The sequence below is a fragment of the Mercenaria mercenaria genome, unplaced genomic scaffold, assembly GCF_021730395.1.
Source record: "Mercenaria mercenaria strain notata unplaced genomic scaffold, MADL_Memer_1 contig_2109, whole genome shotgun sequence".
Lineage (NCBI taxonomy): Eukaryota > Metazoa > Mollusca > Bivalvia > Venerida > Veneridae > Mercenaria > Mercenaria mercenaria.
Window position 1 is genome coordinate 593 of NW_026460146.1, and position 72,089 is coordinate 72,681.

Consider the following 72,089-nt stretch of genomic DNA (forward strand, 5'->3'; position numbering starts at 1 on the left):
GTTACTAAATATAGTTTGATGCACGACATTCTCAATTATCATGTGTAACAAAGTAGCGTCATTTAGCAATTTCAGCTTTGAAGAATTTCAGTTATCAAAAGCACAATTCATAAGTACATTACTTCTCTTCGATGTTTGTCGATCCAAATGAGACCTCCAGCCGTTAGTTTAATCAAATTTCAATGTTTAGTTCTTGTTTACATAATTTTCAACACTGCCATAACCGGAAGCGGAACAGAAGCACAGAATTGAACTATTAATAATAATAATTTGATACTGTTTAAACTTGTGCACATCCACCTCCCCACCACCACATTGGTGTATTCTTCCAATTCGTCTACTACAAGTCTTGTTCAGTAGTTAGTAAAGCGATTTTTATTTTGTTTGATATTAATGATAGTTATTTTAAGAAATTAAAAAGGACAGTTATCACAGGTGGTTTTATTGACCAGCCTTTGCTTTCAATTAGTTTGTATTAGATAGACATCATTTAACTGTGAAAATTTGAATAACAGCTTCTTTTGTTGTCTGATATTAATGCACGTCATTTTAAGAAATCAAAAATGACAGTTTTCACTCACATTGTGTTACTCTGCTTACTGCATCCTAAAAGCAAATGAACATACTACTTGCAGCCATTGTTAGTAATTGCGTATTGGTTTCGTTGAGAATATGTTAAACATCTTAGTTATGCCCTGTCCAACTGACTCAATTCAAAAAGTAATGAGAAAAAGGCGAATATTAAAAGTAGGTCTTACTTCATGCATCAGGGAATACGTTTACATGTACGTGCACGTTGTAAACTAGTTTACATCTCAATGTATAGTGCCGTATGGGTTGCTGCGTATTTTGAATTTAGCGCTTGCTATTGCACTTCGGTCTTTTGTTACAAGTATCAATCGAATTTGAGTTAGTTAATTTATAATTGCAACATTATTTAAAAATCATCAAAATCACATCGACACGTTGAAAATTGCAAATACTTGTCGATAAAATTATTTTCTTACCAAATCTGTGTGTGTATACACCTGTTGTGCTTATACTCTGACTGCGATACATGATGACTTTTAAATCGATTATTTATTGTATTTTGAAATAAAATTGTTTTTTAAACGCCAAAATTACAGACACCACACGTGACCCATGCATTGCAAGCATTTTAACATGAAACAAATCCATTAGCAGTTTCAGTGATTTCATCGAACCATTTCACAGTATCATTTGTTTAGATTATGCAAACAAGATTATTCTGCCTCCTTTAACTGAAATACACAATGTAATTTCACAAAAAAACTCGTTTTTCAAATGTACATTTATTTCTCTCCGCCAGTCTAGGCTTTAAAATCCTTTCTGTAGACACCTTAACATTGTTTATTATTTATTGTTGGGTTTAACGTCGCACCGACACAATTTTAGGTCATATGGCGACTTTCCAGCTTTAATGGTGGAGGAAGACCCCAGGTGCCCCTCCGTGCACTATTTCATCACGAGCGGGCACCTGGGTAGAACCACCGACCTTCCGTAAGCCAGCTGGATGGCTTCCTCACGTGAAGAATTCTATCCTTAACATTGGTTACGACCCATAATAACAATTATGGAAATAGTCTGCTTACGACATATTAGAGTTTGAGCCCCTTTTTCGAACCGAGGTCCACAAAAAGGGTAGAGAATAAAATCGTCTATATGTTTTTAAACATAAACAAGTGCCAACCATAGTTTGTGAACTTCGAGGTGCTGACATATTTCGGGCGAGGACAACTCATCTGTACAGTAGCCATTTAGATGGACACTGGAGTCACAAAGATAAAGAACCCGTTGTCAAAAAGCTGCAGCAATTTTGCTACTGAGACGACATTCCATTCCTTGCTGAATAAGATTTTGAATTTGTAACAGGTCCAAAGTAGACGTCATATGCATATTGTTACTCACATTGCAATAGCATTGGGAGACCTGTACTTATGTTCGACTTTATGTCGGTAGCAATACAAAAAGTTGCAATCATCAACTGAGGATGAAAACTTTAAAGCAAAATAAGTTAAACAGAGAAACTCTTGCACTGCAAGTTCAGGAACCTCGTGACGTAAGCGAATTATTGCCGTTATTTCTTTGAGTAGGCACCGTTCCTCAAAAAGGTTCCCAAGTGTCAATGATGACAAATATTGGTTGAAGAATTTGCACTAAATCCTTAAGAATTACTATGCCTTTCCATTGTTTTGACTATACCAGTAAGTATTAATGAACTGACTGCTGCGACAAAAGCTCTATACATATGACTTCCTATATTTTATTATTCTGTGTTAGCTGAACATTTCTTATCCTTCAACATAAAAACATTTCAAATCTAAGTGTATTTACACTTATCATTTATGTCACAGACGAAAACAATTGTACGTTTTCGTTTAAATCGCATATGTTTTTTTTCTTTCTTTCTTTTTTTTGGTGTTGTTTATTTTTATTTGTACATGTATATTATATTGTAATTGCTATTATGCACAACATGCTAAAGATTGGAACACTAATATTATCTTATTGCATCCAGTCTTTCATAGGTAAAACTACGTGTTGTAAAAGAGAAACATACTGAATTCAAAATTAGACCGTTGCAAATGTTTACCTGAACCATTAAGTATTTTGTTTGCGACTAGCTTATAGTTTTCTTCCGTATGCACACCGGATTCGAATAATCCTTGTCTTTATATTGTATCAACGGTCTCCATTGAAGGAAAGTTAATTTTTTAACTCCATTTCAATATCTTAGGAATTCAGCGATCCAGTCTATTCAATAGAACTGTTCGAAAAATATATATTTAAGCAAGGAAACAAATAATTATTAAAACTTATTATTAAAGTGATAATTATTTAACCTGTATGGTTGCTGAATAATGGCTTTTCAGTATGTCGTTTTGTTGCTGCGACACAGCGATAAACTTCGTTATTGTACTAAGCAGAACGGCACCCCGCTACATGCCCGTCAAAACAAACCCTGCCAACATTCGACCTCCAAGCGTCGTTATAGCGGCAATCGACTTTCGTCATGGCGCCACACAAAACGTCATTCCACTATACGTCGTTTTGTCGTCAACCTTTGAGACAGGGACTTTGGTCTTCCATGATGCATAATCGTCGTCCTATTCTGGCAAACCTTTCTGTTCAGGTAAAACAGATTGATTCACGTGCAACAAAACTACTGAACAGACAGGATCTGACCAATCACGTTTCAAGTGTCACCTTAAATTTTGAAATAGGGACATTGGAATTTCGAGCAATACTCTTTCTCAATGGAGAAAACATGTCTGCCAAATATAGAAATGATTTGTGTACGGCAAAGTTATAATAATGAATTGTCTTTGGACGAAAACGCCTATCCGACTATTAACGATAGTGAATGTATTGACCCTAACACTCCAGATGATATGTACCTCACTGCTGTACCCTGGGAGTAATTAGATATTTTAGTATAACAGTACATGTAAATGATTCAATTGTCTGCTGTAAGTTAAATATCTATGTAATGCATGTTGCTATAACTATACCAATTAACATGGAGTATAAGTCTTGACCTTTTCATGCAGGCTTAATTGGCCTTTGCAACTATTTGGATGTCTCTATCATTAAAACAAACACTGAATGATCAAAGATGATTTTGCTTCGGTGATTGTATTTGATGAGTTAAAGGAATAAATCATATTAAAATGACTAATATTCTCCCATTTTAAAAGTATCAGAAACATAAAAAATTAAATAACAGAAAGTATTATCTGACCCTTTTTGCATGTGACTGAGGCAGACCTGATCCAACCTACGTAAATCGATCTGAGAAATATAACATATGAAGTATTATTGTTTAAGTTTTGTGTAACCGTAAGATATACCTTCTATGAAAGTTAAACCGTAAAGCGTCTGGGCAAAGAAATACACGAAATAAACGCTGAAATAGTTTAAATCCAAAATTTGGCATACATGCTTTGTTTTAATGTGTCAAAAAGTTAAACGAATTCAATGCCACCAAACTTTACCCAACCTAGTTTCCTGGTGAGTGAGCCAATTCCATTTTATGATCAATATTCATGGAAAACGCATATTATTATTATTATTATTATTATTGAACATTCCGGATCCTGATTAAGCCGACATAAGGATATACGAATGTTATGAGACTAATCGTAATGTAGCTTAATTTTGACACGGGCCTATACAATACAATACGTTTTCACCTATACACGAAGTGCTAGTTGTGAGTTTTTATGACTGTTAAATGTCCGTTGTCCGTCTTCCATCCATCGTCGTCAGCAATTGGCTTGAGTCCGCTCTAGCAAGAACCTTTATAAGATTTGACTCAAAATGTGTTGCCATTATTTCTTGCTGAAGGTTGATATGGGCCAAACCGGACCATTATGTTAACATTTTGACCTCTCATTGATAACAAAGCCATATTTGATATAGTGTTTAGATTTGAATTTTGTACTGTTTCAATGTCCACTGTAAAGCACTTCTAAACGAGTTATTTTGCACTATAATAGTAATTTTTAATTATGGTTTGATATTGATATAATAATCATATGAATACTTTACTATGTTTTCACATTCATTTCGCTACAAATCCGAATAATATCTCTTCAAAGTTTGAGTATGGTAACATCTAGAAGATTAAGACCTACGTGTCTTTTTGAAACAACATTGCCAAAGATCTCTACTTTAACACTAGGAAACGCAAAGCTTACATTACCAATCCTAATCATAGTTACACAACTTGTGTGTTTTCCTAAAAGTTCCTATGCGGGTTTATTTATGGGCAGGATAAAACGGTAGTTCTATTGTTTGTGTCCTTTAAGAACACATTTTAAACACAAAGTATTTTCATCCTTGAACCTTAATTAATTCGTCAATCATATTCATACGTATATAGAACGTATATTAATATAAAAATTGTACATAGAAGTATAACCTTTTTCTAGTTTAATTATCAAAACTATCGGACCGGCATGACTAGGTTATAGGCCTATGGTTTATACAAATGCCAAAATTTCACTAGGCTTACATCTACTGCACCAATCCTAAATGCTTAACCTTTAACCTTCAGTCCAATTTGTTTATGGGCGTAATGAGTAAGGAGACAGTCAAGAGTTATATGCCAAATATGTTTTAATTTGCAATATATTACCACTGTAACACCTACAAAATATTTATTCACAAATATTAAGAAAGGATTATAATTTCAGTAAAATTATCTAGAATGATTATTTTCCATTACTCAGAACAAAATATCTTATACCTTGTATATTTCGGCCGTATCACACAGCCTTCATCAGCAAAGTGCCTGGTCAATGTTGCATAGCGTCACGTGATAATTGGTGATCACGTGACAATAGGAGAATGTTGTAGACTGGAGGTAACTCCAGCCCCTCGTCCCGGTTAAGTGACGGCCGCCTTTTCTTTATCTCGACGGACATATGTCTTATTAAATATTTTATGTCTAAAGCAATATTAATTTGACTTGTTAAAAAAATAGATATTATTCTTTATAATGATTATTTTTGATAATGATATCTGTTTCCACTTATAAGGTACTAGTATAAAAAGTTGATGATTTATTCGTTTATTGTAACAGTTCTCTTTTTTTTAAAGAAAGTGATAAATGCATGAACTATACAATATTTATTCAATTTTAGGGAAACAATTGATAATATTTTGCTCAGGTATGTTACTGTAATTCTTTGGTTACGTTGCTTATTGCTATTATTCTTTCATGTTTCTACTATTGGAACACTTTAGAAATCAATAATTATTGTGTGTTATATTAAGAAAGTACATTCTGCAATACATCTAGAAGAATATCTGTTGGAAACACATAATGTAAATCTGCCAGCATGCGTTATGGTCACCTCTTACAACTGCCATGTACATTTTTTGTTGATTCCGTTAAAATGGGTCTTTTAACACTAATCGATAGAATTGCATATTTCCTAATTGTAACCACCTACCTGTTCATGAAATTTACGTGCCAAATATAGGTGAAGTATAACGCTTTATAAAATTTTCACAAAAATCGTTAAAGGTTTATATCTTTTTATTATATCCAAAACAAGTATTTAAACTTGTACAGTTTTGGAATATATTGTTAAAAATAACCTCATTGATTCATGTTTTCATGAAATGGGTAAAATGAAAGGTTTTTGACTTGACTTGACTTGACTTGGAAATGGCTTCTTATTTGATTCAATAACTTAGATACCAATTATCAATCTTTTACTAGGGCTTACAGCGAGGTATAACCTCCGACAACCAAACAATTTACTGTAATTTATACATTATTTCCTGTTTGCAAGAACTGTGTCATTTTTTTTGGAGCTAAGTCTTCAAATTAATGCGTTGACCCTATTTGTATGATAAATTGGGTATTCCCCTTTTTCAAGGGCATCAAATTACAATTATGTAACAAAAACAAAAAACTGTTTTCTATATAAGGTGGTGGATCCGTAAAGACAATTGGCGAATTACGTATTTCCATAAAACTGTGACTAACTACACACCTGGAGCGCTGTATAAATTGCAGACTCCGTTAATGTACAGGATTCAAAGGATTTGAATGAAAAGTATCTTTAATGTATATATTTTGTAACCATGGTTATATTAACCCTAACCTTTAGTCAGTATATTATACATATTATACACTAAACGTGCAGACATGCAATAATTTGTGTATTTTTGCCGTGCGCTCAAACTGATAATCACTTTCGGACATGCGCAGAAGACCGTTCCAACTCTGCAATGAGCAACACTCATCGTTTCCGTAATATACGGTTTCGGCATTCTTTGATGTTGACGGAAAGCCATTTGCGCAACTCAAGAATGCTGAATCACTTAATGAGAAAACGTAATCACGCGCACATTTTCGAGAATTATAACACAAGGAATGTCTAAACAGAAGTGCACAATTCTTTTTCATTAAGTAAATATTTCAATGCACTATGTTGTATTTTGCTTTTTGTTGCAGTGTAAAAACAGCTTTATTCCAAAACAAAATGTATTTTATAAACCTTGCTGACGAAGGAAGGGTGCTTCTGTACTGCAGAAATTTAATGAGAGAAATAAGCTACATGAAATTAAGGATTTCGTGTTACTACATTAAAAACTTTCATTTACACCAACCAAACCACAGGACAAAGATTTAAAAGATACTAATATCGATGAAAAGCAGTTCCACTGCAACGGTATGGTTGTACACGTAATTGATGACAAAGTAAAACAAACAGAGAAGAAAACACAAACTAAGATATAAGGAACACAGGCAACACCTTTAAATATTTACTGACAAAAACGCCGCTTGGTAGTTTAAACTGGTTTATAAAGTGCCAAATTCAGTCTAAATTGTTTCTTGTTCCAAAACCAGTCAAAACTATATGTTTGAATACAGTTTACTAGTAATAGAATCACGGTTTTCACAATAACGATCTTTGTACATGTAATGCATTCAAGTGAGCATTTTTCCGCATATTGTTTTACTTACATCTCTTTTGAACCATAGACAACATTTTCAAAAGCAAAGATAATTATGCATTATATACGTTTCAAACATGTAAAATATTGAACTTAATTTGACGAATGCATTGTCAAAAATGGTGTATGACACGAATCAAGACGAATAATTCGTATTAAATTAATTTTAATTCTAACTTTATTAGGGCATTAGCTTATATATATTTCATAATATTAGATATTTATATATATATAGTAAGAGTTTAGGTCAAAATCGACTTAAAGTGTCAATTAATGAGGGTAACCGCACAGTTTCACGGAGCTTAAGGTATATGGTCAAGATTAATTAAATGTACGGATTTGTAAACTCTCAAGATTAGCACATTTCGTTCTAATGCAATGTACCCTGTTACAGTAGGGCATGTAAATCGCTAACATGGTAAAGATTGAGGATAGGCTATATTATATAAATTTCAAAAAAAATATTATGAAAGTTTAAAATGGATAATTTATATAAAGAATTAAAAAGGACATCCTCCAACAGACGGAAAGATCAATACAACTGGTTTTGTTATCATATTCCTAAACTCCACATGACCATTCAAATGCACCAAATGACAATTACAAAATACGTTGAAAACCAAATGATGACATGAGTATACCATTCAACTTTTAATCAAAAGAAAATGTTATGATATATCAAAGCCAAATCAGTATTTTGAAAAAGCATTCGTCATGACTGGCCGTTATAACTGCGATTTCTCACAAAGTAAGTGTTTTACAAAATTATCTACTATTATTGTAATGTCCATTTTAAGGTAGATTTTATTGTAATATTTTAGATAATAACTTAACATGAGTATGAAGTATTTGACGGCTGATGTTTTGATGTCTTCAATTGAAATAGCAATACCACATGGATTATAGAATTACGTTTTACTACAGCTTAACAAACAAAGGGATTTTTAACCATTACCATGCCGGACACGATTGAGTCTGCCTTTGCGAGCAGTGTAGATCATGATTAGGCTGCACACATTTGTGCAGATTGACCATGATCTGCACTGTTCGCCATTCGGTCAATATCGGTTTGGTAAGCACCCCTTTGAACAGTTAATGGTACTGTCCGAATTGAGAGATGGACAAGTTCATTATAGAAATTTAGCAGGGTAAGGTTATTTTGGAGATTCGTTGAAAGCTAAAATTATAGTTAGAAGCATCGACATCTACTATTGTATCTGTTAACTACTAAAATTGAAAGTGATTATTGGTTGTAGATATTGACAATAGCCCACTCTAATTGTATTTTAAATATGATACACGTATGAACTTAAACCAATATTAATCTGTGTTTAAAGGTCCATTACTAAAACCCGAACGAGTATTATATGAAAACCAGAGTTTGTAGCTGAGACTTCCTATTTACTGAAAATATGGCCCACTGCATCGGTTATGACCAAATAGTCATGAATATGTTCAAGAATAACTAACAAATAAACAAAAACTGTTGCCAATGTCAAACCGAAAGTATGCTTTCCGGCTGCTTACGAACCCGTCGAGCATCTTCGGACTTTTTCGGAAGAATCCTCCGAAACGAGGCTATAATTTAGATGCAAAATATATCATATGCCCAAACGATAACGTGATTTTTACAAACTTAGCACATGGAATTCAACAATTTTGTAACTCACAAAAACTTCATGAAAATCATTCTTATAATACAGGTAATATACAGCTATACTACAAGTTTTCATAAGGACATTTCAGGCCCTTCCCGAATAAAAGTGTTTTTACAACTTCGTCTGTAAACTTTTTCAAATAATCTCTTTTCAGTATAATTTTAAGAAAATAAATGAGTAACTGTCTTACACTGCAGAAACAAAGTATGATTGAAATTTACCTAAATACACTTATTTATGTACACATGGCTACATTAATTTAATAAGATTTTAGACATTAAACACATTGTCTTGGCCTAATATATGTCACTGTCAATTTTAAATAAAATTATTCACGTTTTTCATCGTCTGCTAACTATTTTGTCTCCAGCTCCCGGTAGTTATTTTTACCGCGTTTTCTGCTTGCAATTCACGATTTTCTCATGTTTTCAGTGCACTATATATTAAGTGATTGTTAATTGATATTCTTCACTCGAGGTTGAATATTTGACAGCATAACAAGTATTTTGATTATTTGTTTATTCTCGTAAGAAAACTTGACAAACCCTTCTGAGACGAATATTCAGTTTTTGGACATCATTTGCATCTGGAAATGAACACTCAACGTTATACTCAGCGAAAAGGGTAGCAATTTCGGAAAGGTAACGATTTATTACTTTTATCTATGTTCCGTAGTGTTTTGTCAAAATGAATATTTTTAGTTTGAAAATTTGACACGTGTAACGGGAATGTCCTAGAATTTATCAACATACTGTTTCCACAAAATGAGACATTTCATGTTGCTTAAAGTTTTGATTTTGGCTAGAATATCTTTTACAAAGATTATTGACATGGTAAGGTTCATCAACGCTAAGGGATATATGCTAATACGGATTTACAAAAATCTTGTTTTAATTTCGGCCTACTGTGCACTTGAATTAGTCAGTTAGTGGTAATGTTGGCTGTAGAAATTTGAAACAGTTTATCTGTAAACATTTTGAATATTTTAAGCGGCGGATATGTTACCTACATAGCAAATTTGTACCTGACGAACTTCATAATTCTTTGTTATTCGGTTTTAATAACCGCAGAGAAGGTTTTCGGGTCACGAAGCTTTCGTGCAAATTGTGCAACAAATTACTCCGTCTGGTCAGAATGTTCAAATAAAGAAAACGTGCATATTAAAATTTGTTATATGTTTTGTATATTTTCAGTTAGTTTTATGGTACATGTGCACAAGGTTTGTATAACACATACAGATGCGTTTATTTGTTTTTCTCTGTGACTTTGCAGATGTTTTCTTGCTTAATGTGTTATATTTATTGTTAATGTTATTTAATATAAATTCACGATGAAAAAAGCTGTTATTGAAGGAAAGTAAATATTACATGTATATACTTCTGGGACGAGATTTATGAACTAGTACATTAAAGGTGTGCATATTGTATCAGTAAGTAGAAGCGAAGCGAAGCATACGTATTCGTACTTTAATTTATCGGGCGTAAATGATTCAGTAGTTACAGCTCGTCGTATTTAAAGCGTTTACAATTCGATTTAATATTAGATATGTTAATTATTCTTTCTTCAGATGATGCTGTTGGCTTTTAGCATAATCAGAGAAAACAACAATAGAAAGTTGCTGATTGATTTTGAATCGTGTGATGTTGTGATTAGCACAGAAGCTTTGACTTGCTTAAATGTAGACCACGTGGTGGATATGTTTTCATAAATTAGATAAGTATATGTTTAGATAAATTTGGTTTTTAAAGCTACTTGCCCATAGTTTAGGTGAAAAAAAATTCAATGTTAATTTCCGCCATGTTTGGCATAGAGTGTATATATGACACTGAAAAAATGATGAAGTGGGTGAAAATAAAGTTAGATATTGGAAAAAATGCAAGAATTATGTAAATTGGCTGCATTACTTCAAAATCGTTGAAACTGTTTGTTCCTTCTGCACACTATATTTGGTTATTTTTAAAGAGGCACCACAAAATAACTGTATTCTTTTGTATTTCCATGATGGTAATTATACATGTTTTGCATGAAGAAAATGAGAAATAACAAGTATTTAGTTACAAATTGACAGGGACATATATATGGCCAAGACAATGTGTGTAATGTTTTAAGATTTTATTGAATTACTGTAGCAATATGTACATAAATCAGTGTATTTAGTTAAATTTAGTTAAATTTCGATCACATTTTGTTTCAACAGTTTAAGATAGTTATTCATATATATTTTTGAAACTATGCTGAAAAGAGATTTCCTGAATAAGTTTGCAGATGAAGTTGTCAAAACACTTTTATTCAGGAAAGGCCTAAATTGTCAAATCTTGTGGTATAGCTGTATTTTAAGAATTATTTTCATGAAGATTTTGTTGGTGAAAAGGTAGGTCACTAGGTCGTGGTGGGTCTTTAAGAGTATCTTTCAAAAAATCTTATGCCACTAGTCACTTCAGAGTACCCTCTTGTTATGGAATTTTGAGAAAAATTATTAGAGATGATCAGCTTAACGTAGAGATCGTTTATTGATGTGCAATTCAGTATTCAGAATTGGTTAGAACTATGATAGAAATTTAGTATTTGTTCTTATATTTTAATTGTAACATGAAGTCACCAAAACGTCAGTTATGTTGATTTTGAATCATGTGATGTTGTGTTTAGCACAGAAGCTTTGATTTGGTTAATTGTAGACCACGTGGTGAATATGTTTTCAAGAATAAAATTACAGTGAAAAGATAAGTATATGTTTTAGATAAATTTGGTTTTTAAGACTACTCGGCCATAGTGTAGGTGAAAATTTTCAATATGTTCATTTCTGCCATGTTTTGCATATGACACTGAAAAATGAAGTGGGTGAAAATAAAAGTTAGATATTGGGAAAAATGCAAGAATAATGTAAAATGTGTGCATTATTTCAAAAGCGTTCCAACTGTTTTATACTTTCTGCACAATATATTTGGTTATTTATAAAAGTATCTTGCAAAACTCTTACGCCTATAAGTTTGTACCACTAGTCATTTCAGAGTATTTTTATTGATTTTTGAGACAATTTATTACTGAGTTAGCTATGTTGCTTTTAGCCTTTCGTGCATTAGTACGTTTTCTGCCATTAAGTCATGCATTACTGTGTTGACTGTCTTATTGCAGTTGTGTGATAAATTCAACTACAAAAAGAAGTACATCTGTGAAAAATATTGTTTTGGTATATTGAGCTGGTTTAAAGAACGACCATGCTATGATGCATTTGTTTTTACATTTTTGCCGTACTTTGAGACCACTGACCGTTTTATTTTTGTTATACTATGAGAGTTTTACATGCAGATCAATCTTCAATCTGTTGATTGTTGTTTTCAGATGTCGTGATTAGGAAAACGTTGATTGGTAGATGATATTTATTTTAGAAGTTGTAAAGCTAACAAAAAACTACAATGTACGAAAAACTGCTATGAAAATATGAAATATCTAATATATAATGTTCTTTTCAATGACGGATTATTATGTGTTGATATATTCAGTTGTTTTACGACCGTGCTGTGATGGTGTTTGTTCTTGTAATTTTTCGAATATGGGGCTACTGTCCGTTTTACCTTGGCCTTTACACCAAAATATAATCATTAATCCATTAATTATTTTAGATGTGATAACCGTAACATTGTTTGGCTGACATAAATTTCAGACCTTTTCAAACTGTAGTTATTAGCTTAACGAAGAGATTGTTTGATTGATATCTGTTTAGATTTTTTAATTAAAAATATGTGAAAACTGCGACGGAAGATAAGTATTTGGCTATAATGCGGAAATAGTGACCGTTTTACTTTGGTCGTGCTGGGAAAGCGTTTGCGTTTCTTGGTGAAAAAGGAACAATTTACTGTGGCCGTGCTGAGAAAGCGTTGGCTGTTTATTTTAACCGTACATTATTGCGTTGACTGCCTTATAGTCAGTGTTGTGAAAACATTAGCTATGACACTTTTACTTTTGCCGTATTTTGAAAGTGTGGGATGCTTTGTTCTAGTCGTGCATAATTGCGTCGACTTTCTTATTATTAGTGTTGTGAAAACGTTAGGTATTGTAATTTACGTCGGCTGTGCTATGGAAGTGTTGGCTGTTTTATTTTTGTCGTGTATCATTTTGTTGACCGTTTAATTTCTGTGTTGTGAAGTCATTAGCTACAGCACTGGGTACTGCATTAATGAATGATTATTATATTTTGATAAATGAAGTTATTTTAAAAACGACAGTGATTTTGTCTTTTCATTTTTGACATATTCAATTACGTTAATTGTGCTGTGATATATATATATATATTTATTTTATCTAGATCAATCGTTAATCTTATTATGTTCTTTTCAGATGTAGTGATCAGTGTTACCTTGTTTGGTGGATATTTATCTCTGTTGAGCTAAGAACAACAATGAATAGATGGTGTGCAAGTTGCAGCTTAATGTAGATAGTAAGATGGATATGTAATTCATATAAAACTTGGTGAGAACTGCAATCAAAGATAAGTATACTTTTTGAGTATCAAGCTATGTGTCTATTTTACTTCAGCTGTTCTGTGAAAGCGGTGGGTGTTTGGAAAAAATGACCGTTTTACTTTGGTAGTGCTGTTGAAGCGTAAGCTGTATCGAAAAAGTGACCGTTTGGTCGTGTTGTGAAAGCGTTTGCTGTAAAAAGTGATATTTTGCTTTGGCTGTGCTGAGAAAGCATGGGCTGTAAATTTTAGTCGTGCATTATTGCGTAGACTGTCTTTTGAATGCTTTGTCTGTGATACATGAATATTAGGCCGTGCTGCGTTTATTTTGGCTAGCGTTCTGAAAACTTTGGATATTTCTAAAAGAATCTTTTTGAATTTATTACACTACAATTACCTTCTTTGTTTAGCTCGATTGGAATGCTGTCAAATACTAAGACCTGTATCCTATATTTTTGTTTGTTGTTTTTGTAGTTAGGAACATGAAATTAGTGAATAATTGATTTACTCACGACATAGAGTGAGTAAATAAAATTATTCACGTTTTTCATCGTCTGCTAACTATTTTGTCTCCAGTTCCCGGTAGTTATTTTTACCGCGTTTTCTGCTTGCAATTCACGATTTTCTCATGTTTTCAGTGCACTATATAAGTGATTGTTAATTGATATTCTTCACTCGAGGTTGAATATTTGACAGCATAACAAGTATTTTGATTATTTGTTTATTCCCTCCCACCCACCCTAACAGACATTCAAGTTTCTTAATAGTTATTGCTGATGGCTTGTAGCTGTATTCGAATATCAAAGGCAGATTTGACTTTTTGACTGTGATTTAAACAAGAGTAATCATTTAGTTCTGGGGCCTCCGTGGCCGAGTGGTTACAGTTACGTACCTTATATTTCAAGGGTCTGTAGACATGAACAGTTCCTTGATAATTATTACTGTTGTGTATTCATGTATTACTAGAACTTTGAAGGCAGATATACATTTAACATTATATGAGAACATTTGAATTCTTCATGCCAGACTCGGTTTCTACATTTAGAAAAGTAACATTCACAAGTACGCATTTAATTCTATATCAATATATTTTATGCTGTTTTTTTCCCATGCAATGTTATTCTTTCGTTATCAAATGGAAATTGCCGTTATCCTCTTTGAGCTAGTTTTCATTTTATTTTTGATTTTACCTTGAAAGAATGTTATGTTTTACACACTGCACATTTTTTCTTATTTTGTGGTCATTCAACGAAGCTGAGAGAGACCAGAATTGCCATCTTATATGCTGTTTAACTATTCTAGATAAGATGAGTTCAAGTTATTACATTTGGTTCATTCGGGACCTAATAGAAAGCACATTTTTACAGTTTAGATTTTCATGTACATCTGATTGTATGTTTGCCTTAAATTTTGATAGTATGTTTTCAGGCTGAGTGGTGTACAAAGATAAAGATAACCACATTTACCCCACTTCTACTGGTCGATCATCAACACATCGCACAACATCGTACCGTCTGACATTTGCAAGACAAATATATTCGTATTTTTTGTACATTGGAATGCTGTCAAATACTAAGACCTGTATCCTATATTTTTGTTTGTTGTTTTTGTAGTTAGGAACATGAAATTAGTGAATAATTGATTTACTCACGACATAGAGTGAGTAAATTTAAATTTTGTACATCTCATATTTTTCGTGCAAGTCGTTCATAATTACCATCATGGAAATACGTATAGGATAGACAACGAGTTCCGTTGTCTACGGGATATATACAACGAGCAAAGCGAGTTGTATATATCCCGTAGACAACGGCACGAGTTGTCTATCCGACTTAGACCACGTGACATAAAAACTGCAATTATTGAAAACTGTCCCACGCGTTCTATAGAAATTAGGATTAACGTGTTTTTTAAGAGTGATATTATCTTTGTACCGTTAGCGCTTATTTGTCAGTAGGGCATATGAAAGAATACAGGTTATTTTGTATAGATTCAGTTTTACTCAAATACCGGATTTACTAAAATTTGACGTTCATTTAACACTTTGAGTCATTTGCAATCGCAAATGCTAAACAGTTAGATATGGATTTCTCAAAAATACTAAAAATTAAACTGCTGAACAATTAGTTTTTGTGAGGAGTTTGCATGTTGGCGAAACACGATGACAGATACGTTGATTCAAGAAGATAGCCAGGTTCCGAAACTACAAAAAAGGCTGTCAGCAAATCGGAGGTAAACATGTTGGATAAAAAAAATACTGTTGTTTGAAGTAATCTGGTATTTTAAGTATGGACTAGTGCTTACTGGTAATATACATAATCACATACAAATTATCAGATTCTATTAGAAATCACATTTCAACAATCGGTATAAAGTGACAGAATAATTATGATTATATTCGTTTTTTGTTCTTATAAAAACAGGAACCAGTGTCGGTGTTTATTTATTTTGTTTATCAGGATATAGTTAATTCGTAGATCCTCGTAGGACTACGAACACTTTTTACTATATCGTGCCTTTCTTGTAAGAATGATGTAGTTGTTCTACTTTCTAACAGGGCCCAGTTGTTCGAAACCGAAGTTTAACGGGCTGTTAGTTCAGTTTAGTTTAGATTATACTAATTTGTTTTAGCTCGATTTTGATGAAAGCTTTAAGCTTATTGTAACCCCTCTCGAGTCCGCTTATTGGGAAAACCAGTACTGGTGTCATATGAGAAGTCATGGTCGTGGCCCCAATGATGCTCGAACCCACTTCCCCTGCATTAAGCTGTTAAACTAACCGCCTGTTAAATTTCTATTCAAGATACTAGTATTGGTGGGTGGGAAACACTAGTTTGATGTTTCGATTTTACTGTAAAGATGATTTAGTGTGTATAATCCTTAACAAGTACATTTGTTTTTCTAAGTTTTCTAAACTGTCGAAATATACTAATAAAGTTAATCGACTGTTAGCTCAATCGCCTGTTAAAGTTTCGAACAACTGGATCCAGTTGTTTGCAAATGTAAGGATCGTGCTGACATGTCTATTTTATAACAAGTGAACATAAAAAGTTACAATTGTTGGAAACGTTTCAGTGAATGTGTAAATTATGTATTTACCTAGTTGGTTCTACACTACAAATAGTCATGGGATGGAGTTTCTTGTAATTCAAATTGATTTATTCCAGTCTTGTATTTCAGTCATGTGGACCCTTTTATTGATATCCAGTAATATGGGGTCATTTTTACGATATTATTATTTAGACGTTGTTAACTGAATTTACCTCCAAGTCAATCTTATTCTTTATCCCATTGATAACTGGTGAGAATATTGCAAGGTCATTTAACTCCGGCGTTAGCCTGTATTGTTAGATGGTAAATTGACACGAAATTCACGCGTTTTTTTGCCCAAGTTTCCCCCGATATATATACAACGCTACTGTTGTATATGAAATATAGACGGGTACAAGTCTGCTTTGCGATTGGCTATTTACGGATTATCGTGGTCTAAAGTTATTTTAATGCGCGTCTTAAAGAGAATTCCTATAGTTTTTTTTTCCTTTCATAGATTTTTTTTAAATTCACATGTATGATAGGAAAATTTGTGCTGAAAACAATGAACAAATAAAAACAATAGGTCACCAGGCTTGTTTTTGTGAAAAATTGTTTTGAACACACCCCCTGTTGCTGAAACTGCCAGCGATTTTTCAACATTTTCAAAATTTTCTGCTTTTTTATAAATACCAACCAAAATATACATCAAGACAGCACAATACGGTTTTTTTCTTTTTACAGATTTTATTATATACTTATTTGATATCATAGTTATATTTGTAATACTCTATCCTTACAATAATGGGTACAAATGAAAAAAAATTGTTTCATATTTACTTTTGTGAACTTTTTTCAATGAAAAATACCCATGGTGAAGAATATTTTTTTAAATTTTGAAAAAATTCTTTCATAGAATTTTTTCCTTTCTTTCTTGTGTATAGATAATTGTATTGCGAGCATAAAAATGGCTAAAAATGTATGGGTCACCAGGCTAAATTTTATGTCAAGACCGCTAGAATACAACACCTGTTCGGACGGAAAATGGCGCGAACCTGGCCAAATTGATTACATGTGTGTCTGCTAGAAGTTAAAAAGTTTTAAAAATTCTTAATTCTTTCTATAATTGAATACTAAACAATCTGAAAGGTGATATTGTCTTATCAGTACTAAGTCAATTATCTTACATTATATGAACAACACTGTCGTTGTACTAAAATGCGATGTGAAAACACAACCACAAAAATAACATGATACCTGTCAGGCATGATACTTGTCAATACAACATAAACCAGTACCAAAATTTGATTACTGATAAAACTTATCAAAAATGTTATTTCTTTCAAGATTCCTCATATTTAAGATAAGGTAATACAGACGATTATAAGGTCACTTATTGGTATAAGCAGGCCATATCAAGGTGAAACAATTATCAAGCTCATATATAGTAAGGACATCATTTAACACATTGAACCACTGCTCAACCACATTGAATGTAATGAAAAGTATCATTTCGGGCAGGTAGCTGCGTAACAAAATGTGTGTGTTTGAAAAAAAACAAAAACAAAAAAAACAAAAAAAAACTTTTAGATCTGCTAGATAAATCATTCAACCAAGTTTAACTTACAGAAAGAAATACCTAGCACATAAAGAAATTTCTGAGTTTTCTTTCGTATATCGTATATTGCAATTATTGAATTAAGCGAGTCACTGCTAGTTTTTGTTTTCTTATAATTTTGTATATTACTAGTAGTACGCGATAAATTATGATAGCAAGTTACTTTTGTACAACTTCCCTTTATTTTAAATCATTCCTTATCGTTTAAAGTTTTAAGCATATTAGAATTTTTCATCTCATAATATTTACGTACTATCTTAAGTTTTAGTTTAATACTATAGAGCGTGCACTTTGCTCGTTTTACCACTAAGACGTAATAAGTGTGAAATATAAGAAGAAAGATACTTTGGTAGAAACGATGTATCTTCGCTATTCATTCATAATAATCAAAATCAGTGTTGAAATTTCTTGTACGGGTGTAACTCAAGACTCTGATTTCACCCTGTTACATGTATATTCCAATAACTATGATTGCACGTTTATGAAAAAAAAGTCATTTAACCATTCTTTTGTGAGATTTGTATATAAATATAAAAGCACTGATATGGCCTCTTACATTGTTATGATATTGATAAAAGTATTGAGTTTTCACTATATAGATTTGTATATGACCTCTTACATTGTTATGATATTGATAAAGGTATTGAGTTTTCACTATATAGATTTGTATATGACCTCTTACATTGTTATGATATTGACAAAAATATTGAGTTTTCACTGTATATGTAGATATTTACATTTTACATTATACGCTCACAATATAAAACAAACTAAACATATAAGAAATGCAAAGACAAAGAATGCCTTATTTCATATTAAGACAGTTGTTATCAAATTTTGTAAGTATATAAATTCTACATTATAAAAATACCTTTAACTGAAAGGATTCACGCAACACACGTTTGAATTTATTATTATAAAAGATTATGAAATGCTGTTTACTTCATTTGTCCACTAAATAAAAAGTTTCAAGTCAGTTTTTATGCGCGCTTCACTGTATGCAGCATTTATATTGTCATTATCTTATCTGCAAATCGTGGCGATCCCCGCAATTCACCGCGAACTACCGACACTTCACAGCAATGTCCTGCGATATGTCTACGCAATACACCGCAATCGATTTACTGCTTTTGGTCGCAGTGGAAGCTGCCAAATATATAACGGGATGTAGGGCAAAAACGCGCATCCCCGCGGCTCATAAACTGTCCGCGCTAGGGTGCAATCGCGGGGAAGCGCGGACTTTGAAAAATCCGCGAGGAAGGGACTGTACTTGGTAGGCAAGAATAAGACACTTACAATAAATGTTATCGAGCACATTATCAACACTAATTTAAATTTATTCTTTACATGTCATTGTAGCAATACACTGGCTCAATATATTTTTCGCTTTTGTTGAGTGTTGCGCATCGAAAGCTATTGCTCTAAGGCAATTTTACCGAATAAATAAATGGAGCAAACCTCATGTAGATGATTGGCTTCTTTAAAGTGGGAAATCTGAGCCTACAAAGAGTAAAGTGGGCGGTGGGATAGATGAGAGGTGATATATTAAACAACAAAGATTTTTCTTTCTCATTCTATAACAACGGTTAAAATAATGCTAATTGCATCGATTTGTATTATTCTAGCTATTCTAAAATGTGGATTACGTCGTAATTACAGGACAAATTGATCGTCAATTCCAACGTCTGTAGGCAATAGCCTGGTTATCACCGACAGTAATTGAACTCTTACTTACATTTATTAGAAGCTTCCAGAAATCAATACAGTTACCTTCAAGTTCATATGGCTACTGTTCATGTTTACTAATGTAGTAGCAAATTGTGACCTGGTTTACAAACTAAAAGGTAGGAAGACTGGTCCGTTTTCGTACAAGTAAAATTTGCTGGTATACTACCAACACTACAAGTAATAATATTAATAGAAAATAGATTAATTAAACATGATGGGACTGAACATAACGACGGCATCTCTTGTGTCTAACGCGAATAAAATATGTATGAAGAGCCTTGGGAACAGAGAAAGATTTCAAGCAAAGTTATATTTAGTAGATTTAATCATATCTAGTACATCCATGGGGGAAAATGAAATGTACAACATCTCTCACGCCACTATCACCAGCGTAAGCGGAATTGCAAGTTAGATCTTGAAATTTGTTCGTGTACTCTTTCAAGCGGAAAGGCTAAGCTGTTTTGCACCTCCAACTTGAAACATGTACTTTTCATTCTTTTCTTTTTATATTCTTCTTATATTGTGCGAGAAACTAAAACCCAATGCGTCAGTATGCTATTTCGTAATAAAACAATTTAAGCACAAAAATAAAAAGTACGGGTATAGTCTCTGCAAGCTGTGAGCACAGCCAGAGCCACACGGCGCAAATCAGGCTAGCCACATACAGAACCTATATTGAAAAGAAGTAGCAGACAGATTGATTCTTATTATCAGCAAAATACGTTTTAAACGAGACAGTTTACTTATCAATTTCTCGCTAAGATAACCTCTAGTATAAGTGAAAAGAAAATCCTGATATTCAAGTCCATCTGACTGATCAGTAATTTTCTAGGACTCGACTTAGCTGGTTGAAAGACAAAGTTCAAACTATGAGTAATACAGCATAATACTGTGACCAATTAAACGTTAATTCCAACATCAGACGCCTTGAACTCAGACATTACTGACAGTTTTCCGCAGTAAATTAGCTTTACTTACACTTCTAATAGACTGAAACCTCTTATTGCAGACAGTCAATAACTGTCATTAGCTCTTAAATGCTAACTTGTTATATTTGATGTAAAAAGAAGAGACTGTATTATAACTGCAAATAAGTTTTCTTATAGAAAGTGTTTGTCAACACATTAGCAGCATTATATAGCTGGTTAGTGTTATTAGTATGAACACATTACGAAAACATGAGAATTTCAAAATGGAAACGGACAGTAATTGGATGCCAATTGGGAGTGTATGTACGGGTACATATCCAAGATAATATATTATGTGTATTGAAGTTCAAAACCCAACATTGTATTCAGTTTGTCAAAATATGTTTCGGTTTAAAAAGTTGTTTTTTTTCAGTTAACGTACAAAATTTCTTAAATATAAACAATTGAAACCCCAGAGCAAATATGAGATACTTGAGAGTAAGATTAGATCTAAATTATTTGTAAGACCTTCGATTGCGTAAATACATTTTAGCCGTAACGCAAGGAAAATGTAAATTTAGTATTAATTTTCTGAGATATAAAATGTAAACAATGGAATTATCTGATAGTCGTTTTAGAAAAGTGAAAGAATTTGACGAATATGAGTAATGCAAAAATGTCTCATTTTCTGTTGATGAAAGGACGCATCTAATGCAAAACAGAAAGCAATCATTTTTTTTTATTTTTCGGATTTTGTACGTCATACACTCCTTACAAAACTTGAACAAAGTGTTACTTCCATTTATAGGTACAGTAGATACTGCCATGATGTATAAATTGGGCTGAATTAAGTCTAGTAATATTTTTTTGTTTGAATTTTATTGTACAAATTTATATCTCAGAAAAACTAAATGTACCTTTACCTTGCGTTACTACTCACTGCGGCTAAAATGTAAACAATTCAATTATCTGAAAGTCGTTTTAGAACAGTGACATAAGACCCGTGGTGACATTTCAACTTCATTATTTCACGATTTCTGCTTCCTGATTTCACGATTTCCACTTCATGAATTCACGATTTCACGATTTCCACTTCATGAATTCACGATTTCACGAATTCACGACTTCACGAAAAAACTTCACGATTTCTTGATTTCACGATTTCATGATTTCACGATTTCTTGATTTCACGATTTCCACTTCATGAATTCACGATTTCACGATTTCAACTTCACGAATTCACGATTTCCACTTCACGAATTCACGATTTCACGATTTCAACTTCATGAATTCACGATTTCCACTTCACGAATTCACGATTTCACGATTTCAACTTCATGAATTCACGATTTCCACTTCACGAATTCAAGATTTCCACTTCATGAATTCACGATTTCACTATTTCCACTTCACGAATTCACGATTTCACGATTTCAACTTCATGAATTCACGATTTCACGATTTCAACTTCATGAATTCACTATTTCCACTTCACGAATTCACGATTTCAACTTCATGAATTCACGATTTCACGATTTCCACTTCATGAATTCACGATTTCCACTTCACGAATTCACGATTTCACGATTTCAACTTCATGAATTCACGATTTCCACTTCACGAATTCACGATTTCCACTTCACGAATTCACGATTTCACGATTTCAACTTCATGAATTCACGATTTCACGATTTCAACTTCATGAATTCACGATTTCACGATTTCAACTTCATGAATTCACTATTTCCACTTCACGATTTCAAGATTTCCACTTCATGAATTCACGATTTCACGATTTCCACTTCATGAATTCACGATTTCCACTTCACGAATTCACGATTTCACGATTTCAACTTCACGAATTCATGATTTTCACTTCATGAATTCACGATTTCACGATTTCAACTTCACGAATTCACGATTTCCACTTCACGAATTCACGATTTCACGATTTCCACTTCATGAATTCACGAATTCACGATTTCCACTTCATGAATTCACGATTTCAACTTCATGAATTCACGATTTCACGATTTCCACTTCACGAATTCACGATTTCACGATTTCAACTTCACGAATTCATGATTTCCACTTCACGAATTCACGATTTCACCTTCATGAATTCACGATTTCACCATCGTGAAATCGTGAATTCGTGAAGTGGAAATCGAGAATTCGTGAAGTGGAAATCGTGAATTCATGAAGTGGAAATCGTGAAATCGTGAATTCATGAAGTGGAAATCGTGAAATCATGAAGCAGAAATCGTGAAATAATGAAGTTGAAATGTCACCACGGGTCTTTCTGCTACCAGTTACGTTGTATGAAATGCTAGGCTGGTGACTGCTGCACACTTTATTCCCTGTCTTCAAGACAGACGCAATCAAACCGAGTCTACCATTTGTGTTTCACTTGTTTGCGTTATACGCTTTCAGTTGGTTTGTTAACCTTTGAAGCAGTTTTGGCGACCGTAGAAATTAATTTGTTGATATTTCTTTCTTTATTTTTGTTCTTTGCACCTAAAGATGTGTAAACGTATTATTACGATTTCACAATTGACTTATACTTAAGTCAAACAAAAACTAAACTGCATTTGATGGATCAAAATAAATGTTTAGCACGAAAGGTTTGATTACTTGTTAACCCAAATTACTTTTAAGACGAATTTATATATGAATCTTGCAAGGAATAGGTAATGGTTAAATGTGAGTTTCGCTTCCTTAGAGGTAAAGAAATTAAAAAATATATAAAACGACATGCCATATAGGGAAAGCAAAGCATAGCGCACCAGACGCATCGAGGTGTTTGACATATTTAATATACACTACTCAAAACTTCTAAGTATACGCACAGCCTTTTTGTGTTATTTTCAAAGTGAAAAAGGTTAGATGGATTATTATTTTATTGTTTTTAAGTAGAATAATTCCTTAAAAAGTACAGGAAAGATCGTGTTCGAAATATGTAGACTATTTTGAAACTGGCTTAGTTATTCGGATGAATTCATCCGTAATCGTTCAGTTTGGGATCGTGGCAATTTCTACCATGCAAAACGTGCGTGTTATTTATTAATGTTTTATTGTTGTTTACGACTGGCGTTATTATCAGCGTTCATTGTAACGAACTTACAATATTCTGTAAATGTTAAGGACACAAATTTGTTTCATATTAATGTAACAAACGGAATAAATTTACTTTTCTTTAACTACGTCAAATAATTATGAAAATGCACTAGCCTAGTGAAAAGAAGTCCCGACTAGCAACATTCCGAAGGCTCGGCCGCGTTCTTCTAGTGTCATTCGTGCCATTTTTGTTCAATGTTTTATGTATTCCTGTTTGTACCTCGATCGCCTACAAATTCCAAATCAACTTCCACATGTATGCACCTTACCGAAGTATGCACGAGGAAATTGGTGATTCGATGCGCCAAGGTCACACCCCAGTAACATCGCACTCATTTGGTATTACCTTAATTGATTTCATACCGTATACCTACCAAATTTACACTTCTATATATTTCGATAGTTACAGCCGTTTTCTAAATATATGTGCACTTAGACGTTTTGACCAGGTTATATAATAATGGTAACAACAAAGAATAAATAGGAAATGTCACATTAAAAATATCATCGTGAAGGTAGAGACAAAAATATATAGATTACCAAGACTAAACAAACTGGAGCACAGTAGAGCATCACCTCAAAACACACTACTATGGACTTCAGATCGATGCAGAAAAACATGTCCTTGAAATATTCTTCCAGTTGAATACGTATTATATCAAAAGGACAATAAAACGACCTGTAAAGACAAATGAGTTCTGGGGCCGTATTCATAAAGCATCTTAAGTATAAGTATAAGAAATTGATTATTTACTTAAGTATTACTTAGGTTAGAAATTTATTTTACTTAAGTATATTTGTTATTCATAAAACAACTTAATAAGTAATTCTTGTTTTTTATTGTAGACGAAAACATTAAAAAAAAAACATTAATTTCAGACAGATACAACATGCACAATTATGTTTAAAGTGCTTTTATCTGAAAACAACACTTTAATCGTACTCACCACGCTATTCTATTTTCTGACTTAAGTCATTTCTTACGTATCTTAAGTTTTAGCTGTTTTATGACTAGAACTTAAGTTTTTACTTAGACTTAAGTTGAAATCACCACAAACTTAAGTAAAATCTTAAACTTAAGTCAAAACTTATACTTAAGATGCTTTGTGAATACGGCCCCTGATCTACCAAACCGTGATTCACTGTAAGCATAGACACTTTCTTATTTTACTCATAAAATAGGCATTAAAATTACTAAATGTAACAGGTTTGTTGTAATGAGCACGTAATATTCAAGATAACTCTAACGAACTTTACCATGAAAACGAATGTCAGGGTTATGTCTCTTCCGACCTATGCGGAAGAAACTAATATAATCTGTAAAAAGATCTTTTGGAAGCACGGAATGCAACAAAGCAAAATAATAGTAGACTCGGTTTGACTGAGTTTGTCCATGAGAGGTAATGGCAAGTGCAACACCTCTCAAATCCCTAGCACAGGCTTAACCTTAACCTGCTGGACACGATTGATTCTCCCTTGGCGACCAGTGTAGATCATGATCAGCCTGCACATCCGTGCAGTTTGATCATGATCTGCACTGGTCGCTATTCAGCCAGTATCTTTTTGGTAAGCACCCATTTTAACAGTTAACGGTACTGTTCTATAATTAATAGTGGAGACGCGCATGTTATTACATTCGACACAATTTTAATTACATGTTATATATTTTGGGTACTACAGGAGAGGGAAACACTAACTACCAAGTGATATCATCGTAGTTAAGTGGAAAGCATAGTTAATTGAGTCACTGTCCTTTATATGTTGTAAAATCTGCCGATTAGTATTAAATAATAAATTATTTCAAGTATAGTATAGTGCAATGTGGTGTTTCTTCATACTGTTTTTTGTTGCAAACCAAATGCAAGATTCAGAGGTACAATAATCATGCACTAAAATAATGCCAGTCGGAATAAGGCTGGTAGTAGTTAAGGTAAGTTATAGCTCCAATTAAAATATATTGCTTAAATTTGAGAGGTGTGATAGAATAAAATATTCACTATCTTTAGATAGAAAGTGAAAGGATGAATCACTGCTATATTTACATTATTACTTATTATATAAAAGATTATTTCTGTATTTAAAAAATAATTTATAGCAAAAGAGTATTTTAACACTTATTTATGCACGATGGGAGGTTATACGTCGAGCGTAATAATTTCACGAAGGCGCAGTATTACCACCCGAGTGTATAAATAGAAATAAAACATGGTTTTGCTATAAATTATTTCGATTCTAATATGCCTTTAATCTAAGACAGTAGATAAAATATAGTAGCGCTCTTTCTTGGTCGCAACAAAAACTTTAACGTCACCGCACGTTAACGTGGCGTCATTTGATCGTAAGCGTGTTTTAATAGAGACAAGCATATTAGAATCAGGATTTGACAAATGATTTGTAAAATTCTGATTTGAGAAAAGCAGCATTTCCATCTAAATTTTCTAGTGGAGCTATGTTGAATAATTCCATTCTTATATTTTGTGAAAATAGGGCAATAGATGTATAGTAGCAATGTTTAGTGTTATAACACTACTTATACACTCGAGTGGAGATACGTCGTTCAAATAATTTTACTCGGGCTGCGCCCTCGTGAAATTATTACGCCCGACATATAACCACCCATCGTGCATAAATAGTGTTAAAGCACTCTTTAGCTATAAATTATTTCTTAATTAAGCATAAGGAATACAATTTTATTAAAGAAATCCGCATTTAACAATTACGTATTTGTCATTTAAAGGTGGATAATCAGATTTTGGTCATGTAACGGATTTGTTTGAAACTTTAATGTCTGATCATTTACACCCATTTATGTTCTCTTAACGCTTAATACAAGTTAGATTTTCACTGGAGGTATTTTTAAAATTTAATTTTCCTATCCTGGTTGCCCAACCAAGATGGAGTTAATTTATCATAAGTATAAATTTGATAAACATACTTTGCCTAAGGGAAGGTATAAATATTAGACATATTGTAATATATTTGTAAAATATTTGCATTAACAATTATGTATTTAGTTGTTATTCATTAGAAACGCAAGTTTGAAAAAATATTATTATTTCCCTTTGTCTATCTTGGTTGCGCAACCAAGATAGATTGGAAATAAATGAATTCAGAACATACACACAGCTTTAAAGCTTGCCTTTTGGTTAGGATTGTTAAATACTTAATATGTCTATCAAATGCAAATGTAAAACTAGAAATTGTATCGAAATAAGAAGAAATATCCAGCTTTTTAAATACTTTCATATTAAAGGGGAGTAATTACAAAATTTTATAAAAATTAATAAAATATACATTTCCAATAGGAATCTATCTCTATGTAATGGGTCTTTTGTTCCTTAAATAAATCTCTACCAGAATATACAAAAAGTAAAAAATGTCATAAAATGTTGTTTAAATATGATTGACTACCTTTAATATTTGGCAATTGGCCTTCAATAGAAATAAAAAGATAACGGGCTGTGCAGTTTATTTACATAATGCACACTTGAAGATATCTTAAACTTTATAATTTGCAATGCATACATGTAATTATTTTTGATATTGAACAGTCATAAGTTAGTAACAGTCATAAGTTAAATAAGCAATATTTTTGGCGTATTGTAATGAGATATAAATTATACTTCCGGTTTGCGATTTTCTTCAAACATGTATGTTTAATAGTGGAATAATAGTAAAATTGTGTATGTATCAACTGTCTGTTCCAACTATAAGCAATATGTGACTTTGTGATATAAATAGAATTTGAAAATCATGTCGGCAAGTCCGGCAGATCTACGCAAGAAGAAGCGAAATAAAGACAGCTCGTCCACTTATCTTATCGTTTCGTGCGGAAAAACACAGAATGGAGGACGTGACAAACAAAACAATTGTGAGACTAATGCAGGTAATCTTGGTGTACAGAAACGAAAAACTGTACACTACAGAAGAAACGTACCTTCCAAAGATCAAGTAAAACCCGAAGAAACGAGTATGAATACAGCAGCAGAAACCAACGAAAACCAGGGTGAAACGGAAGGAAATTCTGACGAAAATATATATTCAACCATTTGCAAAAACGACACAAATTTAACGCCTCCGAAGTGTATTCACAGCACTCCAGTAAGGTCCAAAGACTGCTTAGAGGAGATCTACCTACATCCTGTTTACACGGTCTGTTATTTGCTTTGTATGATTAGGTTTACATTTTCGTCTACCCTCATCGAATACGCGAGTATAGGTTTCTACTTGGAATATTTCTATGATTAACGCGTTTGCATCGCACTTTTATGCAAGTGATTCACATGACGGTACATGTATTACGTTATACTGACTTGTAACTTACGATAAAGAGTGCGGTTTTGTGCACTGTTAACCGTTTTGTGCTGGTACTCATTAATCTTCGCCAATATTTTTGAGCGTGGCGTCTTAGTTGTTATACGCCATACTTTGTATCCTGAAAATATCTACATTAATTAAAGCGACTAACCCACACATTGTGAATTGTAATTTTAAAAATTCGGCCACTGTTTCATATATTTACATGAAACGTAATGGTTGACCAGATTATAGTTTCTAGAATTACGGGAACATTCGAATGTTTGCAATTTTTCTCAGGTATTTTATAAACCGTTACAATAACCTTTATTTTGTAAACATTGATAAATATAGAACGAGACGCGACAGTATTTTTAGACGCTATCATCACGTGGGCAGCAAACTCAAAAGTGCGCATGTAGTTTGATGGGTCAATCTATATACTCGTCTACCGATTAGGGAAGTCAGCATGATTTACTTTGCCTTATTTAGGTAAGAACTACTATATCGTACCGAATAACACTACCTAAATAACGGACCGTTCCACTATTAAAAGTACACAAACATCGCTCGCAACAAAAGCGTACTATAGGTAGGGCACAGTATTATGTCGTGTGGAAATGAAAACAAAATAATAACCTAAAGTTAAGTCAAAACACTAACTTTACGATTTAGCAAGTGATTCCTCGTTGGCTGAGCGATTACGGTATTTATATTATACCTTTTCGTCGGGAGTTCGATCCCCATTTTTTTTAATTTGCCTTACATACTTTGTGCAAGTTTGTTTTTCTCTGGATTCTAATTTATTGTTTTGTTTCTTATTTTCGTATAAAATTGGTAGCATCTATAAGTCAATCAATCTTAAAATTATGTCCGGCCAATGCTTTTATTAAAGTGAAGTGTAAGATTGTTATAACACTTATAAAACTTACTCATACAGGTTTAAAAATATCACAAGAAAGCTGTAAAACATTAGATCATATTAAAGGTTGAGTGTATTTAGACATAATTACATATCAATTGCAACATTCAATTTAGTGAAGTTGTTAGAACTAGATTTACTAACTAATTTTAAGAAAAAAATAAAGACAAAATTTAACGGGTCTGGAAATCGAACTCAAGACGAAAAAGTATAATACGAATACCGTAACCGTTCTAGGCCAACAAGAAATCACTGACTGCATCGTAAATGTACTATGTGTACTGACTTTATTTTATGTTATTGTTTTGTTTCTTTTTATTTCAAAACGTCACAATAGTGTGCGATACCTATACGTCTGCGCTTTATTGATAATCCCGTGATGTTTGCTGACAGGAATTCCATTTTTTATAAACCCACTCCGGGAGAACTACGTTCCAACGCAAGTCATGTCTCAACGATATCATGTGACATATCTCAACGACTTCTGGCTACGGTATCGCTCAATATGACACGGCTTATATTATTTGCATATGTATCAATTACTTTTATTTTATTTACTTATGTCTTGACTTGAACATTTATTCAGATTCTAAAAGTAATCGCATAAATTTATTAAAACATTTAAATTTTAAAAGCAGTTGTCTGTTATTTAGAAAATAGAAGCATTTTACTATTTTACAGAATAAAACAAATATACAACACTTTTTCAACAGCAATACTTACTGACAGTCAATGATCTATTAAAGACAATGCCAGTTTTAATCTTAGAAATATATCTCTGCAACGGCTTTATCATAAACGAACAATATTTATTAAATATCATGTCCCTCACTCTAACCGATGATGTTACTAACTCTATACGCGACAAAGGCAAGCGTTACTGACACTCATCGAAGTATTGCTGCTTAACACATTACTTATATTCGAGTAAAATATACAATATCTGTGACTGAAAATCAGATTTTGTTCAAAGTATGTACTAGTATTTTTATCCGTTTCTTTTATTATCATTTGACGGTTTCTTCAAGATATCTTACTAGCAATATATATGAGGTGGCGCGGAGTTGACTTATACTATTGCATGCGCACACCTTAATTATTATTAAGTGTGTAAAAAGATTCTTTTGAAGCACAGGGCGCAGCTAAGAAACCTGAAATAAGCATGTAATCGTAGGTTATAAGATTTGTATCTAGGTATATGCACGCGTTCTGCAGCGGAAATATAGAAATATTGCGAGACTTCAATCAAACCGAGTCTGCAATTTTCACTGTTTGCCTTGTTCTCGGTGCTTCCGAGGGATCTACTTTCCAGATTTTATTTATGAAGAATGAATGCTTATTTATCGATGCAAATCTAAAAATCTTTTTATAATTACTACATGTGTATAATTCATTATATCAATGAAAAAATTGTTCTTTAGCCCAAGTGGAACTGAAAATGTCCTAGTTAAAGAACTTAAAAACGTGACGACATCCATGAAACTGACGTCACAATTGACGACACGCACTCGAAATGAAACTGAAACGTCAATATTTATAAGTTATTGACATTGTTTTTAGATATAATGCACTTGTTCTGCAGCAGTAATACTGCGCGACTTTAGGAGCGCAATATTATCCGCGAAAGAACGAGTGCATATATCCACATACCAAGTTGATAACGTTTTTATTACATACCTACTATCAAGTAATTGCTTTATGTCTAAAGTTTCTTTCTGCTACGAAAAACAGGAAAAAGTACGAGAAGAATTTCTCCAAAAATCTAATAAACAAATCAAGCTGACGCGCATTCATATTTTCCGCAAGTTGAACCGTCAAATAGATGTCGCAACGTGCGCGTGGACGTCATGGACATCACGCGATTATTTCCACTTAAACGTTTAGAAAACATTTCTCTCTGATACGAAAGCGTTGTCCGCAATTTGTACAGTTTCATAAATTGGAGAGCGGTGCATTTAAGTAATAATGGCCCTGCCAAGGTGATAATAGCCCGAGGGCTATTATTTTCTTTTAGGGCCATTTTCACTCAAAGACACCTTTATCCCATCTATTTACCTGTTTATTACACGTGTACCTATAATCTTGTAAAAAAAATTTAAAGTGTATTATTTGTTCAAGCATTTAATGGAGTTTTTCAGTTTCTGTACTATTTGGATAAGAGGCTATATGTTGTATAAAATCAAATGCATTGATAGTTGTACTTTTTACATAAAGCATAATTTAGGGTTGAAAAAAAATCATTTCATGAAGAATTACTTCGAAGTTAATATACGACTGGGTTGTGCTTTCTTGTCATTGTTATAATCGCCCGAGGGCTTTATTCCGAGGACCATTATGAAACTTGGCGTGCCATTGCGGCTAGAAGGCTTATTGACTTTTGACTTATTGGCCAGCCGTTTATTGACTTTTTTATCATATACGTTCACTTCATATTTATCTTGGTATTTTCATTCTATATATTTTCCAAACACGTAAAAGAATTATTTGTATTGCTTTTTATCAACAATGCCATCAATATTTGACAATCGATCTGATTCAGCGCTCTTTCAATCGCCATAATAATGTTGCTTCATGACGTCAACATCAGAACGCGCTGACGTTCTGGTTACCCGGGGCCGTTATGGTTTTGGCGCCAGAGGCGCACTGCGCCATTATGGATACATAAACAGAATCCGTAATGACCGTTTTAAATGGCTTTTTGTTACTATTTATAGTAACGTATATAATCAGGAAAAATATTGCACGATCACAGTCCATTGAAACTCAATCGAAATGATTGTAGATATGTAATAAGGAAAAATATTTCTTGTACAACGGACTGGCGTTTCCGTCGACTTTACCCATGCCTGCAAAACCCATCTGGCATCCCCATGCGATGGCTCTCGTTCTGGTTATGATAACTTGCGCTGCTTTGATATTATATGGTATTGTATATGTGAACTTAGACAATATCAGGTACTTTGAGACCTACTCTTCGTCCTATTTATATGTAGTATTTTGTCGGTCTGAAATACGTTATTTTACGGAAAGGACATACCGTTACGCTTTAAACGATAAAACTAAAGTGGAACTTTGTTATTGTGCTTCACTTGAATGTAATGACGTCACTTCGGCTTACGGACGTTCATTTCCCGCGCTGTGGGTGCATGCTCTGCCATAAGAATGAGTACTGCAAATGAAGTACATTGTATTTCTAATTGCTTTTAAATTTCTGTTGTTATTTGTGAAATACGGTATGCAACAAAAATGATCTGTCAGAATGAAACGCTTATTTTTATACGATGTGCAAGAAAAAAAATCAGATCAGTTATGTGTTAACGAACTCGACAGAAATATCCGTCCTGAGGCAGGCCCGTAGACAGAGGTAAGAAAATAGGGAGGCACTTTCTAGGGATGTCCGGGGGCATGCTTCCCCAAGAAAGTTTTTAAGCTCACCTGAGCCAAAGGCTCAGAGTGAGATTTTGTGATCGCTCACCTTCCGGCTTCCGTCCGTCCGTCCGTCCACACTTTCCTTTAAACAACATCTCCTCCTAAACCACCAAACCGATTTTGATAAAACTTTACAGAGATGATCCTTGGATGGTCTTCGTTAAGAAAATGTTCAAAGAATTGAATTCCGTACATAACTCATAAAGGAAAAAGTTTGAAAATCTTCTTGTCCAAAACCACAAGGCCTAGGGCTTTGATATTTGGTAGCATCATCTAGTGGGTCTCTACAAAGATTGTTCAAATTATCTCCCTAGGGTCAAATATGGCCCCACCCTGGGGTTCACATTGTTTATATAGACTTATATAGGGAAAAACTTTGAAAATCTTCTTGTCCAAAACCATAAGTCCTTTGATATTTAGTATGTAGCATCAACTAGTTGGCCTCTACAAAATTTATTCAAATTATCCCCCTAGGATATAATACGGCCCGCCTGGTGCGTCACATTTTTTCTATAGACTTATATAGGGAAAAACTTTGAAAATCTTCTTGTCAAAAACAAAAGTGCCGAGGGCTTTGATATTTGGTATGTAGCATCATATAATGGACTTCTACCTAGGTTATTCAAATGATTCCCCTAGGTGGAAATATTACTCCGCCCAGGGTGTCACTTGGTATAGAGAAAAAACTTTAAAAATCTTCTTGTCTAAAACCACAAGACCTAGGCTTTTGACATTTGGTTTGTAGCATTGCCTTGTGGTTCTCTAACAAGATTGTTCAAATTATTTCCCTGGGATGAAAAGAGGTCCTGGCCTGGGGTCCCAAGTTTTACATAGACTTATATGGAGAAAAAACGACCATGAATATGACCGACTGACCTACTTTCTTGTTTTTGAAGCTTTAGCAAAGAAAATTGTTCAAGCAAGCAACTTTACTCAGGTGAGCGATATAGGGCCATCATGTCCGTTTTGTTTCAAGAGTGCCATTTAGTGCATTTTCCTGCATTTCAAACATGTTTTTGTTACTTTTAAGATATCTATTTTGGAAGAAAATAAATGACATTTAAAAGATTCGCATACATTTTTGAAGAAAAATAGGAATTTTGAAATAGCAAAAGTATTTGCGATTATTGTCACTCTAAAATTATTATTATTTTTATTATTATTATACCAGATTTATATAGCGCTCTTTTCATGATCAGTTTCACGTTCAAAGGCGCTTTACATAGTTCAAATGCAGCCACACAGGGCGCATAATTCATCCTCTACTAGTACAGACACAGAGCGATCTGACCAGAGGGACAGAGTGAGACAAAGCCCCCACGACAGAGAGATCAGAAATCAGATACAGGCTTGTCCGGCTAACTTAGCCTAGCTCGTTGCGAATAGACAGCCTGGTTCTTTAACGTGCCCAGTGTATAGCACTGATACACGCAAGGACTGCCTGGGTTCCTGACCAGTACACCTCTAGTTGGGTGGGAAACACTGAAAAGCGTTTCTGAAAATTCCCGAGTAGCTGCCGGGGATCGAACCCCCGACCTCAGGATTGGAAGGCCAGTGTGCAAACCACTGAGCTATCCATGCTCTTTTAAAGGCATATGGTCATGTTTGCTTGGTTCTTACATCTTCTGTTTAGTAAATGTATGTTCACTTATAAACTTTTAGCATGATTGACATGAAACGAAAATTTGAAAGAAGCAACATAGTTTATGCATATACAAATATAATACAGATATGTAATTATAAATGTACTTAATACATAATGCCAGTAGTAGGAAGTTCCTGTTACGTCTTTGTGTCCCACAGGGCTGGCGGAGTCTTATCCCTTCACTCTTCCTGCTTTTTATCAATGATCTGGACTACCGAAAGGAGTTTAGGCCGCACTTTACGCTGATGACCTGATATTATGGTGTAAGGAAAAACATGACAAAACAGCCACACACAGGATGCAAGAAGCCATCAACAAGCTTTTAGCTTGGCTGAAGATTGGTGTGTCTCGATCAATGCAAAGAAATCGTCCACTACACTATTCTCCCTATCGTCAAAGCAGAGGGCGGGAAAAATTAAGATGGGAAATACTTCGCTGACTGTAGCAGACGAGGCACAATACCTTGGAGTGAGTTCCGAGAAACCTTTGACAAACGGCTAACCTGGAAACCCTACATTAGTCAAACAGAAGGAAGGCACGTAGGAAGTTGGCCATGATGAATAAACTTGCTGGAACAACGTGGGGAGCAAATGAGCAAATACTGAAGACAGTATATCAGGGAACAGTGAGACCTTATTTAGAGTATAGCTCAACTGCCTGGTCCATTACTTCTATACCTAACCAACAGGTTCTAGACAAGGTTCAAAACCAAGCATTGCGGATCATGACAGGTGCAACAAAGTTTATACCAATCTCCTTCATGGAGAAGCTAACAAGTACATCCGTTACAGGAAATGAGACATGCAAAGGTCCTACTTCAAGCAGAGAAGTTCAGGTCTTTTCAAGGCCATCACATAAAGCCAATGTTGAAGGCTACACCAAATATCGGCTCAAACGAAGCAGCTTCGTTCACGAGGCAAAGAAACTCAGTCGCGAGTTTTAAACTGAGCTGCACATACCAACGACGATTTGTTTTCAGCGATTGTGAGACTTGCTTTTTTTTTCTTGACCGCGGGAAGCAAGAGGATGAAGGCATTCGGAAGAGCCTCACACTTGCTATGATCAATGAAGATTATCCTCCGATAAAACATGGACTCATGTCGACACAGATGGAGTAGTCACATGCGCCATCAAAGATGGAGAAGCAGGAGTTTTTATTCAACCCATCTGGCAAGTGAGAAACACTACATGCAGCCGCAGGAAAACACTGAAGCAATAACCAGGACGAGAGTAAAGCATTTATGAAGACTGTCTCAATGGTTGAAGACTCGGCAGAAGAAAGCTGCTCAGTCGTCTTTCCCACAGATGCACTGTCTGTCATGGAAGCTCTGATCAACAATAAAGCTCCGCAGCTAGCCAGGAAAATAGAGAGCCTGACTATAACCTGCAAAGTAGCACTTTAGTGGATTCCATCCCATTGTGGACTTGCAGGCAATGAAGAGGCAGACCATATGGCTAGGCTAGGAGCTCAGTCAGAACAACCAACAGCATCTGTGAGCTATAAAGAGAAAGTCGCCATCATCAAGGCACTAACGAGACCAAGGATTGAGGAAGATGCTTTTCATCTCCTTGATTGGTCTGAACAAGTGATGTCCGGCATCGCTCAGTGCACAACAAGCTCAATGCTCACATGTACAAGAAATACAGACTGACACCATCACCAACTTGTCCATGCGTAGAGGAAGATCAGACTATGGAGTATATACACTTCAGATATGTAAAAAGCATGGCCAGGAGTGAGCTGCAATTTGGCCGATAGATACGGTAACCTCAATCCGCCAAAATCTATATGGAGGCATTGAGGATCTGCGGAAGATCACAAGTTTCATCGAGGCTACTGGTCAAACAGTATTGTCGTGAACGAAGAAGAAGAAGAAAAATTGACCTGGCCGGATGAAGTTAATCCCTGGCTGATACAAATAATGGTAATCTTAAAAAGCGAGCAAAATAGGTGGAGCTACAGTGGTTCCAGTATAAGTTAGATAGCAAGTAAATAAAAGATCAAGTTGCCGAATATACAACATATCCTGCACAATAATGCAGTGGACCGCCGGGAAACCCCGCCCCGCCAGATCGTTTAAAATGCACTATGATAAATAAAATCTGGAAAGTAGATCCCTCGGAAGCACCGAGAACAATGCAAAGAGTGAAAATTGCAGACTCGGTTTGATTGAGTCTGTTCATGAGCAGTAATGGAAAATGCAACACTACCCACGTCCCCTAGCACCGGCTTAAGCAGTATTCAATCTTCAAATCTAAATGAATTGAAATCAATGCTCCCGAAGGGCCAGAAAATATAACAACACTGAGATGAAGTCGGGGCGACTTTTTACGGCCGCCACACAGCACTTAACACCCGCTGTTGTGAAGTAAATAAAATCTGGAAAGTAGATCCCTCGGAAGCACCGAGAACAATGCAAAGAGTGAAAATTGCAGACTCGGTTTGATTGAGTCTATTCATGAGCAGTAATGGAAAATGCAACACTGAGACTTAATCAAACGCTATGCCCTGAGTTGAATCCAATTACTTTCAAATTCAAGCTTTTTTAACTTCAACGCAATGTCATTAAGGCGGGTTTGCAATGCGACTTATATGACAATGTATAATGCAAGTAGTATTAAGAATATTTTATACCACAGTCACACATACGGCGCGGATAGCTACGTTTAGCTACGGATAGAAACGTAGTATCCCGTATCGATCCGTACCTGAGCCGTACGGACTGGTACGGATTGATACGGGTTACTACTTTTAGGTACGGCTCAGGTACGGTTCGATACGGATCGATACGGATTACTACGTTTCTATCCGTTGCTAGACGTAGTAATCCGCGCCGTATGTGTGACTGGGGTATTACCTAGATATAGTTTTACGTACTGTATCAGTTTACGTATCCAGGCGCCTAGCCAGGGCATTCTTCATAGTACGCAGAGGTAATGCGTAGGGGTCTTGGTATCCTCACCATGATTTTTTTTTTCATCTGAGAACCGCAAATGGTGCATTTTGGTGTGTATTTGTAGCTAAACATTGCATGAAAACCTTATTCGTTCTAAAATATTTATATAAAATGTATTATTTTACTATTTTCCTGCTTTGTCATTTTGATCTCGCGCTTCGGGTATCGCCTTCCCATGACAAAGAAGCGTGAAAGACGAAGCACGAGATCACAACGGCGAAGTGCGAAACTATGAAAATTTCAGGCTTTAACATTAGCATTGGGCAGATTTCGTACCAACAATACTGAATCATAAAACAAGTATATACACGTAGCGGGATTGTTGATATAATATTATCTAAACGACATCTAAAACCAAGTATTACACTGAAATCTTGTTTTGATGATTTTTAAAAATGTTGTTTAAGGTCTTTCGAATATTTATCTCACTGTGAATTGATTGTCAAATACTGTAATATCGTATGACTTGTACCGGTGTCAATAGCGTAATATTTAACTAGGTGTAATGAATGAATTTCTATTGAATTTTATTTTCTATGGGATAATAGTTGGTAATTTCATACTCTTAAGTACAATTATAACATATTTCTATGATATCAAAGGCTGAGCGTGAAGCTATTATATCTTTTTTTTATTTATTTATATACCGTTACAATAGTTTCGCGCTCAGCTCAAGATAAAGTAAATATTATGCGAGACAAACGTCTGCAGTGTTACACAAAAAGTCATATTCAAAAGCTTTGAGCCTTAAAAATGTATTTTTTTTCGATTTCTCAACCAACATTTTATTAATTGTTTACACTGTATTATAATTTTGTTATAGAAATTTCCTCCTAGACAGCGTATGATTGTAATATTTCACATGGTCAGGATTATTACAAAATAAGCGATCAGATAGTAGGATTATGAGATAAATTGCAAAACTGTACCTAAATTGTTATAAAACTACAAATACAAATGTTTGGTGAATTTCAATGCACGTTAAATCAACTATAGGGGACATAATGAGAACAAAATCCATGTCAAAGTTATGGGACTTAATGCAGTCAACTATTTTAATAACCCTTAAGGCACATGTGAGGTTTCAGTTTAATTCTGAAAATTGTGACTTGCATGCAAATTTTCTAAGTTCAAAAGGGGACATACTTTGCCTAAAGTACATGTCAGTGTTATAGGGGATTACTTTTATTTACACTGTCCCATGTCTTTGGAACATGGTGGGGGTAAGAGTGAGGTTGGGTGCGCACCATAAACCGGTTTAAGCTCCCCAGTGGTGTTTTTGCCACTGACCGTTCCAAGGCGGTGCCCCACTGTGTTCCTTTGTTTGTTCGTCTTGTCCTTATGTGTTGGCTTTGAGTGTGTGTGTGTGTGTTGTTCGTTTTGTCCTGATGTGTAAGCTTTGAGTGTGAGTGTGGTGCACGCGTTTGCGTGCTGGGGGGTTCGTTTTGAGGAGGCTGCGCTTTTGGTGCGTGGCACTCCCTGTTTGATATTTTTCTTTGTTTTTATAGGAATTGACACAGTGAGGTTGGTAATTGATCTAGAAAAGTAAAAAAGTAAGTTTCATATCTATATGCCTTAAGTATATAATAGCTGTATGTACCTTAACCAGGATTTCCTAAGTCGAAAAGGGGACATAATTTGGCTAAACTGCAGGTCAGAGTTATGGGACTTGATGCTATCAACTAGTTTTATAACCCCTAAGACACAAGTGAAGTTTCAATTCAATATCTGCATTAGTTTTGGAGATAGTAACGTGCATGTAAAACTTTAATCAGGATTTTATCCAAAAAGGGACATAATTTGCTCAAACTATATGTCAGTTATTGCACTTTTTATTAAAGAAAGACTTAATTAATCAAACGCTAATGAAATTCTTCTATGCCCAGCTGAATCCCATAATATTAGAACTTCAAGACTGTTGACTTTAACATCTGAGCCATGCACAAACATAAGCGCAATGCCATTTAGACGGTCTTCTCCAATGGAAGTTCAGGACCATGTTTTGAGTCTACGCAAGGCGCTAAAACTTCTTTCGCAAGAGCATGAACCGACTGGCAGTGAGAGAATGAGCTTGAATATAGTATTAATATTCGGTGGCAAGGTCAACCGTTGTTGTTGTGATGTTAATCGTAACGCTTCGGTCCTCTCCGAGTTAAGTTAATCTAATAGGCAAATAGCTTGTACGAAAACTATGCTACAGTGCAATTATTCGTGATATTAAAAACAAATGGGAGAAAATAGTTGAAACAAAATAAAATTAAATTAGATAAAATAAAATCAGAAAATAGTGCCTCAGCTCGGATACGCTTTATAAAATGATGCCTCAAAATTTTTTCTCATTATCTTGGCATAAAAACAGGGAGGCACCGGCCTCCCTGTGCCTCAGTGTAGCTACGGGCCTGCCTGAGGGCACTTGCGCCTTGTATTGTTACGAGTTATGACGTCTCAGGTTCCTAATACATTTGCACGACGTAATAATAATTATTATATGCGGACAAAATGAGCAATACGCCTGCACATGGTGCCGAAAACATTTCTTACGAAATAGCTAATTTATGTGGAAAGTTCTTGAAGTAATGCTTTACGATCCTGATTATCTATACAGAATTGATTACCGGCGTACACATGTACGTACTATCTAATAAGTGTGAATGTATAAGCTATTTTGTAACATTAATGAAGCGTTCTACGTCTCTCCGAGATAATTGAGCCGTGCCATGAGAAAATCAACATAGTGGGTTTGCGACCAGCATGGATCCAGACCAGCCTGCGCACCCGCGCAGTCTGGTCAGGATTCATGCTGTTCGCTTTCAAAGCCTATTACAATTAGAGAAACCGTTAGTGAACAGCATGGATCCTGACCAGACTGCGCGGATGCGCAGGCTGGTCTGGATCTATGCTGGTCGCAAATGCACTATGTTTGTTTTCTCATGGCGCGGCTCAATTAAAGATTTTAAGGTTCGTGGTGACGGAATGCGCAAGGTGCCCCTCCGAACATTATTTCATATACGGACGGGCATCTTGGTAGAGCAAACGACCTTTTGCAAGCGTACTGGATGGATTTCTTTCATGAAAATCCCACATCCAAAGCTAAAGTTCAAGCACATAGATGAAAAGGCAAAATAAAGGAAAAAGACGTTTCAGTAAAACGACAAAGTAAAGGAGATTCGAGTCACTGCACGACTTTTATGAATTATGTTTGAAAAAGAAAAGTAAAAGGGTGATGCAATATGCTGCCTAAGTTTGGATTATCTTAGTAAATGCACAAGTTTCGAGAACTTAATAAGGAAATTGGGAGATGAAAACAACGCAACATACTAGCAATGAAATTTTCAGGAAATGCGCGTGTTTAAAAAGGACGAGAAAGAAAGACATGCTGTAAAGTTTAGAAAATATAATTGTTATTTTCTTCCAGTTATTAAAACCTTACAGGTTCTCTATCCGCTTTTAACGTAAAATGTAAACATTGCAATGCATAACATGTATACACTTTTTCAAAACTGACTGTAAGAGTAATGGTTCAGCTGAGCACCACTTTTGTGTAGGAGCCATCAACAATGCTTACAAGATTCCATGGAATTTGATATAAATGAAAGATACTTATTTCTATTGAAGAGCATTAACCTTACATTTTAATTTTCATGCTGAAATTGTACATGATTTTATTAATCCATTTCAAAGAATTTTACTCCACCCTGCGTAATACTATAATGTGTATTATTATAACGACAAATACATTTGTCATACTGATTAAATTGTTGTATCTTGCCCAGACGTCATCCAGTCATTTATGAAAATGTCAAAGAAATGTTCTCGACGTAAAGATAAGATGTACATAAGAATTTTCTACAAGTTCAAATGGTAATTATGATACTGAGACTTTGCAACACTGTATGTGAGACGTTGTCACATAATCTCTGTTATCGTTGCGGCCTTGCAACATTTATGTAGCTTACATATGTGTATTTGTAACTAGTTAATTGTATCTTGCAAAATGCTGCAAATAGCTAATATATCTTCCACACATCAAACTCATCTTTTCAGTTATGAAACGTAGAATATATACGCTTAATTACACATAATATATGAATCAACAAGGTCATTCGAAGCGACACCGTAGCTTCATCGTTGAGGTATGTCACATGATATCGATGAGACTTGACTTACGTTGGAACGTAGTTCTCCTGGAGTGAAACCGGAAAAAAACTTATCAGAAATTGAAGACGAATGTTTTCATCTTAAATTTATTAAGAAAACAACGATTTTCAACAGAATTTGATGTAAAATACATTGTTAGAACATCCAACATGAAGCATATAGGTGCATATAGCAAAAGTTTGATATTTTAAAAATCTGACACCACGATGTGTTGGTTAGTCGCTTTAAAAAACCTATACAGTAAATCAATGGCACGGCGGCGTACTGATAAGCTCTCAGATTCCTACGAGCGTTACCATGGCTTAAAGTTTAGTTCAGGCCATTATATTTTTCTTTTTAATTTGTATCGATATTTACGATTTTTTTTACATTATTTTATGAAACGTATCACTTCTCTCATATACTGGCGCTAACTCCTTGTATCGTTCGTTTAACAAATGAACAATTGTCCGGTCATTAAGACTTTTGTCGACATTTTGTAGAACGGTTTACTGACATGTGCAAAGAAAACTGTTGAATAGTAGAGTATTTTTTTTTTTATAAATGAACGATAAATCATGATCATGTGACAATTTTCCAGACTGTTTAGTTTACACATGAAACAGAAAACAATGGTATGGTCAGACATACGACACGAACCCAAAACCCCGAGTTTGGTAGCTGAACGTTTTGTACGCATAGCTATATTTGTACATGCGACATGAGGATGTTAATTAGGAAATATATAATTTTTTATTGGTTTTTCAATAATTATAGCGTTATTTAGGTTCAGTCGCCAAAAAGTAATGTACGGAAACATACGGAATATTCATGAGTCAATACTTACGGACAATACCCCACTTTGTTCCTTTCCTTTGTTTTGTCCTTGTTGTCTAAAAAGTTTTAATTTGTCCATGTATTTCTTAGCGCATGTCAATAATGTGCATACCGATATATATACCAACTACGGTTGCACTCAAAGGTGACTAAGTTCTTAAAAACGTTCCTATTACTATTAAATCTTTGTCTTTGTTTTCATATTTTCTAACAGATACATTTCGCTATAATTTTGTAAAGGTATAGATCGATAATCTTCCGAAACATTGCAGAATGATACATAATTTCTCTTGTTTAAATTATCAAACGAAGTATTTAATTAATGTATTTAAATGAAACATTGAAGTTTTGCATGACTTGTATAGGCGTTTTATAGGATATGCATTATCACAAAATACTTTAACTGATGTCTGAAATAGTGTGACATTTATATCTAAAAACGCTATATGTTCATTGAAAAATGCTTCGTTTCTCCAAAGTAGAAATAGGCAGGTACTTGAAATGCAGCTCCCTAAATGGTCAGTTTAAATTCCTTATGCCATGACACACATTCTGAAACAATCAAAGCAAAATCCCCTCGAAATATACATAATATGAAGATTTTCATATTTTCAGACTTGGGATGGTCAAATTGAAAAACGTAAGGAAAACATTAAGAGATGGAAAGTAGACCGGGAAAAGAAGAAGCGACTTTTATCAACATCAAGTACTACATCCATACGAAGTTTCTCAGAGGACAGTTCCGATGATTTGTTTGAGAACGACGATACTATACAAGTAAGGGTCATTGATATACAACCATTTAACACCCCCATGTGGGTTCCATTTTAAGGCGTGGCGTACTCTGTTCTCTGCGCAGGGTATGTCCGACCCAACTCGACTTCCTGATCTGGATGGTCTTGGTGATTGGGTCTTGCTTCGTGCGGCGCATCAGTTCCTCGCTGGCAACGTTGGTCAGTGTCTCCGTCTTGTCTTGCATGTGTCCATGAGAGTGTGACAGCAGGGCGATGTCATCTGCAAAGTCAATGTCTTCAAATTTCCCATGAGGGTCAACCAAATGCCTTTGGGTTGGTCCATGCTGGTTTTCATTACCCAGTCAATAACCAGCGAAAAGATAAGGGGAGATAGCAGGCATCCTTGCCAGACTCCGGTATTGACCTCAAAAGATGGCGACAGGTCGGCGTTGTGGATGACGCTGGTGTTCCTGTAGAGGCTCTGGATGATATTGACGGTCTTCAAAGGAATGTCATAATGTCTGAGGATTCGCAAGATTGTTGCCCAATCCACCATGTCAAACGCCTTCTTGAAGTCGACGAAGTTGACGTACGTCGGTGTGTGCCACTCCAGCGATTGCTCGATGATGATGCGTAGAGTTGCAGTCTGGTAGATGCACGATCTCCTGGTCCGAAATCCTGCTTGCACATCCCTCAGTGTGGCGTCAACGGCGGTTCTGATCCTCTGTAGGATCATCCTGGTAAAGACTTTGCTGGATAATGGAAGAAGTTGTATCCCTCTCCAGTTCTGGCAGTCGCTGAGGTCTCCTTTCTTTGGAAGCTTTACAATGTAGCCAGTCCTCCACTCTTCGGGTATGTCTTCATTCTCCTATGCTTCCTGTAATACGTTGACCAAGATGACTGCCGTGGAGTCTGGGTCTGCCTTCAAAGCTTCTGGAGTAATGCTGTCCAGTCCTGGAGCTTTTCCATTTATCATCTTCTTGATGGTCCTATTTCTTCTTTGCTGATGGGACCCAGGTTGACGTCTAGATCTTGCCCTTCTTCAATGCTTCAATGATGGATAGATTTGCCACTGGCATTCCGTTGGGAAGGCCGCTAAATTGCTCCTTCCACCGGTCTAACTGAGCACCACCCTATCTCTCTCCTTACTGGTCGCTTGGTGTTGGCCTTCCTGACAGCTGTCGGGTGATGTTGTAGAGTGTCCTCATGTCGGTTTTTCCCGCTGCTTTCTCTGCTACTTCAGCAAACCTGTCCACTAATCTCCTCTTTTATCTTCTTGCACTCCTTTTTACTTCAGTGTTCTTCAGGGTGTATTATTGTAGAATTTGTTGCTTCTGTGCTGTGATTCTCCCGTATCCAAGTCTCTGCCTTATTGTCCTTCTCTCTTCTATCATGGTGATAGTATCCTCTGACAGCCAACTCTTGAACTCCCTTTTTCTGAAGCAAAGTTTCTCTTCAAAGGTCTCTGAGAAGGTCTCCTGACTCGTTCCCACCTCTTCTCCAGTGAGCTGTTCTCCAGATCTGCCAGTACCAGGGATCCTTTAGGGAGATGGCAAGTTCCTCCTTTTGGGCTGATGTCTTGAGTTTAGAGACGTCGAACTTCGGGTGTCACTGAGAACCAATTTTCTTCACTGCTTGAATTTTCACTTTCAGCTTTCCTATCACCGAGTAGTGGTCTGATCCCACGTCAGCATATGCTCTGACGTCCATTAAGGTCCTTCTCCATCGAATCACTAGTACACGTCAAATATTAGAAACATAGTATTCCGAGTGAAACAGGCAAAAGAGATAAGAAAAAGAAGTCTTGCATATGCTCCAATTTTCCATTGCTACACATATTAAATTTAAAAACTATTTTCCAGACATGTGCTTGGTTAATATATCATCAAATTCAGATGTATCTATACGGGATCGGTAGCATAAATCCTTTTTATAAGACAGACATAAGTTCATTTTTGTTCTCAAAACTTTACCATCTTTAAAGTATCTTTGGATTCAATTCGAAATGAATATCATCCACATAATTGTCATTATCTTAAAGTGGAATTATACGCATTTTTCAAGTAATAATTCAGCCGAAATAGATGTGTGTGTGAAAAGGGTGGAGAAAACTATAGCTTTTACCCAATATACCTAACTCTTCCTGTTACCAGTACGAAATAACAAGTTTCAAAATATGACTTTTCTTATTTTGACTGGGGCAGTCTTTTTAAGAAAAGTCAAATTGTACGCAAGAGTTGCTTCTCTTCAACTTCATAGATCTCTGCCTATAGGTAAGAGAGATCACTGCCTGGAAGATCGAAGAAAAGAACTATTATTCTGATTGCTCTATTTCTAAAGCATCACACTTCAAAAACATATCCGACATTATCGTTGATTCAACACATTTAAATGCACAACAACCGATAACTGCTTTTATAACATTCACCAAAAACACAGTATGTGCAGTAAAGTGCGCATAATGCCACTTCAACTAAATATTACAGTTTATATTTCGTGCACGGGTTTATCAAATTTTGTGTTAATAGATGTAATAATACCGTATAAAATATATTAATATTTATTTATTTATTTATTTGGGTTTTACGGCGCACTAACACAGTATAGGTTATATGGCGCCAAACAGGACTACAAATTTTGGTTTCATATCTCATTTACATCAAAATAAAAACATGAGATGTGGAATTAAAATTTGCATACCTGCTGGAACCACAGAGTTACAGCAAAACCAAGTGTTAAGACCCTATTAGTCGCCTCTTACGATCATGAAAGGGTAAGGCAGTGGTTCCAATTCTTTTCATACACAGATCGTCCCAGAACCACATGGAACAAAATATATCAGTAAGCTCAAATCCAAAACGGCGGTCAGAAGATGTATTTTTGCGGATAGAAAATATTCTTACATTACTAAGCTCGATATTTATTCGTTGAGACAGGCAGAGGCAAATATGTTGCAAAAAGATAGGAGAAAACAGGCACCACCACCACGTAACAGTCTTGTCAGTATTATCAGGCTTGTATTACTTACTGTTGTCAGTGTGGGTGTTGTTGGCAGCTTCAGTTTAACTCTTATTTTCAGACCAGAAGGTAAGTTGTATTTGCAGCGCAACAAAACAAGTGTACTAACATTTTTTACCCGAAAGACTTGGAGCGACTGGTTGAAAAAGTTATACATTTGATATTATTATAAAATAATTTAAGTACAATAGTAGAAGCTATGCTATAATATGTGGTACTCTGTTTTCAATTATCACCATAAACCGTAAGTCTGAATAAATGAGATAAGGTGAGTGAACGTCCTTATTTATGAGAAGAGACGATGTTATTAAATATCGTGTTAATGGTAGTTCACCAACGTTGCTGTTCATTTTCAATTATTTTATTCAGCAGCTACTGTAGCAGAACATGATACTAAAGCTGAATCAAGAGTTTTGTCGGATTTAGAAAGTTTGAAAAAACTTTTGGCGTTGCATGAGACGCAGATAGAAATTCTAAAGGTACAGATAGAGAAGAAGAATGATCAGATTGCATTTCTAGCTATGGAAACAGCAAACTTAAAAGACAAAATTGAGGGTATGGTTCAAATTCAAAATGGTATGGAAGATCAAACGTATGCTAATGTATGCTAATTGTCAAACGTAAATGACAAATAGTTTATGCTTAATGTCTTTTACTTCTGAAAAATGCCAAATACTCAATGCTAAAATCTACAGTCTAAATGTTATATGCCATAAACTTATTGCTAAATGTCAAAGGTAAATGTCAACTAGCTGATGCTTATTAATAATGATAAATGCTACTGATTGTTAAATTCTTCAACTTGGGTGAATGGCTTGTATCTCTCCGCAACTTTTCATAATTTCAAAAATATATTGTTATACCAGTCTGAACTGAAGCAATTACATATTCTACAAGTGATGGTAACATAAGACACTCGTAAATGTTGAAAAGAAAATGTTTTTAACAGAGAAAATTTATGTTAAGAAGTCCAAGGATTCATTTTCCACTGGTATGTTAAACTGTCAATTTGAATAAGTACTTGGCAATAAGCATTTAAAATATTTTGATTCATATTTTGCAATTGGCAGTTACCATTTATCGTTTGACAGTAGTTATTGCCGTTTGACAGTATATCTATTTAACATTAAGCGTTTGGTAAATAACATTTTGCACTAACTAGCGTAATGCCAAATATACTTAATGCTAATACTACGTATCAAATGCTATTTCCCATATACCTAATTTTCAATTCCAAATGCTAAATATCAAATAGCCAATGCTTATTGTCAAATGGTAAATCCTTACTGTCGAATTCTTTAAAACAGTATTGCCTCCCTGGAGTTAAATCTTGTCACAGAGAAAGCAATACTTCCTCTCTAGTTCAATCTTGTCATTAAGAGCAATGCCTCCGCTGGAAATCAGACTTTCATCGTCTCCTCTGGAGGTCAAACTTGTCAAGAAGAACACTGCCTCCCCTCGAGATCAAACTTATCACAGAGAACATTGCCTTCCCTAGAGGTCAAACTTCTCACAGAAAGTATTGTCTTCGCTGGATGTCAAACTTCTCACAGAGAGCATTGCCTCCCCTGGATTTGTTTGAGAACGACGATACTATACAAGTAAGGATTTGACGAATATGAGTCTGATATTTCACATAGCAAAAAAAAAATGCTACCCATTACGTTGTATGAAATGCTAGGCTGGTGACTGCTGCACACTTTATTCCCTGTCTTCAAGACAGACGCAATCAAACCGAGTCTACCATTTGTGTTTCACTTGTTTGCGTTATACGCTTTCAGTTGGTTTGTTAACCTTTGAAGCAGTTTTGGCGACCGTAAAAATTAATTTGTTGATATTTCTTTCTTTATGTTTGTTCTTTGCACCTAAAGATGTGTAAACGTATTATTATGATTTGACAACTAACTTATACTTAAGTCATACAAAACTAAACTGTATTTGATGGATCAAAATAAATGCTTAGCACGAAAGTTTTGATTACGAGTTAACCCAAATTACTTTTAAGACGAATCTATATATGAACCTTGCAAGGAATAGGTAATGGTTAAATGTGAGTTTCGCTACCTTAGAGGTAAAGAAATTAAAAAATATATAAAACGACATGCCATATAGGGCAAGCAAAGCATAGCGTACCTGACGCATCGAGGTGTTTGACATATTTAATATACACTACTCAAAACTTCTAAGTATACGCACAGCCTTTTTGTGTTATTTTCAAAGTGAAAAAGGTTAGATGGATTATTATTTTATTGTTTTTAAGTAGAATAATTCCTTAAAAAGTACAGGAAAGATCGTGTTCGAAATATGTAGACTATTTTGAAACTGGCTTAGTTATTCGGATGAATTCATCCGTAATCGTTCAGTTTGGGATCGTGGCAATTTCTACCATGCAAAACGTGCGTGTTATTTATTAATGTTTTATTGTTGTTTACGACTGGCGTTATTATCAGCGTTCATTGTAACGAACTTACAATATTCTGTAAATGTTAAGGACACAAATTTGTTTCATATTAATGTACCAAACGGAAATAATTCACTTTTCTTTAACTACGTCAAATAAATATGAAAATGCACTGACCTGGTGAAAAGAAGTCCCGGCTAGCAACATTCCGAAGGCTCGGCCGCGTTCTTCTAGTGTCATTCGTGCCATTTTTGTTCAACGCATCACCTTAAAACACACTGCTGGGGACTTTAAATTGATGCAGAAAAACATGTCCTTGAAATGTTCTTCCATATACATTTGAATACGTATTATATCAAAAGGACACTAAAATGACCATCTGTAAAGACAAGACAAATGATTTTTGATCTACCAAGCCGTGATTCACTGTAAGCATGGACACTTTTTTATTTTAGTCATAAAATAGGCATTAAAATTACTAAATGTAATACGTTTGTTGTAATGAGCTCGTAATATTCAAGATAACTAGAACGAACTTTACCATGAAAACGAATGTAAGTTATGTCTCAGACGATCTATGCAGAAGAAACTAATAGAATATGTAAAAAGATCTTTTGGAAGCATGGAATGCAAAAAATAAAAACAATAGCAGACTCGGTTTGACTGAGTCTGTTCATGAAAGGTAATGGCAAGTGCAACACCTCTCAAACCGCTAGAACAGGCTTAACCTTTAACATAACATGCTGGACGCGATTGATTCCGCCTTTGCGACTAATGTAGATCATGGTCAGCCTGCACATACGTGCAGTGTGATCATGATCTGCACAGGTCGCTATTCAGCCGGTATCATTTTGGCACCCCTTTTAACAGTTAATGGTAATGTTCAAATTAGAAGATGGCCAAATTCATTATACAAATATAGCAGGGTAAGGGTTAAGCGGAAATCTATTACATAGATACTGAATAGACCTCATGACCCAAAAGGACCAAAACTTTTAACAACACTGAATCCAAGTACATGTAGACATTTTACGGCCGCCATACGACACTTAAAGATTGCTGCTATGATAGTTAATAAAATCTGAAAAAAAATCCTTTGGAAGCATAGCCTTGGACCGTTGGTACTTTTTAACTGATTGAAATTTTTTCTACCGTTCTGTAATTAAAAGTGGAGGCGGGCATGTGGTTATATTCGACATCATTTTATTTACATGTTATGTATTTGTTTGGTATTACAAGAGAGGGGTACACTGACTACCAAGTGATATCATCGTAGTTTTGTGGACAGCTTGAGTCACTGTCCCTAATATGCTGTAAAATTTGTCGATTAGTATAAAATAATAAATGATTTCAAATAAAGTATTGCGAAATGTGGTGTTTCTTCATACTGTTTTTGTTGCAAACCAAATGCAAGATTCAGATGTACAATAACCATGTACTAAAATAATGCCAGTCGGTATAAGACATGGAAGAAGTTAAAAGATATAGCAAAAATTAAAATTATTATATTGTTTAAATTTGAGAAGTATGATAGAACAAGAGCTGTCACTAATGGTGACAAATGCCCCCGCAGCGCCTTGACCTTTGACCTGGTGACCTTGACCTTTGACCTGGTGACCCCAATGTCAGTAGGGGCTGTGTACTCAGTAAGTACTATCAGCATGTGTATCAGCATGTGTAGTTTGAAGGTCCTGGGTGCAGTGGTTCGCGAGTAAAAAGCCTTCATGCAAAAAGTTAACGTTGTGACGAACGAACGAACTAACTAACTAACGAACGAACTAACGGACGGACAGTTGAAAACTAATATGCCTCCCTTCGGAGGCATAATAAAATATTCACTATCTTTAGACAGAAAGTGAAAGGATAAAACACTACTATATTTACGTTATTACTTGTTATATAAAAGGACATTTCTGTATTCAGGATTTCGCAAATGTTCTTGTAAGATTCTCATTTGAGAAAAGCTATATTCAGCTTTTCCATCTACATTTTCTAGTAGAGCTATGTTGAATAATTCCATTCTTATATTTGTGTAAATATGGCAATAAATTAAGACATGCAACTCATTTCCCACACAGTCTTTACAAAATGGACATATTCTTTATTGTATGCACGTATTTGCCTGTTTCTATGCGTAATGGTGCAACCACACATCTAAATTTTGAAAGTAAAAATCTGTGAGAATAGGGCATACTAATTTTACAATATGGTTCTACCATATACCCATATATAAACATATGTTTTAAATTGTCTGTACAATCTCAACTTATTATTTCCTACTCTTCCGACACCCCCAACTTGGTTCAAGTTTATCCATTTATCTATGTGCACATCCATGAGAACCACTTTAATACTTTGCTTAAGGTATATACCAGAAAAAGAGGACGAAATAAGTGTTTCCAAATTTAAACTAATTTCTTTGAAGTTTTCTTTTACCCTAAAGGGTCAGTTCTTGCATCTCTCATTTCCTTTATTTAAAGCCCATTGAAAAGTTTGTTTGTTAAACTTGTACTAAGGCTCGTTATGACAATGGCTTCAGTCGTTGCAGACACTTTTACATTGCTCTTATGATTAACTGCCACCCCATTTCTCCAGCAATTTCAGCGGAATATGTTTATTTTCCTATGCCAAGATAAAATGTCATTGCTCTCTTGTGTATTGCATTGATACAAGAAAAAGACTTAGTTCCCCAGACTGCAGCTCCGTATGAAATAACAGGGACAACCAAAGAATGAACAAGATCGGAAGTTGCTGGAAGATGCAGCAAAAGGAAACTCCGCGCCAAACAAAGCAGTGTATATAGTACTGATAGAACAGCAGGTTATATAAAATGCTTACATTTAGAATAATATTGATAAAATAGAAAAAGTAGAAACTCCACAGGTCGCTCAACACGACAGAAACGAAAATGTTGCAGGCTCGGTTTGATTCAGCCTGTTCATAGACGGCAGTGGAAATGCATGCTACCGTCCACGCCCTCAAACCCCGGGTTGAGCAGAACTCAACATTTACAAACGCTACAAGTACAAAAATCAATTTAGAACACATCCGCAAATGTATTCATACGGCGGTGCACATGGAACCTTCACTGAATGATACACTAGCGTGTAATTCCATGAAAAGCGGCGTATAGCCCCCAGTCCAGAACAAGAAAACAATGGGGAGAACTAAACAAACTGGAATTTAGAAAGGGGATCTGAGGTTATGGAGCCTACATTTCACAGGAACTGCCAAAAGACAAAATTAAAAAGCAGGCACCATATCCAAGGGGTGATTATGCAATACCCAAGCCATTAATATGTGCTTGAGAAGGGGGCCTCCGTGGCCGAGTGGTTAAGATCGCTGACTTCAAATCACTTGCCCCTCAACGGGTTCGAGCCTCACTGTGGGCGTTGAATTCGTCATATGAGGAAGCCATCCAGCTGGCTTACAGAAGGTCGGTGTTTCTACCCAGGTGCCCGCTCGTGATGAAATAATGCACGGAGGGGCACCTGGGGTCTTCCTCCACCAACAAAAGCTGGAAAGTCGGCATATAACCTGTAATTGTGTCGGTGCGACGTTAACCCCAACAAAATAAAATAAATAAATAAATGTGCTTGAGAAATGCACATTCACATGTTTTAGCGTTTATGGAAAAAAACACGCTCATCAAAACTATTTCTTTTTGGCGCATTCTGTTCTGTTCTGTTCTTGTAACTTCCCCCATCCGTTATGAGGCTCTCCAATAAGGATATTGGTATAAATCCAGCCCAATTTATGAATATTTACGAATCACACTATGTACACACAGTATATTAAATCATATATACACTCCTGTTTTACTCGCTATAAATAACTGTTAAACTGTTCTATTTTTAGCTCGTACTTTTCAACTTTATGTCCGATAATAAATGCTTTCTTTCTGCTCTTTGATTTCTGTCCTGCTTCTTTTTCTTGTAATGAAACTTATTTTTCTCGTTTGTATTTTTAAATTATTATCGGCCAGGCCTGACATTAAATATAGAAAATTGAAGTTTTGCAAATCGAAAGGACCAAATCGTCATTTACGACATACGTTTACATTGCATTCACAAAACGCCAACACGTATACTCCGCGCCTGTGTATAGATATCATACGGAAAGCCGCCGTTACTTTTAACTCTAGCGATGAGAAGTTCTAAGGCACGACCTGTGCTCACGAAGCATCGGAAGATATACCATGAACGTTATTCTATGTTATGGTAGGCCTGTTTTAGCATTCAGGTAAATTCAAGTAAAGAATCTATTTAATTTAAATGTTTTAATGTTACCGCAAAGTCGGTTTTAGAATAAATTTCAAGATGTTTCCATGTAAACTTATCGAAAATTTATATTTAAAACAGACTTTTGGGAAACAGGTGATAGTTTTATTTACCTATTCACTCATGCCTGTACATTTACATTCATATTGTTTTTAGCTCGACTATTCATAGTATAGTAGAGCTATTGGACTCGCCCATGCGTCGGCGTCCGCGTCGGCGTCTGCGTCCGCGTCGGCGTCCGCGTCCCGATTTGGTTAAGTTTTTGTATGTAAGCTGGTGTCTCAGCAACCACTTGTGGGAATGGATTGAAACTTCACACACTTATTCACTGTGATAAACTGACTTACATTGCACAGGTTCCATAACTCTGTTTTGCTTTTTTTACAAAATTATGCCCCTTTTTTGACGTAGAAATTTTTGGTTAAGGTTTTGTATGTAAGCTGGTATCTCAGTAACCACTTGTGGGAATGGATTGAAACTTCACACACTTATTTACTGTGATAAACTGACTTATATTGCACAGGTTCCATAACTCTATTTTGCTTTTTTACAAAATTATGCCCCTTTTTCGACTTAGAATTTTTTGGTTAAGGTTTTGTATGTAAGCTGGTATCTCAGTACTCACTAATGGGAATGGATTGAAACTTCACACACTTGTTCACTGTCATGATCTGACATGCACATAGCAGGTCCCATAACTTTATTTTGCTTTTTTACAAAATTATGCCCCTTTTTCAACATAGAAATTTTTGGTTAAGTTTTTGGATGTAAGCTGGTATCTCAGTATCCACTAATGGGAAAGGATTGAAACTTCACACACTAGTTCACTGTCATGAGCTGATAAGCACTATGCAGGTTCCATAACCCTATTTTACTTTTTTACTAAATTATGCCCCTTTTTCGACTTTCTTATTCATTCAAGAGACAAGGCTGTTAAATAGTCGAGCGTTGCTGTCCTCCGACAGCTCTTGTTAAATGATATGCTCGAAATTCTTATGCTTCTATTGTATTGTAAACAATATATGTAGGGCAGGTCTGGAAATTAAGCGGTATATAAATTATTTATATACTTCTTTCGTATGTAACAACTGTTATTAATTACGGTAAAATAAATAAAACCGACTTAATTTATGACTGTTTTACGTCAATGTTTTACGTCAGCATTTATCATTTGACAATTGCCGTTATACAGTTAATATTTTGCATTGAGCATTTGGCAAAACGCATTTTGAACTTTTTTAGCACTTTGCAATTAGTACGGCGCACCGGCCATCCATAATGGACCTATATTCATCTACATTTTGAGTCTAGAAGTGCGCTGTAATAAATCAAACCAGTTCAGAAAATTTTAATTTGAATGTATAAATTCATGATAAAGAAAATTATTGAAGACCAGTGCGTCATGCTAATTGAAAAATGCTAAATGCCAAGAAGTTAGAGTAATATGCTACTTGCCAAATACCTAATGTTACATAGTCGCTGTCTTACAGCAATTGTCAAATGATAAATGCTAACTGTTTATTGTGAAATGCGAAACAATATGTGCAAAATGCTTATTGTTAAGTTCTTGTTCAAATAAAGAACTAAATATATCAGTGGATGAATTAAATTTTACCATACTAACTTACCAATTGTCGTCCGAATAAATGCGTTTACAGATTATATTGAGACCTTAACAGATCGCATCCATGTGTAAGTATTTTTTGTTGCTTTTTTTCTTCAGAATATTGCCCACTATTTTTCTAAGTAGCAGTCGTAATAAATCGAAACTTTACACGTTTTACTTTTTTAAGCTAATGGTTCCGTAGCTCCATATAATTATGATCTCTCTCTCTCTCTCTCTCTCTCTATATATATATATATATATATATATATATATATATATATATAATAGAAAATATTAAAAGTTACTCCTGGACAAGTATATAATAAATAAAAAAGAAAAACATCCAATGGGTTTCCTCTATCTGTATTTCTGTAGACAGAAATACAGATAGAGGAAACCCATTGGTATATATATATATATATATATATATATATATATATATATATATATATATACCGGTATCATTAAAGTGCTGTTCATCGCGTATGGAACTCACGCTGTCGCAACATTTATTACATAATACGTGGTAAATACCCTTTAATTGTCACGATAACAAGCATGTTGTTGATTTTGGTTAGACATATCTACAGTATAAATAGACAAATTCAATTGCAATGCAGAAATTCGACGTTAAATAAAATAAAGAATACGTATTCCATTAATAATTTTGTTATCTCTGTGCGATGAATGTTGTGATCCAGTGTTTTACTTCTTGATACCAAAATGTGCATTTTTGAGGTAATTGACTGAAAAAAAAACATGTATCGTCTAATATAATAGCAATATTCTGACAAAAGGGTGGGTGTAATCTCTTTAATGTTTTCAGTATGATCTGCAAAGAGCTGTTTACTGTATTAACATTTTTATACAATACATAGTAATCAGGAGATACAAGGAAACAGCCTAATGCAAATCTTTGTTTGGGTGACATTCTTAGTAAGAACATGAATGACAAGATTTATTACTCTGTATCATACCTTTGTTTCCTACAATTCTGAATTAAATAAAAAAAAAAAGGCCGTCTCACTTCTTTCGAACTTACGTACTTTTATAAAGGTATATACTTGTGAATATCGCCACAAGTCCACATTTTCCACAGTCCAAACAGGTAAGAAGTTTGGAAAAAAACATATTCCTGCCAAGTAACTTTGAAAACTAGCCAGTACATTCGGAATAGAAGGTTTATGTTGTTCTGCTTCTTTTGGAAACCCCGCTCCGCTTCCTGGCGGTCATATTCTTTAATGCACCAAATGATCTGAATAATTCTAGCAGAGGCTCACTAAAGACCATTTCCGTGGAATCATATTTAAGGCAGCTTAGCAGTCTTGAAAAAGGTGATTCTCAAAAGTTCCGTTATAGCTGTAGACTATATGGAAACCTTCTTTGCCCCTCACGGCCATATTTAATACAGCGAATGATCTAAAGGAATTCGGCTGACGGCCACCCACTAAAATTTGTTCACAACAGCCATATCTAATTAAAAAATGTGAAAGATTCCACCATTCTATACAAGTACCATGCGATCAGAACTTTATGAAATTTTGTTGAGGGTTACCCTAGGAACATATCTGTGAAACAGTGTTGAAAAAGGAGTCAGTAAGAGAAGAAGTCTTACTACGGCTGCTGTTGCAACCGGAACTCTGCATGGATGACCCAGAATTTCATGCATCGAAAAGAGCCATACAAGAATTTTTTCTTGTTATCTTTGGACAAAACTGACTCTGTGGTTAAGGAGTTGCTTATCACAATAAGTACGGGAGCAGATGACGGACGTACGACGGACATCTAACTAATGATTATAGGTACACCACGAGTACCTCATGCCTAGGTGAACTAAATATGGCCAGGATTATCTGTAAAAGATATCAGAAAAATAACTATAAAACGTTTTCGTACTATGCAAATTTCTTCAATGAACCTATTAAGTATGTTGTGGGGAATACAAATTTTTTGTTTATATACCGCTGTTTTGTTTAACAGTCTGACTATATGTTCGTTTAATAGTTTGCTTGGAAGCAGTGGTCTAGCCTAGCAGTTTGCTAGTAGTAAATTATTACGTCGGAATAACTGACACGTCAGGATGACACCACCCTTTACTTTGAAAGGGAAAATAAAAACACAAATACTGAATAAATTTAAAAACCAACCAAATTTTTACTTATCTTTCTAAACTAATATTTTACAAAGTGATCTAAATATACAAGTTAGAAAAATGCCCAAAATACTGATAAAGATGACAAATCAGCTTAATGAATAAAAAGAATAAAGTTTTTAAAGTTCTGTCAGAAAGTAAATAATGATCTCAATAAATGGTATTATTAAAGTATCTAAATGTATTTTGTGACACTGTACTTATATGACTCTGTGCCTAAAAATAACAGCAATGTAAATTAATTACCGATAATTACTTAAGTATTAAAAGATGAAAATCTAAAACAATTGCTGTTAAAACAAAAGAATTTAAGTTACTCAGTTAAAGGAAATTACTTACTAATTTAGAGAAAAGTTACAATGAATTTAGTAAAACTCTTAGGTTAAATAAATAGCCAAAAATAAATACAAAATTAATTAATTATTAATTACTAAACCCTAAGAGAGTATTTTAGATGTTGTCAGTCCAAAAAATCCTTACAGAGTGAAGAAAAGGCTCGGAAATTCTACTGAGGTAAACTCTTCCAGAATGCAGTCAACCATGAAGGATGTAAAGTACATTCTGATTGGTCAGCATTTTTCTGATAAGCCATTCAACATTTATCTTACATACCAGCTATGACCTTGACAATGCTTATGTAAACTCTTTGTCTTTAATCTAAAAATAGCTCAAAGTTCTTTCATAACTGGTCTTACTAAAAATAGCTGATGTAAATACAAAATGAAAATATGTAATGATATTAAATGCAGTTTGTTACAGTAAAGATAAACTGAAAGTACTGATGACTATGAAGTAAATAAGCAATAATAAAGTATCAAATGAATATTCTGAACTGTGTGAATGTGCATGAAGAATGATCTACATAGATAAATCAGCAGTCTTTAATAGACTAGCTGAATGCCATTAATAGACTAGCTGAATGCCATTAATAGACTAGCTAAATGTCTATGCTTTCAAATCTTAAAATACCATACGATTTGTAAATACAAACATTTATGATAAAATATTAGACTGTTAGATAATATTATGCAATACTGAAACTATGTATTATGTAACATTATGTTGTAAAAATCCAACTTTACAACAACACACTGGTTTTGGGAAAAGAAAAAAATTATTACTTTAAGAAAAGTAATAAATTTTTTCAAGATGAAACTTGAAAATTCAAAAAAACGAAAGCTTGTGGAAATTCAAAGGATGCTAAAACTAAATGTCGCATCATACTAAAATATGACATTTTAGCTCAAGAAACAATCTATCTTGGGAGTCATGCTTTCATGAGTTATCGATGTAATCGTTGTGTCCTGGAATATGAAAAGAAGTACATGTTTAATATAATGTGAGAATACAAATTACAATTATTGTCTTCTTTTTGTCTCTTCACATCATCTTCTTTTACATCATGTTCGGGGTTTGTGGTACTAGTGTGCTGACACAATCACCTTAAATGTTCATTGCGCCCAATGTCTTTGCACTAGATTTTGTCATATTAGTTTTGGGTAATTTTATGTCACGTTCGGGATTTATCGTACTAGTGTGCTGACACAATCACCTTAAATGTTCATTGTGCCCAATGTCTTTGCACTAGATTTTGTCACATTAGTTTTGGGTAATTTTATGTCACGTTCGGGATTTATCATACTTGTGTGCTGACACAATCACCTTAAATGTTCATTGTGCCCAATGTCTTTGCACTAGATTTTGTCGCATTAGTTTCGGGATTACTGATGTCTTCAGATGCGCGTTTATTTGAGAATATATATGTGTGTGTGTGTGGACACAACTACCTTAAATGTTTATATCGTGCCCACTGTTAACTTATATTCAGTACGCGTGTTTGTGTGCGTAGGTACAACCACCTTAAATGTTCATTGAACCTAAAGTCTCTGCACAAATTTATTTCTCTCAGTAGCATATGTAAACTTAAATAGTCTTGTAGATGTTGCGCGGTGCTATTCTGATCAAAACACTTTTTCACTTATATATACACTTTTTCTCTTTAACATTTATTCGTCAGAATAGCACTTGAAGAAAGGAAAGGAAACATCACTATATACTATGCAAATGCATTGTTTTTAGATAGTCTTTTGTTCTATCGAATAACGAAAACATTTTACTCTGTTACATCTCCATTAAAAATACAATACAATAATAACAATAAAACTATGAACACTCAAGCATTAAGTAGTGCACATACTTAAGACTTACAAGTTCAGACTAAGGTATTTTTATCTTTCACCTATGCATCATGTTTAAATGAAATTATTAAAGCAAAAATCATTGCCAGTCTGTAAAATTATATGCAAGAGAATGTTCTTATGTTTTCATCATCTGATTAACAGTTCTATAAAGAAATATACTCTGTATGTAAATATATATATCAACTAATCAACAAAATTAAAGTTCACACCATTGTGAAAACTCACAAAAATACTGTGCGTTAGACTTAGCCGCGAGTGGGGCTATACGCACCAATATGACACGATCGCTTATATCCCAGGGTTACAATAGCAACAAAAATATGTCTGTGATAAACATCCAACAGACGCCTATAGAAATTAGATCCTATAGAAAACACAAAAATTTGATACCTATTATACCTATATAATGATATCAAGCCCATAGAAACTTAGATTCTATGTAAACGAACAAAAAATCATTAAGAACCCTAAGGAAGCCTTACAGAGACTCATTCTGAAGAACTTCTCTTAATATGACAGCTAATAAACATTTTCACATAAACAAAGACATTCCCAAGTAAAACTTTTTACTTATCATATGTAAAAATTGTTGAAATTACTGAAATATATCAGCCTGAATTCTTAGCATGAAAAATGTATGGTAAACATTAATTAATAGATAAAAGCAAAAATCTTTACATGAACAAACAGAAAATCAAATGATATACAATGATTTACACAAAATTATTTTACACTTTAAAATGGCATGGCATGGAGTTGTAACATTTTAAATGTATGATACTTAAAATCTTAGATCACCGAAATCATAAATTAAGCCTAAAGAAAGTGATGTTTCTTACGCGAATACTTAGTAACACTAATACTTAACACTGGTCTTTACCGCGATCAAGTGGAATATCTTTCATCATCTGGATTGAGCGATATGTAGTTGGTCGCAAAATTGTAGACATCGACTTCTCTGGGTGATCTGGACATCTTGGAATGACATCATTGATGGTATACATCTGGTGGTTCTTCATGAACTTCTTGTTGACAATTCGATGGTTGATTGTAACCGCTTCATGGTTTTCTTTGGTAGTGTGTTTCGGTAGAAAACCTGGAGTAAACCATGTAGGAAGATGGTTATGGTCTGAACAGGGGTGGTCTTCTAGATAACTGCCTCTTGGTGATTTGGTGTTTCTTGTTTCTTCTTTGAAGTATGGCTTTGGTATTACAGTCCTTTGGTGTTTCTGGTTTGCCAAAGAAGGTACAATGTTGTAGTTTTGCAGTGGAGGACAGACGAGGCACTGCAGTCTGGTCTTGTTGTGGAGCCTGGTTGGTAGGTTGTGTCCCACTACAGGAACAGGATACAATTGTGGTAGTGGTGGTAGACCATCTTGAAGATAGTTGAATTTGATGTTGGCAAGAGCAGTGGTTTGAGGCGTTCTATGCTGGCCTGCTTGAAGCTTTCCTCTGTGACTGTATAAAGCTTCAAAGGCTGGCTGATGGTTTGTGTTTTCATCTGGCCGACTGCTTGTAGAAGATGGATGAGCAGGTAACGGATCATGCAGAGGTTGGAGTTGTATTGTTACTTTGGTGGTGGTGTTTCTTCTGCCTGCTTCCAGTAAAGGTCTATTCTGGTTTGTGGTTATTGTAACATCTTGCAGCAGTGGTGTTTTGTTTGTTGCCTGGTCTTCGTCAGAAATTAAGTTTTGACTTCCGATTTGGTTGCCTGATGATAAAAAGTCATCACATGTAGACGTGACGTGATGGTTCAGTTTGTAGCTGGTGTAGAGCGGTAGGACTGGTAGAGTACTGGTTTCTGGTGCCATCTTCTGTAGTTATGCTTGTTAGAATGCACTGCTGTTTTGTGCTTCTTGGCAGCTGACAATATCTTGGTGAGACAATTACTGAGAGAAATATTCTTTCTCTACTTGGTGGAAGCCAATAAACGGACAGAATTTTGATGTTAATTTTGTAAAATGCCTGTGGAGTGCTCTGAAGTTGAAAATTTGAGAGGGTAGCCTTTTTCGGACAGAATAACGAAATCATCCACACAATAAAGCCAAAAGTAAATTGTGGATACTTAAAAATGTAGAGCACTTACGGACGCTGAAATGAATGAGTTATTAGTTGGCTAAAGACTTCACTTCATAGATCTGAAACTGGGTCTGCTGCAGATCTCAGTGTAATATTGGAGTACTTGACTCGAACTGCTTGGGAGTCAGGGTCTCTAAAGGGAGTTGGTCTTTATAATTTAAAAGAGAACAATAGGCCTGGGCAGAAGAAAGAAAAGAGGTGTACAGCCATAAAAATCATATATAACACTTGCGTGCTCCAGCTTCCTCAACGTATAGCCAGAAATATGCTCTTACCGCTGTACTGAAATAATAACAAAACGATAAAATCATATAACGCCCAGTTTTACCCGACTTCCACACCGTATAGTCGGAAGGTTGTCAATGAATTTACCGTTCTATCTTATATGCTATTAAACTGAAACTAAGCTTTCTGATCAAACTCGCACCGAGCTTCAACCTTACGGCAATCCTTGTCAGTTGAAATAGAACAAATTGCTTAGCACAGTGGAAGGAAGAATAGAAAGGACAAGATAATACTGTAGTGTGGCAGTTCACTTAGGTACTTAATTACTGAATTTGCCTTCAAAGATAATTTTGAAAAATCTACTGTTTCAAAAATATAAAAATTTACTGTTTCTAAAAATAAGCTGCTTCCAAGTTGAGAAATTTAACAATTTTCAAAACTATCCCGATTCTGACACCATTGTTGTGGGGAATACAAATTTTTGGTACAACCGCTGTCTTGTTTGAACAGCCTGTCTATATGTTCGTTTAATAGTTTGCTTGGAAGCATTGATCTATACTAGCGGTTTGCTAGTATTAATTCATTACGTCGGAATAACTGACACGTCAGGATGACACCACCCTTTACTTAGAAAGGGAAAATAAAAACACAAATACTGAATAAATTTAAAAACCAACCAAATTTTTACTTATCTTTCTAAACTAATATTTTACAAAGTGATCTAAATATACAAGTTAGAAAAATGCCCAAAATACTGATAAAGATGACAAATCAGCTTAATGAATAAAAAGAATAAAGTTTTTAAAGTTCTGTCAGAAAGTAAATAATGATCTCAATAAATGGTATTATTAAAGTATCTAAATGTATTTTGTGACACTGTACTTATATGACTCTGTGCCTAAAAATAACAGCAATGTAAATTAATTACCGATAATTACTTAAGTATTAAAAGATGAAAATCTAAAACAATTGCTGTTAAAACAAAAGAATTTAAGTTACTCAGTTAAAGGAAATTACTTACTAATTTAGAGAAAAGTTACAATGAATTTAGTAAAACTCTTAGGTTAAATAAATAGCCAAAAATAAATACAAAATTAATTAATTATTAATTACTAAACCCTAAGAGAGTTTTTTAGATGTTGTCAGTCCAAAAAATCCTTACAGAGTGAAGAAAAGGCTCGGAAATTCTACTGAGGTAAACTCTTCCAGAATGCAGTCAACCATGAAGGATGTAAAGTACATTCTGATTGGTCAGCATTTTTCTGATAAGCCATTCAACATTTATCTTACATACCAGCTATGACCTTGACAATGCTTATGTAAACTCTTTGTCTTTAATCTAAAAATAGCTCAAAGTTCTTTCATAACTGGTCTTACTAAAAATAGCTGATGTAAATACAAAATGAAAATTATTTAATATGTAATGATATTAAATGCAGTTTGTTACAGTAAAGATAAACTGAAAGTACTGATGACTATGAAGTAAATAAGCAATAATAAAGTATCAAATGAATATTCTGAACTGTGTGAATGTGCATGAAGAATGATCTACATAGATAAATCAGCAGTCTTTAATAGACTAGCTGAATGCCATTAATAGACTAGCTGAATGCCATTAATAGACTAGCTAAATGTCTATGCTTTCAAATCTTAAAATACCATACGATTTGTAAATACAAACATTTATGATAAAATATTAGACTGTTAGATAATATTATGCAATACTGAAACTATGTATTATGTAACATTATGTTGTAAAAATCTAACTTTACAACAAGTATTTAATGACGTAAATATCCATAACTTAAGAATTACAAAAGAAAACCTTCATTTTGAAAAAAAGAAAAAAAAAGAAACGCAGACCGACTACGTTATTAGAATAATAATATGCAGCCACAAGAAAATAAATGGATAACTTAATGCCAGAAATAGGAAGGAAGATGACAACCGTCTGCCCTTTGTACTTCCTCGGATAATAGGCCATAGCGTCTGAGGCAGAATCTCTGTCTTGTGTGGCTTTTTAACAGAATGATATTAAATAAATTCCGTTGTTGTATAAAACAGTTAGACGTTTAAAAAACAGCAACAATACATGTGATTCAAGCTAAAACAGTGAATTAATTAGACCAATACTGCGAATATTCAAGATTAATGTAAATTAAAACACATCATGTTTTGAGATTATCCCTTAAAATACAGTACGAATATCAGATTGATCTCGGATTCGGTATCGGCTTAATTCGCAAATGTCTATCATAAGAATGATTTTCATGCAGTTTGTGTGAGTTATAAAACAAAGCATTTTGTCGAAAACATCCGAAGATGTGCGACGGGTTCGTAAGCAGTCGGATACTTTCGGTTTGAAATAGGCAAAATGTTTTTGTTATTTCTTGGCTATTCTTAAATATATTCATGATTATTTGGTCAGATCCGATGCAGTGGGTCATATTTTCAGTACATATGAGGTCTCAGCAACAAACACTGGTTTTCATATAAAACTCGTTCGGATGTAGTGGATCTTTAGGTAAAAGCTACATCCATTAGTTTAAGAGACAAAGGTCATTGACTCATAGAGTTTATGAATTTGACGTTAAATATTTATCATTTGACAATAAGCATTGGCTATTTTACATTAAGCATAAACCATACAATTTTATTAAAGAAATCCGCATTTAGTAATTACGTATTTGTCATCTAATATATGGCAATTGTCATGGCTCACCGGCTTTCAATAGCAAGTAATTTAAATCGGGCAGTACAGTTTATTTACATAATGCATACTTGAAAACATCTTAAACCCTACAATTTGCTATGCATATTTTTTAAATATTGGACAAACATAAGTTAGATAAACAATATTTTGGGCGTATTGCGATGAGATATAAATTATTCTTCCGGTTTGCGATTTTCTTCAAACCTTTGTGTTTATTAGTGGAATAGTAAAATTGTGTATGTATCAAACGTCTGTTCCAACTATAGGCAATATGTGACTTTGTGATATAAATAGAATTTAAAAATCATGTCGACAAATCCGGCAGATCTACGCAAAAGGAAGCGAAATAAAGATAGCTCATCTTCATATCTAATCGTTTCGTGCGGAAAAACACAGAATGGAGAACGTGACAAACAAAATAATTGTGAGACTAATACACGTAATCTTGGTGTACAGGAACGAAAAACTGTACACTACAGAAGAAACGTACCTTCCAAAGATCAAGTAAAACTCGAAGAAACGAGTATGAATACAGCAGCAGAAACCAACGAAAACCAGGGTGAAACAGAAGAACATTCCGTCAAAAATATATATTCAGCCATTTGCGAAAACAACACAAATTCAGCGCCTCCAAAGTATATTCACAGCACTCCAGTAAGGTCCAAAGACTGCTTAGAGGAGATCTACCTACATCCTGCTTACACGGTCTGTTATTTGTTTTGTATGATTAGGTTTACATTTTCGTCTACCCCCAGCGAATACGTGAGTATAGGGTTCGATAGATATTTCAGATCTGTGGTTAACGCGTTTGCATCGCACTTTTATGAAAGTAATTCACATGGCGGTACATGTATTACTTTACACTGACTTGTAACTTACGATAAAGAGTGCGGTTTTGTACACTGTTAACTGTATTGAGCTGGTACTCATTAATCTTCGCCAATATTTTTGAGCGTCTTAGTTATTTTAGGCCATATTTTGTATCCTGAAAATATCTACATTAATTAAAATAACATACTTACTGTAAATCAATGGCACGGTGGCGTAGTGATGAGCTCACAGATTCCTACGAGCGGTACCATAGCTTAAAGTTTAGTTCAGGCCATTATATTTTTCTTTTAAATTCGTATCGATATTTACTTTTTTTCTTACATTATTTTATGAAACGTATCATTTTTCTCATACTGACGCTAACTCCTTGTATCGTTCGTTTAATAAATGAACACTTGTCCAGTCCTTAAGATTTTTGTCGACATTTTGTAGAATGGTTTACTGACATGTACATAGAAAACTGTTGAATAGTAGAGTACTTCTTTGAATAAATGAACGATAAATCATGATGATGTGACAATTTTCCCGACTGTTTAGTTTACAGATGAAACAGAAAACAATGGTATGGTCGAACCAAAACTCCGAGTTTGGTAGCTGAACGCTTTGTACGCATAGCTATATTTGTACATGCGACATGAGGATGTTAATTAAGAAATATTTAATCTATCTTCATGCAAAATAAAGGCAAAAATCAAGGGGTATGATAAACTTTGCATTATCAGGTCAGTGACTTGATAAAGCTTAGCGGGTTACTTATGGATTTTTTTCTTTAAAACGACGCCATATTGTTTTTGCAAATAACTGCTAAAAGACATATCTATGCAATTATTTTTATAAACGCGGTTTTATTAGGTACGTGAGACCATGTCACTAATGTATAGCGTATGCATACCGTATCTGCAATTACCACAAAAAGTTTCTATAACAAAAACGCTCGGAGAAACGAAAAAATGACTCTCATGAGTCTTGTAATAGCGTTTGTTCGGGATTTTAGCTTTCTGCACTTAAATCAAGGAATATACCGGAATGGAATGTTATTGAATAAAATCATCGAGGAAACGGTGTGCCTATTTGTTCTGTCAAGCGGTGTTATGGCGTGTGTATAAGTCACGTCTATCGTTTGCTTCGTGAAGATGGGTAATCCGACATGCAACTGAGCTTCGGACAAAACTTCGCTTGGAGCGAATTAAAATTATTCATTCATGTTCAGCAGAACAGTGAGGTCGGGTACAAAACAAAACAAGGTTCGCCTTTGTTTTTTTAGCTTTGTTTTTTAAATAATATTTTGGATTTTAAAGACCTATATGTGTAATTTGGTGGGGCGTATTAATTTTTAAATATCTATGCAAGGCAGACTCCTGGTAGATTTTGAATTTTGATTAAAGAATGATTTTAGATCATAAGGTAGGATAAATAGAACATTAGGTTACTGTCTTATAAATTTAAATTTATTAAGTTCGTCTACGAAAAAACAAAAGTCTCGGCAGAGCCTCGACTTATATTTTCTCCGACTCACTTAATAAATTTAAATTTATAAGACAGTAACCTAATATTCTCTATATAATATGTTATTGGTTTTGCAATACATGTATTTATATCGTTATTTAGGCTCAGACACCATAAAGTAGTTTACGGAAACATACGGAATATTCATGAGTGCCAGGGGCCGTAGTCATATCTTAAGTATAAGTTTTCACTTAAGTTGAAGATTTTACTTAAGTTTGTGGTGATTTCAGCTTAAGTCTAAGTAAAAAACTTAAGTCCTATTCATAAAACAGCTTAAACTCAAGATACGTAAGAAATGACTTAAGTCAGAAAACAAAATGGTGTCGTGAGTACGATTAAAGTGTTGTTTTTCAGATAAAAGCACATTAAACATAATTGTGCATGTTGTATATGTCCGAAATTAATGATTTTTTTAATGTTTTCGTCCACAATAAAAGCCAGAATTACTTATTAAGTTGTTTTATGAATAACAAATATACTTAAGTAAAATAAATTTCTTACCTAAGTAATACTTAAGTAAATAATCAATTTCTTATACTTATACTTAAGATACTTTATGAATACGGCCTCAGGTCAATACTTACGGACAATACCCCACTTTGTTCTTTTCCTTTGTTTTGTCCTTGTTGTCTATGTATTTCTGTGCGCATGTCAGTAATGTGCATACCGATATAATATTATGTACCAACTATGGTTGCGTTCAAAGGTGGCTAAGTTCTTAAAACGTTGCTATTACTATTAAATCTTTGTCTTTGTTTTCATATTTTCTAACAGATACATTTCGCTATAATTTTGTAAAGGTATAGATCGATAGTCTTCCGAAACATTGCGGAATGATACATAATTTCTCTTGTGTAAAATATCAAACAAAGTATTTAATCAATGTATTTAAATGAAACATTGAAGATTTGTATGTATAGGCATTTTCTAGGATATGCATTATCACAAAATACTTTAATTGATGTCTGAAATAGTGTGACATTTATATCTAAATACGCTATATGTTCATTGAAAAATGCTTCGTTTCACCAAAGTAGAAATAGGCAGGTACTTGAAATGCAGCTCCCTAAATGGTCAGTTTAAATTTCTTTTGCCATGACACAAAATTGAATTATTTCTGAAACAATCAAAGCAAAATCCCCTCAAAATATACATAATATGAATATTTTTTTATTTTCAGACTGAAGATGGTCGAATCGAAAAACGTAAGGAAACCATTAAGAGATGGAAAGCAGGCTGGGAAAAGAAGAAGCGACTTTTTTCAACATCAAGTATTGCATCCGTACAAAGTTTCTCAGAGGACAGTTCCGATGATTCTTTTGAGAACGACGATATTATGCAAGTAAGGGACATTGATATACCATTTAATCCCCCTGCATGACCAGAGCATTTGTATTTCTATTCTACTGAATCACTTGACTTATGACTTATTCCTCTTCGCTCCGATTGGAACAAAGGGCCCGCATTGTTGCTCTCCATCCCCCTCTGTCTTGGGCTGCTCTCTTGCCTTCACCCCAGGTCATGTTGGCGAGCTTGATGTCCGCCTGTAGAGTTCTTCTCCAGGTGGTGACTGGTCGTCCCCTTTTCCGCTTCCCCTGTGGGTTCCAGTCTAAAGCGTGGCGTGGAATGATGGTCTGTCCTTTGTGCAGGGTATGTCCGACCCAACTCCACTTTCTGATCTGGATGGTCTTGGTGACTGGGTCTTGCTTTGTGCGGCGCATCAGTGTGGCGCATCAGTTCCTCGCATCAGTTCCTCGCTGGCAACGTTAGTCAGTCTCTCCGTCTTGTCTTGCATGTGTCCATGAGAGTGTGACAGCAGGGCAATGTCATCTGCAAAGTCAAGGTCTTCAAATTTCCCATGAGGGTCCATTTAATGCCTCTGGGTTGGTCCATGCTGGTTTTCATTACCCAGTATAACCAGCGAAAAGATAAGGAGAGATAGCAGGCATCCTTGTCTGACTCCGGTGTTGACTACAAAAGATGGTGACAGGTTGGTGTTGTGGATGACTCTGCAGCTGGTGTTCCTGTCTTTTGAGGGATGCCGTAATATCTGAGGATTCGCCAGATTGTTGCCCGCTCCACGTCAAACGCCTTCTTAAAGTCGACGAAGTTGACGTACATCGGTGACTGCCACTCCAGCGATTGCTCGATGATGATGCGTAGAGTTGTAGTCTGGTCGATGCATGATCTCCCTGCCCTGTCCTGCTTGCACATCCCTCAGTGTGCCGTCAACGGCGGTTCTGATCCTCTCCAGGATCATCCTGGTAAAGACATTGCTGGCTAACGAAAGAATCTGTATCCCTCCCTAGTTCTGGCTGTCGCTGAGGTCTCTTTTCTTAGGTATGTCTTCATTCTCCCATGCTTCCTGTAAGACGTTGACCAAGATGTCTGCCATGGTGTCTGGGTCTGCCTTCAAAGCTTCTGGAGGAATGCTGTCCGGTCCTGGAGCTTTTCCATTTTTCTTATTCTTGATGGCCCTTACTATTTCTTCTTTGCTGATGGGACCAAGTTGACGTCTAGATCTTCCCCTTCTTCAATGATGGATGGATTTGCCACTGGTGGGCCTTTGAGAAGGCCGCTAAAGTGCTCCTTCCACCGGTCTAACTGAGCACCTCCCCATCTCTCCCCTTACTGGTCGGTTGGTGTTGGCCTTCCTTCCTGACGGCTGTCGGATGATGTTGTAGAGTGTCCTCATGTCGGTCTTTTCCACTGCTTCCTCTGCTGCTTCAGCAAACCCGTCCACTAATCTCCTCTTGTATCTTCTTGCACTCCTTTTTACTTCCGTGTTCTTCAGGGTGTATTATTGTAGAATTTGTTATTTCTGTGCTCTGATTCTCCCGTGTCCAATTCTCTGCTTTATTGTCCTTCTCTCTTCTATCATGGTGATAGTATCCTCTGACAGCCAACTCTTGAACTGAAGCTGCCAACAGTCGAAGCGCAAATTTCGATAAAATTGCGACATGTTGGTCTATGGCGGAGAACATACACTTTAAAAGTTACGAACAGTGCACTCTGGCTGAATTTTTTACGACTTGGAAATCGTAGATTAACTTATGTTAACAACTTGTTGCATGCCAAACACTATTTCCCGCGATTTTGTTGTTTTTTGTTGTTTTTTCCCAGAGTTGTAAGATGACTCTCGTATTGCAATTTATGAATGCATACATTCATAATCTTTGCTCAAAAGAAAGGCATTTTAATCATATTTCTGTTGTTAATTGAAGAATAAGGGATGCAAGTAATCGTTTACAATATTTTTTAATCAAATGTATAGACGCAGATTCATTTAGCATTATTTGACATGTAGAAGTTTTATGCAAAAACATTCAACAGAGATTTCTTAAGGTCTTTATCATTACATTTTAAGTGAATATGTTACCTACATTTTAAGTGAATATGTTACCTACATAATGGTAATATAATTGAAGAATTATGATAATTAATATGTTTTTTGCATGACAGTTTAAAGCATATGTTTATATCATAGACGACAAGCAGCAGTCCGTATGAAAAAAATGGCATTATCTTTTCCAATATCCCTTGTTCCCCTATAATATGGTTTATGTTATCAAACTTTCTTATAGCAATATAATCAAATCAGTCCGCGGAAATTGAAAAAGTGTAATATATCTTATCGATACTTATCTTTACTGGTTACTTCGGAATGCTATTTATTCATGTTTATTACTCAATACATTTATCTTCACGTTTTGTACTTTAAAATTGCATATTTGACTGTATTATGTCCCTGTTGTATACGTCACCCTGGACAAACATTAATTTTACTTGAAAGCGTTTCTCCTACATATCTGCGTACACTGCATTATAAATGTTATACAAATGCATTTCATACACACTTATGTGTCCTAAATAGAAATACCAAGTCATGCTGATAAGTCAAGTTTATTGTCATTCATGTTTATTTATACGTTACCAGAACTCAGCATTTCAGCAAATGTATTCCAATATAACAAATGAAAGTCTTGTTTAATTTTTATGACCCTTCGTTGTTTTGATTGTTTCTTAATTCTATTAAACAAACATAAATTAAGATAGGTCATTATCATTTACAGATGTTTTTCTCCGTAACACACATTCAGTTTTGAGCAAACAGATTCAAACTTTTGAAGGATACTGCATGATTGAGTTTTTGATAAAATCACATTTGTCTTTTGAAAAAGAAACTGAAAACAAGAAAACAAGAATTCCCATTAACCTCTTGCTGTTACTGAACATCGAACATTCCATTTACAGAGAAACGTGACCCTATACATGTATAGTATTTCTAGCATGTCAAAAACGTAGATGTGATTAAATAACTGTATTTCTTCATCTATTAAAGATACTTAATGATCACCAAGTTAATCAAACAAACTGCTAGCTTTCTCACGAAGACTGAACGGGTAGTAACGGACAAACATAATTCGAACTGTTGATACGTAATTTACTTATTTTCTATTTTACTAAATGTAACTTGTACTTGTCAAACCGCCAAATAATCTCTATGATGCAGGGCGAAACAGCATCAAAACTAGAAGTTAAAAGTTGTTATAGTGCTTGGCCTCTTTCACAACATTCCAAAACGATCACTAGCTGTCATACATCATAGGTATCTTAGAGCCTTTCTCAGCGGGGATTTTATTTACATTGTGTTGTTTAAACTTGTTGAAAATAGGGTAAGTGCGATGTTTAATGCGTTTAGACCCCCAGTTTCCTTTATTTTGGTTACTGACCGTTCCAAGGCGGTGCCCCAATTTTCAGCAGGTTGTTTGTCTGCCTTGTATTGGGTGTTGCGTATGTTTTCTTGTTTGTTGTAAGCGTTTTTCCTCCGCCCCACTCCCCCTTTTGCCCTCTCATTTCCCTTGCATTTACGCTACTTTTTGCATCCCTCCCCTTTTATGTTAAGTAAGTTTTCGTGGCTCCCCTTTGTTTTGGCAGCCGAATCCCAATACGGTACTTGATTGTTTTTTCCTACTTGTATGGGTGCGTTTGTATGCTTGTGAGTCTATAACGGTGCCCTACTGTTTTCTTATGTGTTGCTTGTTCGTATTTCTATGTTATTTAGTTGATTGTAGTTGTGTGTTTATCTTTGGTACCTGAGTGTCTGCGCTATTCTGGTTTACATTGTAGTGCGACTGCTTTTAAAGAACATGGTATTCCCTTGTATATTCGTCCTTGTTCAACTTTCCCCTTCGGATTCCTCACCCCACCCCGAACCCATTTCGCGGACAAATTTATTTTCATGAGTGTGCTATAACAGCTATAGCCAGCTCAGTAGATTTTATAAATTATAGTGTTTGCAAGGTGAATATTTGCCATTCAAATCTTTGAACTTTGATTAATACCAGCCCTGCAGTGCGTTTATTTGCATAGTGCACACTTTAATATATCTTAAGATATTAGGTAAACTTCATCTTTGGAGAATTATAACGGGTGTTAAACTATATATTAAATTTGTGTTTTCCTTCAAATATTCCTGTTTCTAAGTGGACAGATGGATTGATGGAAAGCGTTTAATGTTTGTTTCGTAACTGCTGATGCAATAGAGCCATTTAGATGCCGTAGCACAAATTCACAGTTACTAAAAAGAGTTTTCCGCTCGGACCATCAAAAAGGTGGTTTCCGGTTTATAAATTCAGTTAGCCCAGATATAGCAAGCTAAAAAGTAGTATTAGCTTTAGATTGTATTTAGCGTTGTAATTACTAAAACAGAATAAAGTAGACAACCTAATGTTTGGGGTTTTGTTTTTGCGACCACTGTTAGGTCTTGATCGCTGTTACTAAGAATAGAATATGTTCAGAAGAATTTTCAGGTCTCTTGTTCAATTTTATTTATATCCCAAATTTATATATTGCCTGCAGTAAGAAAAGACATTTCATATTATGCACATTCTATCCATAAACGACATTGACAAACTAATAGGTAGATTTTCAACTGATCCAAGTCATATCACTTTCTGATCCATAACCGGCGGTTTGCTGCAATAATGACCATTGTATTCTTTAGTATGACATATCGTGCATCTGATGCCGTATGTTTTAAATTTGTTATTAACAACGCATAAATGGAATTAACGTTAACGTGATTTGTTTCGTTTCTTTTTTATTT

General features: G+C 34.8%; 2 protein-coding genes across 2 annotated transcripts; both read left to right on the top strand.

Moving 5' to 3' along the window:
- Positions 1 to 27,517: 27,517 nt before the first annotated feature.
- On the top strand, positions 27,518 to 46,597 carry LOC123532768 (uncharacterized). Its single transcript, XM_053533201.1, has 4 exons — positions 27,518 to 28,163; positions 42,850 to 43,011; positions 45,905 to 46,055; positions 46,356 to 46,597. Exons 1-4 carry the CDS (start codon positions 27,765 to 27,767, stop codon positions 46,595 to 46,597), a joined length of 954 nt encoding a protein of 317 aa, XP_053389176.1. The 5' UTR covers positions 27,518 to 27,764.
- A 17,230-nt stretch (positions 46,598 to 63,827) lies between these two features.
- Positions 63,828 to 67,361, top strand: LOC128552178 (uncharacterized). Its single transcript, XM_053533202.1, has 2 exons — positions 63,828 to 64,348; positions 67,161 to 67,361. Exons 1-2 carry the CDS (start codon positions 63,950 to 63,952, stop codon positions 67,359 to 67,361), a joined length of 600 nt encoding a protein of 199 aa, XP_053389177.1. The 5' UTR covers positions 63,828 to 63,949.
- The last annotated feature ends 4,728 nt before the right edge of the window (positions 67,362 to 72,089 follow it).

What these genes read in the sequence shown, in the direction of transcription:
- LOC123532768 (XM_053533201.1), top strand. Translation starts at nt 27,765, where the DNA reads ATGTCGGCAAGTCCGGCAGATCTACGCAAGAAGAAGCGAAATAAAGAC. An exon ending in ACCTACATCCTGTTTACACG is followed by an intron (nt 28,164 to 42,849) that starts GTCTGTTATTTG and finishes TCATATTTTCAG; the next exon opens with ACTTGGGATGGTCAAATTGA. An exon ending in AGAACGACGATACTATACAA is followed by an intron (nt 43,012 to 45,904) that starts GTAAGGGTCATT and finishes TCGTTGAGACAG; the next exon opens with GCAGAGGCAAATATGTTGCA.
- LOC128552178 (XM_053533202.1), top strand. Translation starts at nt 63,950, where the DNA reads ATGTCGACAAATCCGGCAGATCTACGCAAAAGGAAGCGAAATAAAGAT. An exon ending in ACCTACATCCTGCTTACACG is followed by an intron (nt 64,349 to 67,160) that starts GTCTGTTATTTG and finishes TTTTATTTTCAG; the next exon opens with ACTGAAGATGGTCGAATCGA.